At 45.1% G+C, this 72,089-nt stretch overlaps 1 protein-coding gene and 1 pseudogene across 1 annotated transcript; both read right to left on the bottom strand.

The window, feature by feature from the left end:
* Window positions 1-33,007: 33,007 nt before the first annotated feature.
* LOC123408881 lies at window positions 33,008-33,587 on the bottom strand (annotated as a pseudogene).
* A 757-nt stretch (window positions 33,588-34,344) lies between these two features.
* Window positions 34,345-52,786, bottom strand: LOC123413632 (LRR receptor kinase BAK1). The gene is made up of 11 exons (XM_045106569.1): window positions 52,550-52,786; window positions 51,046-51,178; window positions 50,899-50,970; window positions 50,323-50,466; window positions 37,295-37,366; window positions 37,120-37,191; window positions 36,892-37,004; window positions 36,182-36,316; window positions 35,763-36,104; window positions 35,275-35,669; window positions 34,345-34,892 (listed from the first exon to the last, which is right to left on the bottom strand). Exons 1-11 carry the CDS (start codon window positions 52,623-52,625, stop codon window positions 34,578-34,580), a joined length of 1,869 nt encoding a protein of 622 aa, XP_044962504.1. The 5' UTR covers window positions 52,626-52,786; the 3' UTR covers window positions 34,345-34,577.
* Window positions 52,787-72,089: the final 19,303 nt, after the last annotated feature.

The raw sequence follows: 72,089 nt of genomic DNA, 5'->3' as shown, positions 1-72,089 counted from the left end.
TAGCATCACAGGTACCACATCAACCAACTCAAAAGCACAACTGCTTTTGCATCATCGAAGGAAGTCAAAAATCAACCTGTATCACCAATTTGCCCAAATCAAGATCTATGAAACCTAGGAATTAAGGGGTGAAAAGGGGTCAAGAAGAGGAGGAAGGCCTTACTAGTCCACCGGCGGAGGAGAGTGATGCCGGCAATGGGTTGCTCTAGTCACTAGAGCTGGTGCCGCAGCTGCTTCGGGTCGTCGCCGAGCTCGCACCGCGGCGAATAGATGCGGTGGCACAGCTTGTACAGTGGATAGGGAGAGGGAGAAGGGGAGTTAGAAGGAGGCACGCCGCCGCGGTATCCTCAAGTAGCGCTTCTGTTGTCCCTCCTTCTCCAACGTCGTTGCCATCGTCGTCGCCGGTTAGGGCGAGCGAGAGCATACCATTTTATGAGAGAGAGAGAGAGACGGGGTTTGCTTCCATGAAGTGGGATGCGTGGGTCATTTCCAGGCGATTTCCACGGGGTTTGGGATGGATTTGGCAAGGGCTTAATCCATACCGGGTTTAACCGAAGCGTGTTTTAAGCCAGACCGGGATTCGGCCTCGGCCGTGGCGAAACCCACGGGGTTTAGGCTCAATCCCTACGGGGATGGAGCTAACCAAACATAGCTGTATGGATTGGGTGGATCCCCTCATGCCACCCAACCCCCGCCAACACCTTCCCCCACAAATCCCTTCGTCTTAAATTTTGTTCAATTACTCCCTCCCATCAGCAACACTTCTCACTAAAAAATGCAGTGAAACTATAAGACGCTAGCTCAACGTAGTAGCAGCAAACTAAACCGTAAGATCTAGCTCCTCATAGTGTTGTTAACAATAGCATCAGGTCATACAATATATATACATTGTTTCATCACAAGCCAAACACAGGATGGATTTAGAGTTCATCAATCACACCAGATTCAACTGATGATCAAAAGAGTTATGGACGACTTATTTACTTGCGCACTTGCTAGCATCCGGCACAACACCAAATACTCATGGTTTCATCAGATTTTATGTCAAAGACAACCCCATGGTGTCAAGTTAGAGCGCAACACCTCAATCAATATCCTATCGACGTCCAAATGTAGTTTCTAGCAAAACTTGCTAGGCCGGACGTGACATGTTCGTTCACTGCTCGTGATGTCGGCGATGAATTCCTCCACAAACATGGCCACTTACACATGCGCTCTGTTAGGAATATGCAACTTGTATTCCCATGAGGCCATAGGCCGGTATATATACATGTACAGGTGGTGGACTATATGCAGGAAACCCCTTATATATTGGGATAAATACAAAAGGGTACATGACTTATATTATAACTCTAACACCACCACCCCCCCCTTCAAACTCATGGTGGATTAACAACACTGAGTTTGGAGAGATAAAAGCCATGTTGTGCTCAAGTTTGGGCCTTCGTCAGGAAATCCGCCAACTGTAACTGAGAAGGCACATACTGAAGAGCAATGACCTGATCCTGCACACCAGCGCGCACATAGAAAGCATCAACACCAATATGCTTGGTGAGCTCATGCTTCACAAGATCGTGTGCAATGCTAATAGCACCTGTACTGTCAGATAAGAGCAGAGTCAGTGTAGTGACAGAAACACCAAAATCCTGAACTAACCACCGAAACCAAGTCACCACTGTCGTCAAAAGAGCCATCGCTCGCAACTCAGCCTCTGCACTCGAACGAGAAACTGCAATTTGTTTCTTCGTCTTCCAGGCAATGAGAGAACCACCAAGAAAAACACAGTAAGCAGAAAGTGAACGGCGATCTGAAGGATCACTAGCCCACGTAGCATCTGAATAGGCCTGAAGCTGTAAAGAACTGGAGCGAGGAAAGAATAGACGGTGAGAGATCGTGCCCCGAAGATATCGAAGAACACGGAGAAGATGACTGTAGTGAACCGATGTGGGAGCAGAGACGAACTGACTCAGAATATGAACCGGATAAGAGATATCCGGACGAGTGACAGCTAGATAAACAAGACTGCCAACAAGATGACGATAACGCGTCGGGTCAGGCAGGGGATCACCATCAGTAGCACAGAGGTGAACATTACGCTCCATAGGAGTCTCAACAATGCGCTCATCAGTAAGAGAAGCACGAGCAAGAAGATCCTAGGTATACTTTTCCTGGGATATAAAAAAGCCATCAGAGGTAGAAGAGACTTCAATCCCAAGAAAGTAGCAAAGAGGTCCAAGATGAGACATAAGGAACTGCTCACTAAGACGGGCCTTGACAAAGGCAATATACTCGGGGTCATCCCCAGAGATGACCATGTCATCAACATAGAGAAGAAGAAGAGTCCGTCCATGAGGAGAAAGGTGAATAAATAATGCTGGATCATGAGCACTGGCTGAAAAACCAGCGGCAGTCACCACAGAGGCAAAACGCTCAAACCAGGCGCGGGGGGCTTGCTTAAGGCCATAGAGAGAGCGACGAAGACGACATACCATGCCATCAGGAACAGAATAGCCACGTGGTGGCTGAATGTACACCTCGTCACGCAGCTCACCATTAAGAAAAGCATTCTTAGCATCAAGCTGAGAGAGAGACCAGTGGCATGTAGAGGCCACGGCAAGAAGTGTACGAATAGTGGTCATATGATCCATAGGAGCAAAAGTCTCGTCATAATCACGACCATGCTCCTGCTAAAAACCACGAGCCACAAGACGAGCTTTGTGACGCTCAAGAGAACCAACGGAGCGAGTCTTAACCTTGTAGACCCACTTACAAGTGATGGGACGGACTCCGGGAGGAAGGGCAACAAGATCCCATGTACCAGTGCGTTGAGGAGCAGCAATCTCCTCCGCCATCACAAACTGCCATTCAGGATGAACAACAGCCTGATGATAAGTAGTCGGCTCAAGAACAGCAGCACCAGTGGTGGAAAATCCAAAGTGATCAACAGGCGGACGAGGACGAGAATGCGAGCCATAAGTAGGCTGAGACGAGGATGACGACACATCCACAGAGGCATTCACAGACCGTGAACGACAAGTGTAACACTAAGGAAAAGATGGAACAATGGAAGGAGGAATCGCCATGGTAGAATCGGGGAGTGGCGACGAAGAAGTCACCGGAGATGAAGGTGTAGAAACCGGTGACATGCTAGACGAGGAGACCGTGGAAGATGGTGGCGACAAATCCACTGGAGGTGGAGAAGCAGAGGGAGCAGAACGAATAGGCAAAGGCTCGACGGGTGTGATAGGTGTGTCAGGAAAAGTGAGGAAATAGATATCCTCCACTGAAAAGGTCGAGGAAGATGGGCGTGGGTAGAAGGGACGAGGCTCATCGAAAGTCACATCCCGAGAGATATGCATCCGACGACCGATAGGATCCCAACAACGATAGCCCTTATGCTCATCACTATAGCCTAAGAAGACACACTCAACAGACTGAGCGGTCAGTTTGGTGCGTTCGCGGGGAGCAAGAAGAACATAGAAAACACAAGCAAACAAGTGAAGCATTGAATAGTCGGGAGAACGATCAAAAAGACGCTCATAAGGAACACCACCCTGTAGAGCAGCTGAAGGTTGGAGATTGATGAGATAGGTGGAGGTGGAAACGGCCTTAGCCCAAAAATGAGGCGGGAGAGAGGCAGCAATCATCAATGCACGAGCCATCTCAAGAAGATGACAATGCTTGCGCTCAGCCACGCCATTCTAAGCGTGAGCCCCAGGACAAGAGAATTGAGAGAGGGTCCCTTGCTTAGCAAGAAAACCACGCAACATCTTAGAGATATACTCGCCATCGGAGTTAGCTTGAAACACACGAATGGGAGAAGAGAACTGAGTATGAACCATTGCAGCAAAATGCTTATAAATAGACAACACCTCACTACGAGAAGTCATGAAATAAAGCCATGTGTAACGAGAGAAGTCATCTATGAAAATAATATAGTATTTATGACCCCCTTTCGAAGAGAAGGGAGCCGGACCCCATACATCGGAATGAACTAAATCAAAAGGACGCTTAGACACTGACTCACTATGTGGATATGGTAACTGAATCTGCTTGCCAAGATGACAACCCTGACACTCTAAAGAGCCATCTCCTAAGACAGATCCCAGAAGACATCGATGAACTAACGACGACAAACGAGAACCACACAGATGACCAAGTCAATGATACCACTGCTGGAAGGAACCAGTAGCTGAGGCGACCAAAGCGGAAGAACTGGCGATAGAGTGGGCAGCAGAAGGAACATGAAGCCAGTCCAACTCCCAAAGACCCTGAGAATCACGGCGGTGAGGACCAGCCCCAACCAGAGTGTATGTGCGACGGTCCTGGACAGAACAAGAGTCAATGTCAAGGATGACGCGACAACCAGAATCAGCAAGTTGACCAGCGGAAAACAGATTCATGGTAAGTCGAGGAACATGAGCAACATCAGGAACAGAATAAGAAGGAGTGGTAAGATTGCCTCGACTAACGACACAAAGACGAGTACCCTGAGAAGTGAGAACATGAACAGGAGAAGCAAGCGATCGAAGAGAGGACAGAGTGGAAGAATTAGAAGACATATGAAAGGAAGCTCGAGAGTCCAGAACCCATGGGGATGTACCTGACTGTGTAGAAGGTGGTTGCTCAGTGCGGGAACACTCAGTCACAGAACCAGCAGTACCCGTCGAGGAAGAACCCGAAGCAGCGAGCAGACGCTTAAGTCTCAGAATATCCTACTGAGTCAAAGCGATGGTTGAAGCTGTCGAGGTAGATGACGATGACGAAGTCCGTGAAGAGGATGATCGCGCCTTGCGCTGATGTTTCTTCTTCATGTAGCACTAGGACTCAATATGACCATCATTGTTGTGGTAGCCGCAATGTGGACGGGGTGACCTGAGCCTCCAGAAGGAGTGGGCAAGAGCGGCGGAGCAATCGAGCGAGAAGGAGTCGGTGCAGCAGGTGGCGTAGAAGGAGCCCGAGCAGCGAGTACAGAGGGAACCTCCGGCAAACCAGCACCACGTAAGCGAGTCTCCTCAGCACGAATCTCAGAAAGCGCCTCCATGAGAGAAATACGGCCACGAGCAAACAACTGAGCATGTCGGGGCTCAAACTCCTTACAGAGCCGAGACAGGAACTCGTAGACGCGATGAAACTCCAAGTTGGCCTGGATAGCCTAGCAACAGGGGCAAGTATGACAACCAGCACTACGGAGAGAATCAAGCTGGCGCCAGATAGCAGAGCTCTGTGCATAGAAGTCATCAACAGTAGAGTCACCCTACTGAAGAGCATGCTCCTGACGGACCACAAAGAGGTATAAGGCATCACCAGAGGGCTCATAGCACTGACGAAGGCGGGTTCACATCTCAAATACAGTAGGAAGGCCCAGAAACTCAGAAGCAAACTGAGGCAGAACACTAGCAGTGAGAACAGCGGCAGCACGAGCATCATCATCGAGACACTGGGTATAAATGGACAGAGCACCATGATACACCTGAAGAGCCTCCTCATAAGCCAAAACCTTCTCATCATAAGCACGGATAGCAGCCTCATCACCAACCTTAGTTGCATCCTCCGCAGTCTGAGGAGCATCCGCATGAAGAGGCGGAGGGATCGGCGGAGTGGGAGCCACAGGAGGAACCGGACGTGGCGGACAGCAAACCTCGCCACAGAGAACATCCCAGAGACGGATGCCATGCATGTAGATGCGCATGAAGCCAATGAACTCGGTGTAGTTACTACCATCGAAGATCAACGAACAACGAGGGACGCCAACATAGCCCGATGCAGTAGACATTTTTTTCGAGAGGATCAGTCAAGATCGGAACGAGAGGATCCAATCTGGTCAAGATCGGGACGGGATACTGGAGGATCCAATCCGGTCGATATCAGGACGGAATGCAGATCCAATCCGCCTCGCCCTACCGATCGGGACGCAGGGCTCCCTGTTCTGTCCCGGGGCCTCCTGGCTTCGTCACGACAAGGCGCAGGTGAGCCACGCGACGGAGTGCGGCGGCCGAATCGAGGGCAACTGGCGGCGGCGGAGGCGGCGAGACTAGTGCAGCAGATTGAGATCCAATCTGCCTCGCCCTACCGATCGGGATGCAGGGACTGGCGGGGACGGGAGGCGACGGGATTGGCGGGACTGGAGATGTCGAGCGGGGCGATGGGAGACTGAAGCAGCGGCAGGGAAGCAGCTCGAGGAAGACCGAGCGGCTTCGCAAGGCAGAAGCTTTAATCGGGGCGGGAGGAGGAGATCAAGGACGAGTTCGATTAGGAACAGCAGATCGAGGACGAGCTCGATCGGGAGAGGAGAGACGGACCAATTGCACGAGTTGCAGCGTGCAGAAAATTGACCTAACTCTAATACCATGTTAGGAATATGCAACTTGTATTCCCATGAGGCCATAGGTCGGTATTTATACATGTACAGGTGGTGGACTATATGCAGGAAACCCCTTATATATTGGGATAAATACAAAAGGGTAGATGACTTATATTATTACTCTAACAAGCTCTTCATTCCTACATAGACACGTCATCAACGATAGCTAGCAGTACATCATGAGTATAGTTGCAATGAAAAATTTAGACATCAGCACAAGTAAACATGCTAAATAAGCATGTCATGGACTTCTCACATAAAAGAATGAACCATTGATATGAAGTAAGTGAGACGAAAGGAAGTAAACTAGAAGCTAAAAGAATGTAAGGGTAACTTTTTATCTTAGAAATTATTCTTTTTATCTTTCATTTCTCTTGGTCAATGCTAAGACGAAAATGAATTTTGGAACAACTAGCTAAGTAATGCAAATGGAGCATAATAGTGCAATCAGGGCACAATCATTGGTACTCCTTTTAGATTCGAAAAGTCTTGTTGTCGCGCTCAGAAACTTCACCAAAAAGGCCTATTAATAATGGTTGCTGGACCTGGATATGACCAAGAAACTGAGAACAAGAGCAAGAAAAATCGTAGAAATTAAGGAGCGGAGCATGAAGAAAAATAAAAACTGAGGAGAACGAAACAAGAGGAAGAGCTCACCGAGCGGTAACGGTGCCGTCATCAATGAAGTCAGGTGCGAGATGAGGTGCAGTTCGTGTCTTAGGGGCGTTTGAGGAAAATAAATAAATAGACAGAACTGAAAATTCTGAATACAAGTCTTTTTCATTTGTTACTTGACAAAGGAACCCACCCATCTATGAGTCTAATAGTATATGTAAATATGTCTAGTACCTTCTCAATAATTTACAGAGTTCAAAGATACCCTCGTTTTGATACAAACAATACTTGATGTTCAAGTGAAGAAAATAATCTCTCGTGTAAAATAGTTCAAATAAAAGCTTGAACAAGAAAAAGAAAGGTTGAATATTTTGGTGCATGCACATGGCCTGTTCAATTAGTTCATACCCCTAATTCCTCTATAAAAATGTAAAGCACAAACTAAACAACTAGTTGAGCATGCAGCATCTAGTGACTAATCGAGCACCATGGAGCAATGCCCTCGGAACCATGACTAAGGGCCAGTTCTTTTGTTGGCTTCTAGAATAAGCTACCCCCTACCCAGCTTATTCTAGAAGCCCAATCAAATTTATTTATTTAGAAGTATACTAATTAAGACTTGACTAGTAGGCTTCTAAAAAAATATTTTTGGTTGGGCTTTTAGAATAAGCTGGGTAGGGGCCAGCTTATTCTAGAAGCTCAAAAAAGCCACCAAAAGAACTAGCTCTAACACAATACGCATGAGAAAAACACACAGCTCATTCAATTTTTTTAACAGCCAGCTCTTTCAATTAGACATGCCAAGGGCATCAAAGGTAGCATCACAGGTCCCACATCAACCAACTCAAAAGCACAACTGCTTTTGCATCATCAAAGGAAGTCAAAAATCAACCCGTATCACCAATTTCCACAAATCAAGATCTATGAACCCTAGGAATTAAGGGGTTAAAAGGGGTCAAGAAGAGGAGGAAGGCCTTACTAGTCCACCGATGGGGGAGATTGATGCTTGCGATGGGTTGCTCCAGTGGCCAAACCTCGCGCCGCATCTGCTTCGGGTTGCCGCTGAGCTTGCGCCGCAACGACTAGATCCGGTGGCGCAGCTTGGACATGGGACAGGGAGAGGGAGAGGGGAGTTAGAACGAAGAACGTCATTGCGGTCTCCTCTAGTAGCGCTGCTGCTGTCCGTTCTTCTCCGGCGTCGTCGCCATCGCCGTCACCGGTCAGGGCGAGAGAGAGCATACCGTTTTGAGAGAGAGAGACACACACACACACACACACACACACACACAGAGAGAGAGAGAGAGAGACGGGGTTTGCTTCCACGAAGTGGGACGTGTGGGTAATTTTCCGGCGGTTTCCAGAGGGTTCAGGAGGGATTCAGCAGGGGCTTAATCCAGACTGGGTTTAACTGAAGGATGTTATAAGCCAGACCGGGATTTTGCCCCGGCCGTGGCAAAACCCACGGGGTTCGGGCTCAATCCTTGCGGCGTAGGGCTAACCGAACATAGCCGCAGGGATTGGGTGAATCCCCTCATGCCACCCAACCCCCGCGAACACCTTCCCCACAAATCCCTTTGTCTTAAATTCTGTTCGGTTACTCCCTCCCATCAGCAAGATTTCTCACTAAAAATGCAGTGCAACTATAAGATGATAGCTCAACACAGTAGCAGCAAACTAAACTATCGGATCTTGCTCCTCATAGTGCGGATAACAATAGCATCGGATCATACAATATATATACATTGTTTCATCACAACCAGTAACATAGGCTGGATTCAGAGTTCATCAATCACACCACATTTGACCGATCATCAAAAGATTTATGGCTGACTTATTTACTTGCGCACTTACTAGCATCCACCACAACACCAAACGCTCATGGCTTCATCAGATTTTAGGTCGAAGACAACCCCATGGTGTCAAGTTAGAGCAGAGTGCCTCAATCACTGTCCTATCAATGTCCAGAAGTAGTTTATCGCAAATTTGCTAGGCCGTACGGGACGATTTCGTTCAGTAGTGGTGATGTCGGCCATGAATTCCTCCACAAATATGGCCACTTACACATGAGCTCTTCATTCCTGCATAGACGGGTCATCAAAGATTGCTAGCAGTACATCATGAGTATAGTTGCAATGAATAATTTAGACATCAGCACAAGTAAACATGGTAAATAAGCATGTCATGGACTTCTCACATAAAATAAAGAACCATTGATATGAAGTAAGTGAGACAAAAGAAAGTAATCTGGAAGCTGAAAGAATGTAAGGGTAACTTTTTATCTTAGAAATTATTGTTTTTATCTTTCATTTCTCTTGGTCAATGCTAAGAAGAAAATGAATTTTTGAACAACTAGCTAAGCAATGCAAGTAGAGCATAATAGTGCAATCTGGGCACAATCATTGATACTCTTTTTAGATTCGAAAAGTGTTGTTGTCGCCCTCTGAAACTTCACCAAAAAGTCCTATTGATATTGGTTGCTGGACCTGGATATGACTTAGAAACTGAGAACCAGAGCAAGGAAAATCCTAGAAATTGAGGGCCGGAGCATGAAGAAAAATAAAAACTGAGAAGAATGAAACAAGAGGAAGACCTCAACGAGTGGAAATGGTGCCGCCGTCAATGAAGTGACGTGCGAGACGGGGTGGCACTTCCTGTCTTAGGCGTGTTTCAGGAAAATAAATAAATAGACAGAACTGGAATACAAGTCTTGTTCATTGGTTGCTTGTCAAAGGAACCCACCCATCTATCAGTCTAATAATATGTGTAAATATGTCTAGTATCTTCTTAGTAATTTATAGAGTTCAAAGACCCCCTCGTTTTGATACAAACACTACTTGATGTTCAAGTGAAAAAAATAATCTCTCCTATAAAATAGTTCAAATCAAAGCTTGAACAAGAAAAAGAAAGGTTGAATATTTTGGTGCATGCACATGGCCTATTCAATCAGTTCATACCCCTAATTCCTCTATAAAATTAGCACATGGCCTATCGTGTCACGCGGGAGTATCAGGACCCTGTGTCTGAATTCAGATTCAGTTATCGCAATTCAAATGACGATCCTTCGCGCGAAGTGACTATAGCCGTCAAACGCTAATCCAACGCTCCCCGGGCTCCCATACCGCTTTGCTCAAGATGAAGCCATGGCTCCCGTTGATCTGTAATCGGACGGCAATCCACGCATCGGGTGTCACTGTCGAAAAACCGACAACGCTTTCGTTTTCATTTTCATTTAGCTTTACCTTCCCTTCACTTTGTAAGGCTATAAAGCCATGAATCCAGTTAGCCTCGGGCATGACTTTCTTCTAGGGTTTCCCCCTATTGCGCTGCCAGTGTTCCTGGTTGGCAACCATGTTCTAGCTCACCCGCTACTTTCTCTAATTCATGAATGAAATCGGCTAGTTTGAGCGAGCTTTTCCCTATGATTGTTCTTCAGACCGTCAGGGTCTGACAGTGGTATTCGGAGCCAGTTCTCTCCTCGACGGCGTTTTGGATCTGGTGGCGGAGGTGTTGTTGCACGAGCTGTAAACTCCCTCTCCCTCCCTCCTGATCAAGGCGGTGGTGTTACTCTGGTGGCGCAGGCGGCGGCGACCGTTTGGTACAGGTCTGGACAGGTTAGTGGTTGCACAAGCTCCTTGCTTACGCGGTAAAATCCCACCACCCTCCCGGATCCCGTGTACTTTGGTGGCGCGGTGACAGCGGCGGCAGGACCAACAGCTTAAAGGTCGGGTTGCAGCTTATGCTGTGGTAAAATTCCTCCCTTTACGCTTGTCGGTCACCGTAGTGAGGTACTTGGCTCTCTACCAACTATAAACCCTCCCTACGTTCCTTGTTGCAACAAGATGGTTGGACCTTCAGACTCATCATCAATAGATCAGTTGGAGTTCCACTCCCTGTAACTCGATGTCAAGATGCTGCAGAAAAACAGAGAGCAGGATCGGCTAGAGTTTGATGAGTTCAGAGAATATGTCCATGAGAATTTTCAGTCACTCCAGAAGACCCTTGGTTACTTACAGGGTTCCCTTACCAATTTAATCTCTGGTTTTCCCAAACCAAGAGAAGTACCACTCACCCCTCAGGTTGTTCCCCAAGCTAGTACCAATGCTCAAACACCTCAAGGCACTGTGAACAAATTTCAGGATGCTTTGCAGTCCCCTGCTACTATTGGTTCTGCTACACTAGTGGACAAAAACACTGGCAAGGAACTTAACTTGGATGGTGGTAACAAGCTTCCTTACAGACATCCACACTTTTCTCAGAACAAGCATTCTAATAGTGAGGTTAAAGCACATATTGTTGCAAACCCAACTGGACCTAAGAAGCAGCTAGTTAATCTAGAGCAGGAACAAGGGGATGGACTGAATGCTCGCCTTGACAAAAGATTTGGCAATGTGAACAGAGAATTGGTTCAAGATAACAGAAGATTACAGACCCTCGTGAAGCCTGCCAAATACAATATTCCTGAATTTGAAGGTACCAGCACTGACTCATGGATTCAAACAATTGAGATGTACTTTGAGGCTGCTAGAACTCCCTTGGAACAGAAAACTGAAATTGCAGTGACTTATCTAAAAGGACCTAGAATTGAAATGGAGAGGTACATGTATCATTGCAAACACCCTGCCCTGGTACAGGTTTTGCAAACTTCTAGGGGATAGATTCTCTGAAACTTCTGCTTGTGACAATGTCAGAACATTTCATGCCTTAAATCAAACAGGTTCTGTAAATGATTATGTGCTGAAATTTGAACAATCCATGAACTTGATCAGAAGAGATAATCATGCATTACCACAAGACTACTATAAAGCCAGTTTCATTGCTGGCCTCAGTGACAACATACAGCATCATGTTCAATGCCATGAACCACCTGATCTGCAAAAAGCTATTTGGTTGGCCAGAAGAATGGAGCAAGCATAACCAGCTAAGAAACCTCCACTTCCTTATTTGAATCATGCAGTTAAGAGGCAAATCCAGTTTGATCCTGGTAAGCAACCTAATAGTTCCACAGCTATTGTGATTCAACAAGCAAAAATGGAAGGTATTTGCTACAAATGCAAAGATCCATTGTTCCCAGGACATAAAAAGGTTTGTAAGCTAGCAAACCAAGTACAAATCCAAGCAATGAAAAATTGTTATCGTGAAGATGCAGAGTTAGTTTACTACACTTCTGACAATGATGAAACTAAAACACACACCCCCCTTGTAGATTCTGATGACCCCCTCTTCAAATATCCATGCATACTCTTATGGGAACGAGATCTACAAGGAAACTCGGTTTCACTGTTACTGTAATGTTGGGAAACAATCCTGCTACTTCTCTCATTGATAGTGGCAGCACTGCCACATTCATCACACCACAATTGGCTAAAGTAGCAAATTGTGTCCTTACTAAAACCAAAAGAAGACATGTGATAGTAGCTAATGGTGAAACTTTATGGTCAGAATTAATTGCTCTGTAGTGCCCCTTTTCCTTGCAGGGTACACCGTTCCCTACTGATTTCAGAGTCCTTCAACTACAAGGATATGATGTCATTTTAGGAGCTGACTGGATGGCTTCATTCAGCCCTGTGGAATTTTACTTTGATGAAATGCATGTTAAAGTCACCCTGCCTGGTGGAGAAAAGAAAATCTTTCAAGATGAAAGCTTGCCTACTACTTCTATCGAGGAAATTGACAGTAAAGAAGCAGTTCTAGTTGATCCTATCTAAGGAGCTATTCTGATACTGAATAGAATTGTTGTACAAGAACCAGAGAACCAGATAATTCCAGAACCAGTGCAGCAAATCTTGAACAATTATTCACCTGTTTTCAGCACCCCAACTACATTACCTCCAGAAAGAGCTATTGATCATGTCATCACCTTCACCCCCCAAGCTAAGGTCATCAATCAGAGACCTTATAGATTACCTCACCACCAGAAGGATGCAATGGAAAGTATAATTAAAGATATGATCAAGTCAAAAGTTATAAGAGACAGCACTAGCCCTTATTCCTCCGCAACTCTTTTGGTGAAGAAGAATGATATGACATGGAGATTAGTCAATGATTTCAGAAAAATTAATGAGCAAACTATTAAGAACAAGTACCCAATCCCTGTCATTGAGGACCTCTTGGATGAATTAAAAGGAGCCACGGTATTCTCCAAGCTGGATCTAAGAAGTGGTTCCACCAGATAAGAATGCAGGAGGAAGATATTGGAAAAACTGCCTTCAGCACACATTGTGGCCACTATAAATACTTGGTGATGCCCTTTGGACTGACTAATGCCCCTACTACCTTCCAGCTACTAATGAATACCACTCTAGCTCCTTATATGAGAAAGTTTGTCCTGGTTTTCTTTGATGACATACTAATTTGCAGCAAAAATATGAAAGAGCATCTCCACCACCTCCAACTGGTTTTGGAAGCCTTACAGTCCAACCAACTTTATGCAAAACTAAGCAAGTGCTCCTTTGCACAGCCTCAAGTGGAATATCTGGGCCACATAATCAGAGGTGATGGAGTAGCCAGTGACCCTACCAAGATTGAGGCAATTACACAATGGCCAACTCCTGAAAATATAACACAATTGAGAAGTTTCTTGGGCCTTACTGGTTATTACAAGAGGTTCAATGAACACTATGGATTCATCTGCAAACCTCTGTTCCAGTCCCTAAAGAAGGAAAATTTCCAATGGGGCAGTGATCAAATGGAAGCATTCAACATACTGAAACATAAGATGACTCAAGCTCCAGTCCTGGCCCTCCCTGTTTTTTCACAACCATTCATTTTGAAACAGATGCTTGTGCATATGGAATAGGTGATGTCCTAATGCAAGAAGGTAGACCTCTTTCTTTTCAGCAAAACAATTGGGCCAAAAGCATCTGCCATGTCAACTTATGATAAAGAAGCTACGGCAATCATTGAAGCATTGAAATACTGGAAACTCTATTTTGCTGCTTCATCCTTGATTATCAGGACTGACCAACAGAGTCTGAGATATATTCAGGAACAAAAACTTACAGAGGGAATTCAACATAAACTACTCATTAAATTGTTGGGCTACAATTTCAAGATTGAGTACAAACGAGGGAAGAACAACAAAGTGGTTGATGCATTATCTAGAGTTAAATACACACTTCAATCCCTGATAGCTAGTCAGGCTCAACCCCTTTGGTTATCTGAATTGGTTGCTAGTTATTTTCAAGATCAGAGATGCAAGGATCTCCTATCCCAAAAGGCTACTTCAGCCACTGTCGTTCCCAATTATGTTCTCCAGCAGGGACTAATCAGATATAAAAATAGAATTGTTATTGGGTTGGACAATGCTTTAAGAACTAAACTGTAAGTGCATCTAGTGCCCCTTAGTGATTTTGGTGGTTTGAAGACTTATAGGTTAAGTATCTAATGTGTTCATGAGTGTACACATGATCTATAAGTCGCTGAGGAGTTTGAAATATTCGATGAATATCGACCCCTAAAAATGTATATCTTCGGTTGAAGAAATTGGTCTGAAGCTGAAGATTTGAATCGCGGAGAATTTGCGATGAAATTGATATTCCTCATGAAGATATTGAAATTGAGGAATTCGGTGTGTCCTGAAGAAAATCATTCTGAAGACTTTGAAGCATGAAGATTTACTCTTTCTGTTTTATTTTATTCACACTTGAGTAATAGGAACACCGTACTGTTAAAGGGGGTCGAGGTAACACATTGGAATGAATTTCCTCATGATGCTCAACCCAAGCCTAATCCTACCAAAAGCCTCAAGTGAGGAATATGAGTGACATGAGGACTCTCACAGTTGAGGGTCCCGACCGTTTTGATAGCCACGCCACAACATTGGTCTTATCCACACCAACGGTCATATTAGTTAAGGGCATTAATGTCAAATCATGTCGGGATGCTCCCAGGCAATAAATAGCCGTCCCCCACAACCATTAGCTAGTTGGCTGCTTCGTTAGAAACTGACACTTGTCATAAGAGCAACCCAAATTCCTCGGAGTCTTCGAGAGTAATTCATCAGTGAGGAAATACCCCAAACACCAAACCACAAACCGAAAATCAAGTGATTGAGCATCACTGAAGAAGTTGTTCCTGTGTGGGACTGAAGCCTTTTACCTTTGAGGACTGTGCATCCTCCAGACGGTAAGGGGTCATGGTCTAGAGCAATCCAGCAGTCAATTGTGGATCGCCGGGTGACCAAGTATGTGAGGGTTTGGAAGTCTACCCTGAAGACTTACCATGAGTGTTGGGCGAGGACTGTGTGTTCTTAGCCCAAGGAGAATACGGTAGGGACTGTGTGTCCCAGGACTGTGTGTCTTTTGGTTTCAGTACCAAGCCGCTCCAAACCAGATGTACTACTGTCACAGCAGTTGGAACTGGGTCATCAACTAGTGTCTTCGCTGTGAAACGGGTTCTAATTCCTCAACTCTTTATATTCCTCAGATTATGTGTTGATGATTTTCACTGTCACTGTTTGAAGAATTTGTTGAAGACTTTCTCTGAAATTCCTCAACCCCAAATTCTTCACGCAAGTTAATCCTCATCTGTTTTCCGCGTGCGTGCTTACTGTGCAATCTGTTTTCACATTCCTCATACTAAAAAACTGCTGTAGTGAAACTTTGCACTCCTGGTCCTTTACTGTTTCCGTTGTAAGTTAGTCATCAGTGAGGAATTTCCTCAAAAGGAATTTCCTCGGTGATGAAATTCTAAAAATCTCCTATTCACCCCCCTCTAGTCGATATAACGCACTTTCAATTGGTATCAGAACTAGGTACTCCCCTGTTCTGTGTGATTTTGGTTTAACCACCTGGAGTTTTAGTTATGTCGACTGCAGGCATGATTAAGGTTACTGCAGCATGTCGTACTTTCGAAGGAAAGAACTTTCCCTTCTGAAAGACCAAGATGCAAATGCATCTACAAGCTATTGACAATGATCTCTGGTATATTGTGGAACATGGTGTCCCCATCATCTCTGCTAGTATCTCTGTTGCTGATGTGAAGAAATTCAAGCAACTTGATTCTCAAGAGAAGAATATCATCTGTGGCCATCTGAGCCCATGCCAGTTTGGAAGAGTGAGTGCTTTGGGCTCAGCGACACTTATCTGGGAGAGATTGTGCAAAGTAAATGAAGGAGTATCAACCCAGTGTGATTCTCGTGTTGATGTTCTTTGCAATCGCTTCAAGAGGCTTGACAATGAAAGCTGCCAAGATACTTTTGATTGCCTCACTGACATATCAAATGAACTGCAAGCACTAGGAGCTCAAGACATTACTGATCACGAAATTGTGAAGAAACTGCTATGATCTTTGGATTCTTCATTTGATACTTTAATTCTCATGATTCAAGAAAGACCAGACTACAAGTTGCTTGATCTAGCTGATATACTCGAAAGACTCAATACTCATGAATTCCAGCAAGAAGAAAAGAAAGATCTATATTGACCAAGCTATTCTAGACCACGTGCACTGAAGGCTAGAGCAATTTCCTTATCTGATGAAGAAGGCTCGGATGATAACATTGGTGACCTAAAGAATTTAGACAGGAGCTTGCAATGCTCGTGAGGAAATTCCAGAGGTTTACACGATGTGGCCAGTTCGGTAAATCTTCAAGAAGAGATATGAGGAAATCAGAATCTTCATCTGATGACTACAAGAAAAGAACCTGCCACAAATGCAAGAAATCGGTTCACTACATTGTTGATTGTCCCCGTTGGGGAAAGGAATCAAAGAACAAGAAATACAAGGATGACAGTTCTGATGACTCGAAGAAGAAGAAGAAATCTTCAAAATCCTCATCTTCAAAGCCCTCATCGCACAAGAAGACTAGTTTCAGAAAGGCTCGGGCACTTATCGGCAAGGAAATGGATTCCAAGGCAGAATCAGAGGAATGTGATGAAGAGGAGGGTTCTGATGAAGACTTGGAATCCGGACAAGCTAGTCTTGCACTTGCAACCACTTTTGTCAGCAAGTCAATCTTCAACCTTGAAGAAGATGATAACACCATCCACACTGATGACTATGCTGATGACTTCGCTCCAACCTATTGCTTCATGGCAAAAGGTTAAAAGGTACCGAATGATGCTTCCTCCTCTGATTCAAGTAACTGTGAACCTGATGATTATAAAAACCCCAGTTACTATAAACTTGCTATCATTGCCACTAAACAACAAACTGCCCTGGAAAAGCTTCAGAAACTGCTAGACAGAAGCGATGATCTGTTGAATGATGAAATGAATCTTACTCAAATCCTCACTGATGACATGAAAAGTCTTCAGTCTAAATTTGATAATCTTCAAGATCGTCATGTTACACTCCTCACTAATCATGAGAAACTTTCCTATGAATTTCTTCAAAGGAAGCTTGATCTAGAGAAGTTGAGGATTTCTCATGATGATCTTCGAATGGAAAATGATTCATTACTAGCTAAACAGATCAGCGCTACTCAAGCTGAATTCATTCCTCCATGTCTTAAATGCATTGAACGTGAGACTGTTAATTCTTCACCAGAATCTTCAAATGCTTCAATTGCTACAAATTCTTCAATTGCTCCTGTAGTGTCAAATTCCTCACTTGAGGAAAACACAAATGTCACTGATGAAAATGCAGGGCTGAAGGAATTGTATGTGACAGGCATATACAAAAGCATCAAAGGACATCAAACCCTTTGTGATGTTCTCAAAAAGCAGATCTTGAACAGGAACCCGAGGAAAGAAGGAATTGCCTTTGAGAGGAAATTGAATGCTCATGGATCTTATTGGAAACATGAGCAGTATCCCAAAACCTCATGGGTTGCTGCTACTGGGCCTCCTTTTGATCCATCCAATTTAACTGGTTTTTCATGTGAACTATCGTATTCCTCAGATGAGTCATTTGACTCCAACTATAAAATGTTCAAAAATCAATCTGGTGAAGTATTTGCTCGATATGTTGGAACTAACTGCAGGAATGGCCCTCCCGTGAGGAAAATCTCGGTTCCCAAAAGTTGTCTTGAAAATCTTTAGGTGAATGTCGTCATGACATCACCGCTGAAGAATTTGAACCTCACATCAAATTCCTCAGGAGGACCAAAGTCTTCAAGAGGGCCAAAATCCTCAACTGGTCAAAATTATGCTCGTACCCGTGCAGATGCTTCTAACATGCAGGGAAACTACAAGGAATATGAATATGAGCGTTACTCTTCAAATCATTATGTTCATAAATCCTCAAACTAGTTCTCTGCATATTCATATGAGTACTTTAACCCCCCCCCCTACTGCCAAGAGAACTGCATTAGCTTCAATGCCTCCTTTCTCATATGGTGCTCGCAGGATGATGAATGCTTTACCACCCCTTCAGATGTGGGTGGTGAAGAAATTGAACTAATCACTTCTGCAGGTCAGGTCTCGAGATGAAAATCATCATCTGAAGAAGTTAATGGAGACCTGAGGAAATACTTGATAGGACGCAAGCTAATATTGATGAAATAGAAATATTTCACACGTCCTTATAATTATGTTATGATGAAATTCCTATCTGATGAAATTGATATCATATTCTTCAAATCTGAAGCATATGAGATGGTAAGTTGTACTAATTCATCTGCATGATGACAAACCCAAGAGTACTGAGTGGGTTCTTGATAGTGGCTGCACACATCACATTACTGGTGATAAAAGATTGCTGATGAATATGCCACTAATTCCATCACCTCTGAAGCAAATCACATATGCTGACAAAGGTAAAAGCAAGGTATTGGGACTTGGCAAAGTGGCTATTTCCAAGGATAGGCATATGGACAAAGTGATGCTTGTTGAATCCCTTGGATTTAACATCATGTCAGTCTTGATGCTTTGTGATCTTGATATGATTGTTATCTTTGGTAGATATAGATGTGTTGTGATCATGGAATCTGACAAATCCAAATCTTCGAAGGTGTAAGAAGAGAGGATTTGTACATTGTTGATTTCTCTACAGGTCCTCAACCAGCCACTTGCTTACTAGCAAAAACCTCAGAAGGGTGGTTGTGGCATCGAAGACTCGGTCATGCAGGCATGAGGAATTTGCGCACGCTCGCGAAGAAGAAGCATGTCATCGGCATCGAATCAGTCAAATTCTCAAGGATCATCTGTGTGGTGCATGTGAATCTGGGAAAATGACCAGATCCAAGCATCCCTCGAAGACTATCATGACCACTACTCGTCCATTCGAATTGCTTCATATGGATCTATTTGGTCCTACTCACTATGGCACACTAACATATGCAGCATCTTTATATGGCTTTGTCATAGTTGATGATTATTCCAGATATACATGGGTGCATATCATCTTATATAAGACTGAAGTGCAGGAAATCTTCAAACGATTTTCTTCAAGGGCCTCGACGAACTTCGGCATCAAAATAAAACATATCAGGAGTGATAATGGAACATAGTTCAAAAACACTAGTCTTGATGATTATCTTGATGAACTTGGTATTACTCACGAATTATCTGCTCCTTATACTCCTCAACAGAATGGTGTCGTCGAAAGGAAGAACGGGACTCTGGTTGAGATGGCAAGAACCATGCTTGAAGAATATCAGACTCCTCGTCGCTTTTGGCCTGAAGCAATCAACACTGCATGCCATATCATCAACACGGTATATCTTCACAAATTCCTCAAGAAAACCTCATATGAACTCCTCACTGATAAGAAACCCAATGTAAGTTATTTCAAAGTCTTCGGTGCAAAATGATGGATTAGAGATCCTCACCATAGCTCAAAATTTGCACCTAAAGCACATGAGGGTTTTATGCTCGGTTATGGAAAGGACTCGCACACCTACAGAGTCTGCAACAACTATCACAACAAAGTTGTTGAGACTGTAGATGGCTCGCAAAGAGAGCAATTGCCTTCTGATCCAGATAAGATGTCTCCTGAGGAAGCAATAAAGCTCAAACCTACTGAAGACATTGTTCCCACTAAGGAAATTGGTGAAGAAACCATCCCCGTCACTGATGAAAATCAAGAAGGTGCTCCTGAGGAAATTGCTCCAGAACCAATTCCTCAGCCCAGACGAAATCCTCAACCGGCTCATCCGAGGATTGCAAATGAAGTGCTCCTTGACAAAATCCTCAATGTCAACGCGCCAGGTCCTCTCACTCGCTCAAAAGCTTCACACTTAGTTAACTTTTGTGGGCATTTCTCCTTTGTATCTATCACAGAACCCTCAAAAGTTGTTGAGGCTTTCCTGGAACCAGAGTGGATCCAAGCTATGCAAGATGAACTTCTTCAATTCAAGCTGAATGACGTATGGGAGCTCATCAAACGACTAGATCCTCGCAAGCACAATATCATCGGAACCAAGTGGATTTTCCGAAACAAGCAAGATGAGGATGGTCAAGTGGTGAGGAATAAGGCATGACTTGTAGCCCAAGGCTACACCCAGGTTGAAGGAATAGATTTCAATGAAACTTTTGCACCTGCTGCTAGACTTGAAGCTATTCGAATACTACTTGCTTATGTTAATCATCATAACATCATCGTATATCAAATGGATGTGAAAAGTGCATTCCTCAATGGTAAACTTGAGGAAGAAGTATATGTTGCTCAGCCCCCAGGTTTTGAGGATCCAAAGAATCCACACAAAGTCCTCAGACTCAAAAAGGCGCTCTATGGTCTCAAGCAAACCCCTCGGGCATGGTATGATACATTGACGGAATTCCTCATGTAGAAAGGCTTCAAACCTGGTTCACTCGATCCAACTCTTTTCACTAAATCCTATGATAATGAACTATTTGTGTGCCAGATATATGTCGATGATATTATATTTGGTTGTACTGACAAACGATACAGTGATGAATTTGCTTACATGATGAGTGAAGAATATCAGATGTCTATGATGGGGGAGCTGAAATTCTTCTTAGGTCTTCAAATTCGTCAACAACGTAATGGAATCTTCATATCGCACGATAAATAGCTCAAGGATGTTCTGAGGAAATTCGACATTCATGAATGCAAAGCTGCCAAGACTCCAATGCCTACCAACGGCCACCTCGGCACTGACGAAAATGGTAAAGAATTCGATCAACAGGTATACCGCTCTATGATTGGCTCTTTATTGAATCTATGCGCATCTAGGCCAGATATAATGCTTAGTATTTGCATGTGTACACGTTTTCAAGCAAAACCGAAGGAATCACACCATAAGGTTGTGAAGCATATTCTTCGATACTTAGCTCACACGCCAACACTAGGATTATGCTACCCCAAGGGCTCAAATCTTCATCTGGTAGGGTATTCTGATTCTGACTATGCTGGTGACCGTGTGGATCGCAAGTCAACATCTGGCACATGCCATTTCCTCGGAAGATCACTAGTTTGCTGGTCCTCAAAGAAGCAGAACTGTGTATCACTCTCCACTGTCGAAGCTGAGTACATTGCTACTGGTTCATGTTGTGCCCAATTGTTGTGGATGAAGCAAACCCTCAAGGACTACGGCATCAACATGAAGAATGTGCCTCTCTACTGTGACAATGAGAGTGCAATCAAGATTGCAAACAACCCAGTACAGCACTCGAAGACCAAGCACATCCAGATTCGTCATCATTTTCTTCGGAACCATGTCCTCAAGGGCAATATCCTCATCGACCATGTGAAGACTGATGATCAACTGGCAGATATCTTCACTAAGCCCTTGGATGAGAAAAGGTTTTGCAAGTTGCGGTGTGAGCTAAATATCTTAGAATCTTCAAATGTTTTGTAAAAACATGCACACATCCTAACACTTATGCAAAATTGATGACTTAGATGTGCAACACATGATGAATCGATTTTCTTCAACTGATGAAGAATATCACTCTGAGTGTGAAGAAATCAACGAAGAAATTGATTCTCACGGCCCTACAATAATTGTACGCGGCGTCTGTAATCAACATTCTTATATGGTGGGTCACGCCACCGCCCAACGTGAAATTCCTCAAGTTGAATTTCTTCAAAGTCTCATTTCTTCAAAATTTTGGTTTTCTTCAAATGAGTTGTTCTTCAAAATCGTTTTTCTTCAAAATTGAAATTCATCATTGTGACGATTTATCACAAAATCCTCAAGTTAGTCAAATCTTCAAAAACACTTGATGACTTTCGTTTACCTAGATAGACTCTGATTTCAAGTCCTCAACAGCATTCACTTATAGCTATTTCTTCAAGTTGGTATTTCATCTAAGTGAATGTGATCGGACCCTACTTTCCCTCTATGCTATTCTCATCCAGTCTATTCAATTCTTCATATGCGTTCTACTTGAAACTTTGTTCGAAATCCTCACTGCGTCCTTGTCAGCTGATGATTTTGTAACAAAATCCTCAAATCTTCAAAAATATTTTTTTTAATGAACAGTAACTTAACCCCACTTTCCTCGTTCGGATAACCACGATCTCCACCGCTTCGCTCGTAAGCTACACGTGTCCTGCGGAGACGTAGAGGAACGGGCTATTTGGTCTGATTTCCTCACGCCAACAGTAACTGCCTGGCTATAAATATGTCCCCATCCCCCTCGGCAAACACTTCTTCGCTCCATCGCTCTCCTGCTACAGCAAAGCTCCAAACCCTAGCGCCACCGCGGGAAGTCTCGACGCCGGCGAAGAAAAGCTTCACTGCGTCGACTTTTCCGTCGCCGAAACCACGCCGGAGTCGGACCATCCTCGTCCGCCGCCGCTGTAGACGTCCTCTGCTGCCAAGTTAGGGCGCATTGGACCCGCACTGAAAGAGCTTCTCCCTGCTACTCTTCTCTATTCTTCGTGCGCGCCATCTAGGGTAAATAAAAACCCTATTTTTACAGCAAGTTTGATCTACTATTTTACCTCTGAGATGTGAAACCTGTTTTTTCATCAAGAATCCATCCGTTTCTTTTCCTCAAACACTGCCTATCACCACACTATTGATGAACTTCACTAAGCATCTAAGATTTGCACGAGATTCCTCAGTTGTGCGAATATTCGGATCTGTACAACTCTGGAACCCAAGAACAGTATGCTTAGGCAAATTCCTCAACCACTGGTCAAATTCCTCAACTCTCAAAAAAATTCATTTTCTTCAAATCTGAGAACGCATATGACCTCTCCAAATTCCTCGCAACTATACTATGTTCACATGTACACACACGTCTGCTGATGAATCTCTCAGTTCTCATCAAATTAACTCATTTGCAGCGTTTCTTGAAGAAAATCTTGAAGTCTCATCAGAGTCCTCAAGTGTTCAATCTCATCAGCCAAATCCTCAGCTGAAGAAAATGCAGGATGACAGGAAGCAAAAGGGAGGCAAGAAACTTGAGCAGAATACAGCCGCAGATATCCGTGAGGATATATACCTGGATTACTGCACTCCTGATGAAAATGAAACTATGTCCAAGAGAAAGATTTGGCTTCAGAAGATAGAACGCCGATGGGCTGAGGAGTGGAAGGAGTACAGATCCGTCACTCCCAAATATGCGAAGAAATTCGCTCTGAAGCCTCCTGGCAAACGGGCTCCACTTGAGGATTATCAAGCAGCAGATCCCTCAAGCATCAAAACACTTGATGATTATCCTGATGAAAAGGAAAAAACACTTGGCAAAGCTCAAGAAGCAGGCAGAGGCTGCTGTGAGGAAATTCAACGAATCATCTGCTGCTGCTTCAACTGCCGCTACTTCCTCTACTGCTGAGACTTCTGGTTCGGCAATTCCTCAACAAAAGTCTATGACACCAAAACCAAAGGCTTCAAAGCCTCAAGAGAAAACAGCTCCAGCATCAGCACCAAAACCATCATCGCCAACACCCTCAGCACCAAAATCCTCAGCACCACCACAGGCTTCAAAACCTGAATAGAAGCCGGTAGTGAAGACACTGCCCGCTACCTCCAGCTCCTCACTCCCAGCTGCAACAAGCTCGGAGACAAAGTCTTCACCAACTCCTCTGAAGACTAAGGTGACTGCTGGGAGAGGAACAAAACCCAGCCCAAGCAAAATCATCACAGTCCCTTCTGCATCAGAAGGTAGTGATGAATTTGATGATGAAACTCTGCAAGCAATGATCAAAAACAAGCAAGAGAGGGTAGCTCAAGCTTCTGGCAGCTCCATTCCTCTGGCCATGGACCCAAAAGTCCTCCTCGACTACATCAATATCTGGTATGAGGACTCCAACACTCCACTTGATGATTTGGAACTTCCCCCAGGCATCAGCCACATGGTGGCTACATTCATCAACGAGGCCAAGTGGAAGGAGCAGCAAGCCAAACAGGCCAAGGTTACTAAGCTCAAGAAGGAGAAATTCCTCAAGCAGAATCTCCTCAACCTGACACCTGATGACCTGGTGTCAACACAGGCAGAGTTGAAGACTTTGGTAGATAACTACTCCAAGCTTTTTGGCCGTCAAAGTCTAAAAAGCAGTTTCATCAAACTTGCCACTGAAGCTGTTAACGACTACAACAAGAAAGTTGCCCCTCCAGTACCATCTCCTCAGCCTCTGATTGAAGAACCAGCTTATGAAACTGCTCATGATGAGGAAGTCCCTCAAGGAAGCTGTGTGGATGAACCAGTAATTGAGGAAATCACCACGGAAAATCCAGGTGATGAATCTGCCACAGCTGGTGAGACTGAATCTGCTCCAGCTGTTGCTTCCAAGCCAGCTAATGAATCTGTTCCAGCTGCTTCTTCAAAGCCAGCTGATGACTGTGCTCCAGCTGATTCCTCAAAGCCAGCTGATGAATCTGCTGAGAAAACACCTTCATCAAAAGCTTCAAAGGTGAAGAAGATGACTCCGTCTGCATCAGACGTGAAAAAGACAAGGGTTGCTGAAAAGGAAGCCAAGAAGAGAAAAGCCTCTTCAGCAGAAGAACAAACTGAGGCCAAGCGCCTCAAAGCACTTGAAGAAAATGCTCCTCTGGATCCGGTGCCTCTTAACAGTGCTCCTTCTTACCAAATGGTTACCTTCGCAAGCGAAGACCAGGAGCAAGGGCCAGATGAGGAAATGAAGGATGCTGCATCTGAGGAACATACTGACGAGGAGGTTCACATTGACGACAGTCCTCAGCCTTCTATTCATCATGAAGAAACTGCACAAGGATCAGCTGCACCAGCTGATGAATCTGGATCTCTCACCAAGCAAGCTGAGGAAGAACAAACTAAAAATCCTCAAGCTGATGAAAGTCATAGTCCCGAGAAAAATCCTCAACCTGAGGATCAGGCTGACCCAACTCCTCCTCCTGAGCAAGATCCTCAAGCTGAGGCTCAAGATGAACCCATTCCTCCTCCAGAGCAAAACCTTCAACAAGATGCTCTAGTTGACGACATTCCTCGGCCTGAAGCTCAACCAGACCCCATTCGTCAGCCTCAAGCGCAACCAGACCATATTCCTCAGCCTGAAGCGCAACAAGAGCATGCTCCTCAGCCTGAAGCTCAAGCTGATGAAATTCCTCACCCTCAGGACCATGCTGAGGAAAATGCACCAGACCCAGACAATGCTTTCGTCGTGCTCAACCCAGAATCTGCAATTATTGTATCCCCTCAGGTCCAACAGCAAAATCTTCATCCAATGCAGCGTCAGCCGTTCTCCAAGCGGCCAAAGTTTCAAAAGGAGTCCTTCTTTGAAGAACGCATGTTCTTCATCGGAGAAAAACCCTATGACAAGCCTCGCATCAGGCATTTGAAGTTTTGGACGAGGACCCATCTCAACTACTATGCCTCTGTGCTGTGTGGAAGAAACAAGATTTTCCAACACAGGCATATTCCTCACGTTGAGCTTGAAGAAATACCAAGCATTGCTCCAGTCCTCAACGTCCTTCATGAAGCTGGACTCCTCCCAATGTGCTCAGATATCTGTGACTGGAACAGTGAGCTTATTCTTCAATTTTATGACACTCTTCACATATCTGGAGATCCTGCAGATATCAACACCTGGGTGTTTGAATGGATGATGCAAAACACACACCACAAGGCTCCTGCCATTGAGCTATTGCGTGAACTGCCAGTGTCAATTCCCTCAGAGCAAGGCGTGAAGCTTTATGATGAGCGTGAGCTGCCCAACAAGATGATGGAAGTCCTCATGAAGCCTTTGGCTAAAGGGCAACCACCGAGAAAAACCTTCCTCATCCATGAGCTCACATATGAACCAAGGACTGTTTACAGAATCCTCTGCAGCGTTCTTGCGCCGATCAAGGGCCACGATGATGAAGAAGATGTTGTAGGCATCATGAAGAATATCCTCTTCAACATCATTCATGGTATTCCTATCAACATCCATGATTTCTTCTTGAGGACTTTGGCCGACAATGCAATGTGTCCTTTTGACCACAAGATATATGCTCCATGGATCATGAGATTCATCAGGACAAGGACAGGCATCAACTTTCACGCTGATTTCAACAACCATGTTGGTTATATGCCTCCTATCAGGGTCAACAAGAAGACTTTCGAGCCTGTTGAAGGAAAAGGCAAGTATGTCATTGATGAAGGCCGTAGGCCCCTTGATGGACAGTTCAGAGAGCCCGAAGCATATTCTTCATGGGATGATACTAAGACTCATCCTCCAAGCCCTGTTGATCCTCGTGTGCTGAATACCAGAGAGCTTCTTCTCAGTCTTCACCAGAAGGTGGATCAAAATCACAAGTGGGTCAAACGCCAGTTCGGCGCCATTGTGAAAACCCTCAATGAAACGCAGAATGTTGTGAAGCTTAACCATCATTATCTTCATGAAGTTTTTGATCGCGCCTGGGCTACACTTGCTCATCTGAAGACTCCGGCAGAACTTGAAGAATTCGAGTTTGAGCGAGACTTTGACTAGTCGTGGCCACCCAAGAAGAAATTCGGGCCAATTCCAGTTCCAGACCTTGAGGACAGTTCTTTTTCTTCATTTCGCACTTCTAAATCTGATGAAAAACAACAAGAAACTGCCACCGGTCCAAGGAGGAAGACTGCTCCCAAGAATCCTCACGCATCTTCATCAACTTCCAAGGAGGGAGAGTCTTCACGGGCGTTAGTCCTCAGTTTGTACCTTTTTGTCACTTGATGACAAAGGGGGAGAAACTTGAGAGTTAGTCTTCAAGCGGGATATTTTGGGGCTTATGAACTATATTTAAGTTACAAACTCTTGGCTCTTCTGAAGTGTTTATGTAATGAGTTGTAACTTAAGCCCGATGGTACTCTGACGCTTTTGAACATTTTTCTTCGCATGCTTATTCCTCAAAATTTTAATGCACGCATGCTGAAATTCGTCAGATACCATTTGTCATCATGCATCCTCAATTTCTTCATACTATATGCATGATTTACAAGACTCAGGGGGAGATCTCCATGATATAAATCATCAATGTGCATTTGTTGTGAAAAGCAAAATCCTCAAGATATGCACATCTTCACGGGGAGCCTCTCTGAATCTTGATTTCAAATTCCTCAAATGAGTATTTACACTTCATATTCTTATCCTTGTTGAAGACTTAACCTAATTGTCATCAACCACCAAAAAGGGGGAGATTGTAAGTGCATCTAGTGCCCCTTAGTGATTTTGGTGGTTTGGAGACTTATAGGTTAAGTATCTAATGTGTTCATGACTGTACACAGGATCTATAAGTCGCTGAGGAGTTTGAAATATTCGATGAATATCGACCCCTAAAAATGTATATCTTCGGTTGAAGAAATTGGTCTGAAGCTGAAGATTTGAATCGCGAAGAATTTGCGATGAAAAATATATTTCTCATGAAGATATTGAAATTGAGGAATTCGGTGGGTCCTGAAGAAAATCATTCTGAAGACTTTGAAGCATGAAGATTTACTCTTTCTGTTTTATTTTCTTCACACTTGAGTAATAGGAACACCGTACTGTTAAAGGGGGTCGAGGTAACACATTGGAATGAATGTCCTCATGATGCTCAACCCAAACCTAATCCTACCAAAAGCCTCAAGTGAGGAATATGAGTGACATGAGGACTCTCACAGTTGATGGTCCCGACCGTTTTGATAGCCACGCCACATCATTGGTCTTATCCACACCAACGGTCATATTAGTTAAGGGCATTAATGTCAAATCATGTCGGGATGCTCCCAGGCTATAAATAGCCGCCCCCCACAACCTTTAGCTGGTTGGCTGCTCCGTTAGAAACTGACACTTGTCATAAGTGCAACCCAAATTCCTCAGAGTCTTCGATAGTAATTCATCTGTGAGGAAATACCCCAAACACCAAACCACAAACCGAAAACCAAGTGATTGAGCATCACTGAAGAAGTTGTTCCTGTGTGGGACTGAAGCCTTTTTACCTTTGAGGACTGTGCATCCTCCAGATGGTTAGGCGTCATGGTCTAGAGCAATCCAGCAGTCAAATGTGGATCGTCGGGTGACCAAGTTTGTGAGGGTTTGGAAGTCTGCCCTAAAGACTTACCATGAGTGTTGGGCGAGGACTGTGTGTTCTTAGCCCAAGGAGAATACGGTAGGGACTGTGTGTCCCTGGACTGTGTGTCTTTTGGTTTCAATACCAAGACGCTCCAAACCAGATGTACAACTATCACAGCAGTTGGAACTGGGTCATCCACTACTGTCTTCGCTGTGAAACGGGTTCTAATTCCTCAACTCTTTATATTCCTCAGATTATGTGTTGATGATTTTCACTGTCACTGTTTGAAGAATTTGTTGAAGACTTTCTCTGAAATTCCTCAACCCCAAATTCTTCACGCAAGTTAATCCTCATCTGTTTTCTGCGTGCCTGCTTACTGTGCAATCTGTTTTCACATTCCTCATACTGAAAAACTGATGTAGTGAAACTTTGCACTCCTGATCCTTTACTGTTTCCGATGTAAGTTAGTCATCAGTGAGGAATTTCCTCAAAAGGAATTTCCTAAGTGATGAAATTCTAAAAATATCCTATTCACCCCCCCCCTCTAGTCAATATAACGCACTTTCATAAACTGGTCTCAGCTTTGCACAATTCTGAACTAGGTGGCCACTATGGACATAGAGCCACATATCAGAGAATGAAACTCCTTTTCCACTGGCTTGGCATGAAGCGGTTTATTTTGGATTACATCAAACAGTGCCCAACTTGCCAAATTAACAAACATGAACACTGCAAGTACCCAGGCATGTTGCAACCTCTTCCTGTCCCTGATTTTGCTTGGTGCCACATTAGCATGGATTTCATTGAGGGCCTTCCAACTTCTCAATCCAAGGATATGATTCTGGTTGTGGTAGATAGATTCACTAAGTACAGTCATTTCATTGCAATGAAACATCCAATAACTGTGAGCACTGTAGCTAAAGCTTTCACAGAAGAAAAAAAATCAAACTGCATGGTCTCCCTTCAGTTATTGTCACTGACAGAGACAGAATCTTCACAAGCAATCTTTGGCAGGAACTATTCAAGAAGTTGGGCATAAAACTCCACATGAGTACCTCTTACCACCCCCAGTCACATGGACAAACAGAGAGAGTCAACCAATGTTTGGAAAACTACTTAAGGTGTATGGCCTTCTAACAACCTCAAAAATGGTTGCACTGGCTCCCATTAGCTGAGTGGTGGTACAACACTAGTTACCATTCATCTCTCAAGCTAACCCCTTTCCAAGCATTGTACAACAGGCCCCCTAACATGTTGTCTGAAGCTGCACTTTACCCTGCTGATTTAACTCACGAGTTTTCCTCAATTCTTACTGCAGAGCAAGTTACAGCCCAGATAAAAGGAAATCTCCTCAAAGCTCAAGAGAGGATGAAAATGTATGCTAACAGAAAAAGATCTCAAAGAACATTAGAAGTTGGGGATATGGTTTACTTGAAGTTGCGGCCTTACAAGCATACACAGGTGCCTCAAATTGCACTCCAAGTACTATGGACCTTTTAGGATCATCCAAAAGGTGGGACCTATAGCTTACAAGCTACTCCTCCCTGAGCACTGCAAACTACATCCTACATTCCATGTCAGCCAACTGAAGAAGCACCTTGGATATCAAGCTATACCTAATCCCAACCTTCCATTGCTCCATGTTGATGGTACAATTCTGCTTGAGCCTGAACGACTGTTGGACAGAAAACTCATTCCAAGAATACAAGGGGATATTGAGATACCGGTGGTCAGATGGCTCATCAAGTGGACTAATCTTGAGGAACAAGATGCAACATGGGAGGATGCCTCGTTCATTCAGAAGGTTTTCCCGACATTCTAGCCCTGAGGACAGGTTTGATGTCGACCGGGGGGTGTTGTCAGGACCCAGTGTCTGAATTCAGATTCAGTTATCGCAATTCAAATGACGATCCTTGACGCGAAGTGACTACAGTCGTCAATCGCTGATCCAACGCTCCCAAGGCTCCCATACCGCTTTGCTCAAGATGAAGCCCTGACTTCCGTTGATCTGCGATCGGACGACAATCCATGATCGGGCGTCACTGTCGAAAAACTGACAACGCTTTCGTTTTCATTTTATTTAGCTTTACCTTTCCTTCACTTTGTAAGGCTATAAAGCCATGAATCCAGCTAGCCTCGGGCATGACTTCCTTCTAGGGTTTCCCCCTATTGCGCCGCTAGTGTTCCTGGTTGGCAACCATGTACTAGCTCACCCGCTACTTCCTCTAATTCATGAATGAAATCGGCTAGTTTGAGCGAGTTTTTCCCTGTGATTGTTCTTCAGACCGTCAGGGTCTAACAGGGAGCTTGGCTGGCAACGCGCGGTAGCGGGGCTGCTGCTTGCCGGCTTTGTGATAGTGGCAGGGGCTGGTCCTTGTCGTTTGGCATTTCTTTAGGTGTGGTTTCCCTCTGCAGGAGCAGGTGCTTCAGGGACAGCGACACGAGGCTGACGCGTGCATGAGCTTCACGGTGGCAGCACCTTGACTTCCTCCCCCAAATCACAGGTTATTTGGCCCGCCCTAATCTTCCTCCTAACACTAATGCTTGGCAGAGAATGAGCATGTTGTTGATTTGTCATCTAAGTATTGCTGAATTGGTCTTCTTCAAGCTAGATGTACATGGACAACAAGACAAATATGCTAATTGAGAGTGTAATTTATTCAACAAGAATGTGTGAACATGCTAAGGCTTGGAAGAGCACCTTCCTTTCGATTCTGACAACTCTTTGGGGACCGCAGGTTGCTTGTTTGTCCATGAACGGCAAATAGATACGTGTTTGCGCACCAGTCGGCACAAAACTAGGAATAGGGTAATCAGAGGCAATTTTGGTAGATCCGATGAAGCCGTTGGCCGTTATTTCAAAAGAGTCATCCATGCTATTGGTGAGATGGCCGTATAGACAAGGCCTGGTGGTTAGGAAAGGATTGATTGATTGATTTTGCCCTGCTCTAGATGATCCAGAGAGGATTAATTAATTTGTCGTAGCTTGCTCGTTGACTCATGAAACATGAGCATATTGGTGCTTCATGAGTGGAACGCCTTCTTCTATTTCTGCATCATCTCTTGTTCTGCACTTACCGTTGTAGTTTCATCTGAGACGTTATTTTGTTCTTATCCATGACCTGCTATTCATCATTGACCAATGAAGAAGGTTCACAATTCAGTTTTGCCTTCTAGTTCCTGCACCCCAGCAATACATTTTGCATTGGAAAAATATAACTGATTGTGAGCTATTGCACAAGTCCTGTGTTGCATTATGTTTGTCGCAAAATTATGGTGCTGCTGTGAAAAATCGCAGATGAGATATTATTGATCCAATTCATACTATTATGAGAAATCATGTTGTTGTTGTGATATAATTGATATTACTATGATAAGATATTGATTTGAAGTTATGCAAAATTATGTTGCTATGAAGAATTGCTGCAAGATTATTCTCTATTAGGTGATCTTTACAATTTTATAGCAAGCTCTTCTAAATATGATGTTTTATTTGGAAAGATTGCATTTTTAGATGTTTGCACTATCTTATCTGAATATCTCGTGGGTGACGAAGAAGAGCGTTGCAGCATTGTCGGTGGCGCTGCATCCTCCACAACCTCCTACCGTTTGACCTCAAATCAAAGCAAGTGGTTTGAGAAACTTAATGAAACAGTGCAAATGGAACTAAATCAATGCTTGGAGCTAGTTTGGGAGAGTAGAGGAAATCACATAGCTAAGGGATGATAGCGGCAAAAAAAATAGGTTTTTTCTTTCCAATGTTCCTCATCTGCTAGTGACCCTAAGTCGATGTGGCGTGAGTCAACACGCAATCAAGCAGGTCAGCGAATGATCGTACCAAAAAGGACCTCGAGAGAACTATTTACTATAGAATTGGGACCTAATAGCATCTCCAACAGGCGCCCAAAAAGTGCTCCGCACGCTAAAAGATATGTTTTTTGGACACCGGACAGCTCCAACAGACGCTGCAAAACAGTGCGCGCGCTAAAAAACTTTTGGGCGCGCGCTGAAAAGCGTTATCGTGCGCAGCATATTTGATGCGTCGGCTTGCGCGCGCAGCAAACTCTGTGCTACTGTCGGTGGGGTCTCTGGATTGGACTGGATTAGGCGCCCCACTAGCACGCGTCTGTTGGAGATATTCCGGTCCCCGAGCTTTAAAAGTGCTACAATGACGCACTGAAAATTTTATTGGATGAGATATTTTTGTGCTGCTGTTGAAAATGCTCAACATGCATTTTTAAAGTAAGACTAAAGTAACACGGCTCAAGAACTTTTAGGACCTCCAATGTATTTTCTCGCTAGACGGTTGGTCCCTCGACATGACATTACATCTGGGAATGGTTTAAAAACTGCACCATACCTCAACTGAACCCATACGAAAATTTCTATCAGCCCAACCATAACCAAACCCATTTAAAAAATTATCAACCCAACTAAAACCAAACCCACTCGATCTTTCCACCAAACTGAACTAAACCGAGTGCCCATCTATGGGTTAAAACCATTTTCTAAAGTGGGTTGAAAATTGTTTGCTCTACTCGGTCAACACATAAGGCAGCTTGCAAGGTAACATCCAGGTGGTTCAGGAAGATGGTCATCCGCAAGGTCCCATTTGGATTCATGCCTGACAAGCCAACATAGAACCTTGTCACTGTGCCCACCATCTGGCCATCAATGGGGAGCCCGCCTCCTCATCAACTGCAGAACATAGACGCATGCTTGTTTGCTCCTTCGCGCTACCGGTTGGCGTCAGTCTTGCTGTACGCGTCCTTCATGTAGTCGACTTGGAGCGCCAGCTCGAGGTCGAACACCTGCACGACGTAGAAGCCCTCCAGCGGCTCCAGCCCCACACCGAGCGTGACGGCCAACAGGTCCCAGAAGATGTCGACCTTGTCGTCGTCGACGTTGAGGCTTTTGGAGCTCTTCTTCTTCGGGAAGAGCCAGGGCTTGACGTCGGCCTTGCAGAGGCTCTGGCTGGACAGGCCGTCGACACCGATGTTGAAGTCTTGTCCCTGAGGCTCTTGCTCCAGGTGATCGAGATGACACAGGACCAGCCTTGCCGGCGCTGTTCGAGAACGACGACGATGTTGAGGCCCTACCCCATGAGGCTCTTGCTCCAGGTGACCGAGATGACACAGGGCCAGCCTTGTCGGCGCTGCTCACGGACGACGACGATGTTGAGGCCCTACCCCATGAGGCTCTTGCTCCAGGTGACCGAGATGAAGCAAGGCCGGCCTTGTCGGCGCTGCTCGAGGTCAATGCGGCGTCCATGATTTGGACCTCGCTCTCCCCGACGCGGGACGGTAAGTCTCTCATGGCTCGCTTGCGCTGTGCTTTTCAGCAAACACCTTGCGTGCAGCCCCAAACCAACAATGTCCTTTGTTACGGCAATCGTGAACCAAACATGCCTTAAACAGTTCTCGCAAACCAGGTACGGCCCATGGGTTTAACTGTCTGGAACCGTAACTCTTTGAGCCCATACCTGATTATACCCAACCATTTGATACACAAAACCAAACTAAACTAAATTGTTGTCAGAGTCAGCCCGTTAACACCCGAACTACACAGACCACACAGAGAAACCGACCCAATGAACCCGGTTATAGCAAAACCATTCTCAGATTTACATGGCATGTTGCATGGGTTTCTCGCCAAACGGTTAGGTCCCTCTGTCAACCTGGCATGTTGCATGGGTCAACATGCTACGCAGGCAGATCAGCGAGCACTCATGAAAAAAGAACCTCAGGTGAACCACTTAATAAAGAATGAGGACCTAAAGGTGCATTTTGGAAGAATTAGGACTAAAATGATTTTGGAAGAATTAGGACTAAAATGACTCCCCGATGCAACTTTTAGGACCTCCAGTGCATTTAACTCTTTGAGAAATTATTGACCCAATCAAAACTGAGTGATCCAATTTTAATTGGAGATCTCAATTATATGTCGGCTCCTTAAAACTAGAAAGCATAGCTCCTTAAAACTAGAAAGCATAGTATTATAGCTAGTTCTTCATGCCATTTGAGAACGTAGTACTACATGTTAGTTAGATATCAATTGTCAGTAGTATAATAGATTTATAGACACAGACCCAACCAATCACTACATGACCATACATTGTCAGATACATTCCTTGCTGCAACATTTGGTCAGTAGGAGTGCACCCGTTCCAACTTCCAAGGGCATACATCAAAACACATTGTGGCTGCCACTACAATTTTTTTTCCATTGGCTGATATGAACAAATAGGGGTTTGCACATGCTCGTACTTATACAAAATATGAGACCTTAATTTAGCAGCAGCCATCATCACCTTGGCCCTGATAGCTCAACTGCGTGGAGGTTATCAGTGGAATCGACGATCCACTCTGAGTTTCGATGAGGACCCAGCTCTACCTCCTGCCGTGAGACCTCTACCTTTTGCCACTCGTCCCATCTCTCCGCGAGACCATCGCCTTCGAGCATCCTTACCACTTCCGACATCTTAGGGCGCTCCATGGGGGAGCCCTGTGTGCAAAGGAGCGCAACCTGGATCAGCGATTCCACCTCAACATCAATGTAGTTGGTCTGTAGGTCTGGATCCACCAACATCTCCAGTCTTCTCTCCTTGAGCAATCCTTTCACCTGCACAAGTAAAATCAACAAAAAGAATGGATGACAATATGGCAGCTCCCCTACAACCAAATGGAAGAATGTTTTAGGACTGCCCCTCTAAACATACTTAATTTTGTTAAATGATGTAACATCAAATAGAAGCCCTACTAAAGCTCTATTAGTCACTTTTGTGTGTGTTTAGAGCAGATCCGAGACAAATAGCAATTATTCCAAGCACTTCTTTTTCCATTACACTATTTTGAAAACCTAAGGACTCGATCATATGGATATGGAAAATACAGGATTTCTGATCCTAGCGGGAAAAGGAGGGAAACGGATACTCAATTTAAAGTGAGAAGTTAGTACATAAAAGCATTATATCTGAACCAAGGAAACCTCACTAGTTAATTACCCAGTCAAGTAGCATGACATCGTCGTCATTGGCAAGCCGAGCAAGATCAAAAGCACGCTGTCCTGTAATAAGCTCCAAAAGCATAATTCCATAACCGAATACATCAGTTTTCTCTGAGGATTTTCCTGTTGAAAGATATTCTGGTGCGATATGCCCAATTGTTCCACGCACAGCAGTTGTTACATGGGTATCCTTGTAATCCATTAGTTTGGCCAAACCAAAATCCCCCACTACAGCTTCAAAGTCTTCATCTAATAAAATATTTGCAGCTTTCACATCACGATGGATGATCTTTGGATCACAGTGATCATGTAAATAGGAGAGGCCCCTGGCAGAACCCAATGCAATTCTTCTTCTCGTTTGCCAATCCAGTGGCGGTTCAGCTGGCCCTCGTTCTAAAAATATAAGCCAGTTATATATATTCTTTTCTACATTATATCAAGCCTTACAACAATCTGAAAAAGTGGAGAAACAAGGCAAAAAAGTACCTCTTAGACGTGATGCAACACTTCCGTTAGCCATGTATGGGTACACAAGCAACCTTTCTGTTGGTGTCATACAGAATCCACGAAGACGCAATAAGTTTCTGTGTACAGCCATACTAATCATCTCAACTTCTGTTTGAAATTGTAGCTCCCCACCAGGTGTCCTCTCCTCTTTCAATCTCTTGACGGCTACTAGTGTACCATCTGTTAGTCTTCCTTTGTAGACCTTGCCAAATCCACCTCTTCCAAGAATGTTCCTATTGCTGAAGGTATCAGTAGCAACTTGTAGTTCTCTTAGTGAAAATCTTTTAAGCTGACCAAGATGGACCTCTGGATCCTCCTCAGCTGCACCAGATAGAAATTTCAGGCTAATGTTATCTTGCAAGTAATTTTCCTCATGCTGGTTGCTGCTGAATGCTTACCAGGTACATCAAAGAAATGCTCTTGCGGTTTTCTGCGGCGCCAGTATGCAAAACCAATTGCAGGAATAGCAAATAGCAAGGCAGCACCAGCAGCCACTCCACCAGCAATTGCTCCAGTACTAGAGGAACTACTTCCTGAAGAAATGAGAACAAAACCATCAATCCCAAACCTTGTTAGGTATCCATGGGGTAAATAAAATCGTGTATTGCCAATCAATGCTCCAGAAAAAGATGACAACAAATAAGAGGACAAAGCCAGAAAACAGGTCACACCATGGACATGAATAGCTAATAGAGATCCAATCAGTAGTGGACTAGGAGGCCACATAGGCAGTGACAGTAGCCGCTACTTGAGCATTTTTCCACTGATAGGCCACTGATAGGGGGTGGAGGTGTGCCATGAGATCTTGTATCATTGTTTGAAAAACAGAAGTTTTCTTGCTGATTTATCATGCTGCACGTTGGTAGCACATGAAGCACGAAGCACCAGATAATCTCCACCATAGAGGTAGGAAACAGGGAGGTTCAAAAAATGCATTCAATATGGACAGCAGTATCCACTCCAGCCTCTAGAACATTTTACTTGTTTCTGGAGTACTCTCATCCCAGCTGGGATGTTACATCAATGAAAGAACATTGCAGCATGGGTCTTATTGCAATGGAAGGTATACATAAACTTAATAGTCAATCCGTAATTATGCATAAATCACCTGGTGATTGCTCAGGAGTAGGAGGGTTATATGGAGGAGGTGGGGAGAAGGGAGGAGCGCCGGGGCAAGGTTTTGAAGTCCCAGGACCGCATAAGGCAGGGTTGTTGCCAAAACTGAAATGATAAACAAATGTGAATTGTTGGCATAACTGCAAAAATAAACAAGTGTGAATTGAAGCAGCGTCAAGGCAAAGAAAACTGAATTTATCAACTAACATGCTAGCTTTACCTGATAGGGGTGAATAATGAAAATGAACCGGTTGATGGAACTTCTCCTGACAACTTATTGTTTGACAGATCCCTATAATTTATTAGAAATATTCAGCTTTTGCTAATTAGACGCTTCCTAGTTTATACCAAAGGTTATGCTGAAGAAAAGGATGTAGCATGAGACAAATACTTACAGAACTTGGAGGGCAGTAATAGCAGTTAACGATTTAGGAATTGTGCCCGAAAGACTGTTGTTGTTAAGACGCCTATGCTCATATACAAAATGAAAATGCACAAAATTAGTATCACTTGGAGGGTGTTATAGGGAAAATTAACACGGTGACTGAGTCTTGACCAAAGTTTTTACTTTGATAACCTAACAAGAAGATAGATGCCATAAGAAACGAGAAAGAATCCGGTGGAAACCAAACACAATGGAAACTCTGTTGAGACGTACGAAGTTTTCAAAAATTATCAAAAAAAGGGGTATGTTAGAAAGGTGATGGTCTGTTCACACGTAAACTTTGAAGTTCAAACTCATATTATATGGGAGGTCGAAAAAAAAATACATCTAGGGCCAACTTTTATCACGGTGAGATGTCCCCACCCTAAAATTCAGGGGGGGGGGGGGGGGGGGGGGTAGATTATTGGTAAAAGTTTATACATGAATATTGATGGTGTACTTTTATCAGTACTCAATGCTGAAAGTAATTTGTTTTCATACCTCCTAAATGAATTTGATTTTAAATTTGAAATCTAACACGTTAATAGAACATCAACACCCTTTTTCATTGTTACAAGTATCGGCCGGTTAACTGCTATTTGCCCCCCCCCCCCCCCTTTCTCTGATATGGGAAAGGCCTATTCAGGCCATTAACTGGGAGGCCCAGTTAATCAGTCTGACAAGCCGATTTATCGGTTGTCAGGCTGAATTATCGGCAGGGCCGATTAACTGAGCAGCATATTTTGGCCCAAAACTACTCTCCTATGCCAAGAATGTACAAGTAGTACAGTCGATGTGCTGCTCTTCCTTGATGTTAGATAGTGATGCCCAATTACTGTTGCTGTGTTGTTGTTGTTGCTGCTCTTCTATGTAGACCTAGTGATAGGAACGGAATTCCTACCAGGGCGAGGCCTCAGATTATATGGGTGGAAGAGAGGTTGGCGGGGCGAGGCGTGCGGCCGGCGCCGGCGAGGCGCCGTGATCGCGCGAGAGAGAGAGACTCGAGGCGGCTAGGGTTTAGGGCGCCGGCTCCTGTTGGGAGCCGAGCAAATATGATTGCTTCGCCTTGATTAAAACTGAGTCCTTACATGAGTATATATAATCTCCCTATGCTAATAAATACGGTAAATTGGACTAAACCCCTAATAACGATAAGATAGTTGGGCCACGCCTTTTAACTGCCTGCGCCAGTGGGGCCCCTCCGGTTATACTGTATACCGGTCATAACATCTCTCCCCGCCTGCGCAAACAGCTCGTCCTCGAGCTGGAAGTCGGGGAAGTGCTTGCGGAACTAATCAAGGGGCTCCAAAGTAGTGTCCTCCTCCGGAAGGCCTTGCCACTGGATCAAGAGGCGCCGCATGCCGCGACTCTGTTGGGCCTTCAACACCTGCGCTGGACCAGGAAGGAGACGGCCGTCGGAGGTCGGTGGAAGATCCGGCGCAACCGTCGGTGGCTCACTGTGGAAGGGCTTCAACAAGCCCACATGGAAGAAGTCGTGGATGCGAGCGCCCGGCAACAGTTGCAGACGGTAGGCAACGGTGCCGATGCGTTCCAACACCGGGAACGGCCCAGCATAGCGAGGACCCAGCTTGCACTTCGCGCGGGGGGTAGAGTGACTGCATAGAGCGGTGGAGAAGCCACATCCACACCCAGTCGCCCACTGCAAACTCCGCCTCGCGGTGGTGGGTGTCGTAGTATTTCTTGGACAGTTGTTGGGCCTAGAGAAGACACCGGCGCACCTCGTCAAGGATCTCATCCCGGCCGCGGAGAAGGGCGCCCCCCGCCTCAGTCTGAGCCGTCCCAGGTTGGAACGGCAGGATGGGAGGTGGAGGACGACCGTAGACCACCTCGAAGGGGGTGGCACGCAGGGCGGGAGTGGTAGGAGGTGTTGTAGCAGTACTCCGCCCAAGAGAGCCAGTCCACTCAAGCCCGGGGGCGATCACCTGTAACATAGCGTAAGTACATAGCAATCACCTTGTTGAACACCTCGGATTGGCCGTCGGTCTGTGGATGAAATGTCGTGCTGAGGCGTAATTTGACGCCCGCCATCCGAAAAAGATCACGCCAAACATGGTCGGTGAACACTGGGTCACGATCACTGACAATCGAGGACGGAAACCCGTGGAGGCGGACGATGCCGTCGAAGAAGGCACGCGCGACGGAGGTGGCAGTGTAGGGGTGGCCGAGTGCGATGAAGTGCGCGTACTTAGAGAAACGGTCCACCACCGTGAGAATGACAGACTTGCCGCCCACCTTGGGAAGGCCCTCGATGAAGTCCATGGAGATGTTGGCCCAAACCTGGGAAGGCACCTCAAGGGGCTGTAGCAGGCCTACCGCATGTAGTGTCTCCGTCTTGTTGCGCTGGCACGTCACGCAAGACCGCACCCAGTCTCGTACCAGCGCACGATCGCCTGGGATGTAGAAATCGGCGCGTAGACGGTGGAGAGTCTTCTGCACACCCTCGTGGCCGGCCGAGTGTGCCAGCAGGATGGCCTGGTGACGGAGATCGTCGTGATCCGGCACGAAAAGGCGCCAACCATGGAGGAGTAACCCGTCGTCCAGGTGCCACGGCGCTGGCAAGTCGCCGTCAGCGAGGCGTTGCCGGAGGAGCTGCGCAACCGCGGCCGCCGCAATGGCGCGGCGGATGTCGTCGAAGAAAGCGAACGATGGCCCATAGCTGATGCAGAGGGCAGCGCCCGCGGTGCCGGTGTCGACAGTGTCGTGGTTGGTGTCGCGGCAGGACAAAGGAGGCTCTTTCTACTTATCATCAGGCTCTCTCTGTTTACATCTCTCTATTTACACCCAGTGGCTCGATGATGATGCTCGTGTTGCAGCCGTTCTCACTGCTAGTGTTCTGCCTCGGTTTGCTTCTGAGTTTCTGGGCCTTCCTAAAATCTTTGAGATGTGGACCCGTCTCCGTCAGCGTTATCAGCCCTCTGGTGATGCCTTATACTTGTTTGTGGTTCGCCAGGAGCATGCTCTTCAGCAGGGTGACTCTACTTTTGATGATTTCTATGCACAGAGTTCTGCTATCTGGCATCAGCTTGATTCTCTCCGCATTGCTCGTTGTCGTACTTGTCAGTGCTGCCAGGTTGTGCGGGCTGATTTGGAGTTTCATCGTGTCTACGAGTTCGTGTCTCGGCTCTGTAAGGAGTTTGAGCCCCGGCGCGCTCAGTTATTTGCTCGTGGTCGTGTCTCCCTCATGGAGGCGCTTTCTGAGATTCGTGCTGAGGAGACTCGCCTACGTGGCGCTGGTGTACTTGAGGTTCCCTCTGTACTCGTTGCTCGAGTTCCTGCTCTGCCGCCTGCTCCATCGACTCCTTCCCGCCCCAGTGCTCCGCCGCTCTTGCCTACTCCCACGGCGGTCAGGGTCGCTCTCGTCCTCACTTTGGAAACAGCAATATGGATGGTCATGCCGAGTCTCAGTGCTTCCAGAAGAAGCGACACTTGCGTAAGGCGCGGTCATCATCTTCCGGGACCTCTACTTCGACATCTTCCACCACCGCCTTGACTGAGCGGGATATTCTGAGGCTTAAGCATCTGCTTGCTGGTTCAGGTTCTTCGACGGGTACTGCAGGTTCTATGATTGATGCTTCCCGCACTGAGCAACCACCCTCTGCACAGTCAGGTACATCCTCATGGGTTCTGGACCCCGAAGCTTCTTTTCATATGTCTTCTCATTCTTCCAATTTGTCCTCACTAAGATCGCTTGATTTTCCTATTCATGTACTCACTGCTGATGGTACTCCTCTTTCTGTTGGTAGTCGCGGCCATCTTAACGCGCCTTCTTATTATGTTCCTGATGTTGCTCATGTTCCTCGACTTACCATGAATCTTTTTTCTGTTGGTCAACCTACCGATTCTGGTTGTCGCGTCATCCTTGACATTGACTCTTGTTCTGTTCAGGATCGTCACACACGCACTTTGGTTGGGCTGGCCCTCGCCGCCGTGACTCTCAGGGTCTTTGGGAGCTTGACTGGCTTCATGTTCCTTCCGGTGCCACCACTATTGCTAGTCCATCCGCTTCTGTCGCTTCAGCTACCGGCTCCTTCCAGCGGTGGCATCATCGACTTGGTCATCTTTGTGGTTCTCGTTTGTCGTCTTTAGTTCGTCGAGACCTTCTGGGGCCAGTCTCAGGAGACGTCGGCTTGGCAAACAGATTCAGTTACCTTATCCTACCATTAAGTCAGTGTCCCAGCGTCCTTTTGATTTAGTCCACTCCGATGTATGGGGTCCGCTCCCTTCGCTTCGAAAGGGGGTCATCGATACTATATTATTTTCATAGATGATTTCTCTCATTACACTTGGCTATATTTTATGACTTCTCGCAGTGAAGTTCTATCCATATATAAGCGTTTTGTTGCCATGGTTCACACTCAGTTCTCTTCGCCTATTCGAGTGTTTCGTGCCGACTCCATTGGCGAATATATTTCCAAGATGTTGTGTGGTGTTCTTGCTAAGCAAGGGACTCTCTCCAAGTTCTCTTGCCCTGGTGCTCATGCTCAGAAGGTGTGGCTGAGCGCAAGCATCGTCACCTTCTTGAGACGGCTCGTGCATTGATGATCGCCGCCTCTCTCCCGCCTCATTTTTGGGCTGAGGCCGTCTTCACCTCCACCTATCTCATCAATCTTTAGCCGTTCGCTGCTCTACAGAGTGGTGTTCCTTAGGAACGTCTTTTTGATCATTCTCCTGATTATTCGCACTTCGTTTGTCTGGTTGTGTTTGCTATGTTCTTCTTGCCCCTCACGAACACACCAAACTGATCGCTCAGTCTGTTGAGTGTGTTTTCTTAGCCTCTAGTGATGAACATAAGGGCTATCGTTGTTGGGATCCTATCGGTCGTTGGATGCATATTTCTCGGGATGTGACTCTTGATGAGTCTCGTCCCTTCTACCTGCGTCCATATTCCTTGACCTTTTCAGTGGAGGATATCTCTTTCCTCACTTTTCCTGACATACCTATCACCCCCGTTGAGCTTTACCTCTTCGTCCTGCTAACTCTGCTTCTCCACCTCTTATAGATTCACCGCCACCATCTTCCACGGTTTCCTCACCTGGCATGTCACCGGATTCTACACCTTCATCCCCGGTGACTTCTTCGTTTCCACCCCCTGATTCTACCTCGACGATTCCTCCTCATATTCTTCCATCTTTTCCTCAGTATTATACTCGTCGTTCACGTAAAGTGGATGCGTCAACTGATGTGTCGTCCTCCTCATCTCAGCCTACCTATGGCTAGCGTCCTCGTCCACTTCCGCCTGTTGATCGTCTTGGTTTTCCAACCGATGGTGTTGTTGTTCTTGAGCCGACTTCTTATGCTCTGATGGTGTTTGCGATGGCAAGGTTAAGACTCGCTCTGATGGTTCTCTTGAGCGTTACAAAGCTCGTCTTGTCGCTCGTGGCATTCAACAGGAGTATGATCGTGATTACGACAAGACTTTTGCTCCTCTGGCCCATATGACCGCTATTCGTACACTTCTTGTCGTGGCCTTTGCACGTCACTGGTATGTATCTCAGCTTGATGTTAAGAATACCTTTCTTAATGGCGATCTGCATGAGGAGGTATACATGCAGCCACCACATGGGTATTCTGTTCCTGATGGCATGGTATGTCGTCTCCGTCGCTCTCTCTATGGCCTTAAGCAAGTACCCCGCGCCTGGTTTGAGCGTTTTGCCTCTGTGGTGACTGCCGCTAGTTTTTCGGCGAGTGCTCATGATCCAACATTGTTTGTCCACTTTCACCTTGTGGTCGGACTCTTCTTCTCTATGTCAATGACATGATCATCACTCGCGACATGATCATCACTGGCGACGACCCTGAGTATATTGCCTTTGTAAAGTCCCGTCTTAGTGAGCAGTTTCTTATGTCTGATCTTGGACCTCTTCGCTACTTTCTTGGGATTGAAGTGTCTCCTACCTCTGATGGCTTTTTTATATCTCGAGAAAAGTACATCCAGGATCTTCTTGCTCGTGTTGTTCTTACCGACGAGCGCATTACTGATGAACATAAGGGCTATCGTTGTTGGGATCCTACGGTCATCGGATGCGTATTTCTCGGGATGTGACTCTTGATGAGTCTCGTCCCTTCTACCCGCGTCCATCTTCCTTGACCTTTTCAGTGGAGGATATCTTTTTCCTCACTTTTCCTGACATACCTATCACCCCCGTTGAGCCTTTGTCTCTTCGTCCTGCTAACTCTGCTTCTCCACCTCTTATCGATTCGCCGCCACCATCTTCCACGGTTTCCTCACCTGGCATGTCACGGGATTCTGCACCTTCGTCCCCGGCGACTTCTTCGTCTCCACCCCGTCATTCTACCTCGACGATTCCTCCTCGTATTCTTCCATCTTTTCCTCAATATTATACTCGTCGTTCATGTAATGTGGATGCGTCTACTGATGTGTCGTCCTCCTCATCACAGCCTACCTATGGCTAGCGTCCTCGTCCTGCCGCCTGTTGATCGCCTTGGTTTTTCAACCGCTGGTGCTGCTGTTCTTGAGCCTACTTCTTATCTTGAGGCTATTGTTCATCTTGAATGGTAGTTTGCAATGGCAGAGGAGATTGCAGCTCCTGAATGCACCGGTACATGGGATCTTGTTTCTCTTCCTCCAGGTGTCCGTTCCATCACTTGTAAGTGGGTCTAAGGTTAAGACTCGCTCTGATGGTTCTCTTGAGCGTTACAAAGATCGTTTTGTGGCTCGTGGCTTTCAGCAGGAGCATGATCATGATTACGACAAGACATTTGTTCCTCTGGCCCATATGACCACTATTCGTACACCTCTTGTCGTGGCCTTTGCACGCCACTGGTCTGTATCTCTGCCTGATGTTAAGAATGCCTTTCTTAATGGTGAGCTGTGTGAGAAGGTATACATGCAGCCACCACCTGGGTATTCTGCTCTTGATGGCATGGTATGTCGTCTTCGTCGCTCTCTCTCTATGGCCTTAAGCAAGCCCCCCCCCCCCCCCCCCGCGCCTGGTTTTAGCGTTTTGCCTCTGCGGTGACCATCGCTGGTTTTTTAGCGAGTGCTCATGATCCAGCATTGTTTGTCCATCTTTCACCTCGTGCTCGGACTCTTCTTCTCTATGTCAATGACACGATCATCACTGGCGACGACCCCGAGTATATTACCTTTGTAAAGGCCCGTCTTAGTGAGCAGTTTCTTATGTCTGATCTTGGACCTCTTCGCTACTTTCTTGGGATTCAAGTCTCTTCTACCTCTGATGGCTTTTTTATATCTCAGGAAAAGTATATCCAGGATCTTCTTGCTCGTGCTGCTCCCACTGATGAGCGCATTGTTGAGACACCCATGGAGCTGAATATTCACCTCCGTGATACTGACGGTGACCCCTTGCCTGATCCAACGTGTTATCGTCATCTTGTTGGGAATCTTGTCTATCTAGTTGTCACTCGTCCTGATATCTCTTATCTGGTTCATATTCTGAGTCAGTTTGTGTCTCTGCTCCCACTTCGGTTCACTATATCTTTGAGGCACGATCTCTCACCATCTATTCTTTCCTCGCTCCAGTTCTTTACAGCTTCGGGCCTATTCGGATGCTACGTGGGCTAGTGATCCCTCGGATCGCCACCACCATCTTCCACGGTTTCCTCACCTGGCATGTCACCGGATTCTGCACCTTCATCCCCGGTGACTTCTTCGTTTCCACCCCCTGATTCTACCTCGACGATTCCTCCTCGTATTCTTCCATCTTTTCCTCAGTATTATACTCGTCGTTCACGTAAAGTGGATGCGTCAACTGATGTGTCGTCCTCCTCATCTCGGCCTACCTATGGCTAGCGTCCTCGTCCGCTTCCGCCTGTTGATCGTCTTGGTTTTCCAACCGATGGTGTTGTTGTTCTTGAGCCGACTTCTTATCGTGAGGCTATTGTTCATCTTGAATGGTAGTTTGCGATGGCAAGGTTAAGACTCGCTCTGATGGTTCTCTTGAGCGTTACAAAGCTCGTCTTGTGGCTCGTGGCTTTCAACAGGAGCATGATCGTGATTACGACAAGACTTTTGCTCCTCTGGCCCATATGACCGCTATTCGTACACTTCTTGTCGTGGCCTTTGCACGTCACTGGTATGTATCTCAGCTTGATGTTAAGAATACCTTTCTTAATGGTGATCTGCGTGAGGAGGTATACATGCAGCCACCACATGGGTATTCTGTTCCTGATGGCATGGTATGTCGTCTCCGTCGCTCTCTCTATGGCCTTAAGCAAGTACCCCGCGCCTGGTTTGAGCGTTTTGCCTCTGTGGTGACTGCCGCTAGTTTTTCGGCGAGTGCTCATGATCCAACATTGTTTGTCCACTTTCACCTTGTGGTCGGACTCTTCTTCTTCTCTATGTCAATGACATGATCATCACTCGCGACATGATCATCACTGGCGACGACCCTAAGTATATTGCCTTTGTAAAGTCCCGTCTTAGTGAGCAGTTTCTTATGTCTGATCTTGGACCTCTTCGCCACTTTCATGGGATTGAAGTGTCTTCTACCTCTGATGGCTTTTTTATATCTCAAAAAAAGTACATCCAGGATCTTCTTGCTCGTGTTGTGCTTAACGACGAGCGCATTACTGATGAACATAAGGGCTATCGTTGTTGGGATCCTATCGGTCATCGGATGCGTATTTCTCGGGATGTGACTCTTGATGAGTCTCGTCCCTTCTACCCACGTCCATCTTCCTTGACCTTTTCAGTGGAGGATATCTTTTTCCTCACTTTTCATGTCATACCTATCACCCCCGTTGAGCCTTTGTCTCTTCGTCCTGCGAACTCTGCTTCTCCACCTCTTATCGATTCGCCGCCACCATCTTCCACGGTTTCCTCACCTGGCATGTCACGGGATTCTGCACCTTCGTCCCCGGCGACTTCTTCGTCTCCACCCCGTCATTCTACCTCGACGATTCCTCCTCGTATTCTTCCATCTTTTCCTCAATATTATACTCGTCGTTCACGTAATGTGGATGCGTCTACTGATGTGTCGTCCTCCTCAGCACAGCCTACCTATGGCTAGCGTCCTCGTCCTGCCGCCTGTTGATCGCCTTGGTTTTTCAACCGCTGGTGCTGCTGTTCTTGAGCCGACTTCTTATCTTGAGGCTATTGTTCATCTTGAATGGTAGTTTGCAATGGCAGAGGAGATTGCAGCTCCTGAATGCACCGGTACATGGGATCTTGTTTCTCTTCCTCCAGGTGTCCGTTCCATCACTTGTAAGTGGGTCTAAGGTTAAGACTCGCTCTGATGGTTCTCTTGAGCGTTACAAAGATCGTTTTGTGGCTCGTGGCTTTCAGCAGGAGCATGATCATGATTACGACAAGACATTTGTTCCTCTGGCCCATATGACCACTATTCGTACACCTCTTGTCGTGGCCTTTGCACGCCACTGGTCTGTATCTCTGCCTGATGTTAAGAATGCCTTTCTTAATGGTGAGCTGTGTGAGAAGGTATACATGCAGCCACCACCTGGGTATTCTGCTCTTGATGGCATGGTATGTCGTCTTCGTCGCTCTCTCTCTATGGCCTTAAGCAAGCCCCCCCCCCTCCCGCGCCTGGTTTTAGCGTTTTGCCTCTGCGGTGACCATCGCTGGTTTTTTAGCGAGTGCTCATGATCCAGCATTGTTTGTCCATCTTTCACCTCGTGCTCGGACTCTTCTTCTCTATGTCAATGACACGATCATCACTGGCGACGACCCCGAGTATATTGCCTTTGTAAAGGCCCGTCTTAGTGAGCAGTTTCTTATGTCTGATCTTGGACCTCTTCGCTACTTTCATGGGATTGAAGTGTCTTCTACCTCTGATGGCTTTTTTATATCTCAAGAAAAGTACATCCAGGATCTTCTTGCTCGTGTTGTTCTTACCGACGAGCGCATTACTGATGAACATAAGGGCTATCGTTGTTGGGATCCTACGGTCATCGGATGCGTATTTCTCGGGATGTGACTCTTGATGAGTCTCGTCCCTTCTACCCGCGTCCATCTTCCTTGACCTTTTTCCTCACTTTTCCTGACATACCTATCACCCCCGTTGAGCCTTTGTCTCTTCGTCCTGCTAACTCTGCTTCTCCACCTCTTATCGATTCGCCGCCACCATCTTCCACGGTTTCCTCACCTGGCATGTCACGGGATTCTGCACCTTCGTCCCTGGCGACTTCTTCGTCTCCACCCCGTCATTCTACCTCGACGATTCCTCCTCGTATTCTTCCATCTTTTCCTCAGTATTATACTCGTCGTTCACGTAATGTGGATGCGTCTACTGATGTGTCGTCCTCCTCATCTCAGCCTACCTATGGCTAGCGTCCTCGTCCTGCCGCCTGTTGATCGCCTTGGTTTTTCAACCGCTGGTGCTGCTGTTCTTGAGCCGACTTCTTATCGTGAGGCTATTGTTCATCTTGAATGGTAGTTTGCGATGGCAGAGGAGATTGCTGCTCTTGAACGCACCGGTACATGGGATCTTGTTTCTCTTCCTCCACGTGTTCGTCCCATCACTTGTAAGTGGGTCTACAAGGTTAAGACTCGCTCTGATGGTTCTCTTGAGCGTTACAAAGCTCGTCTTGTGGCTCATGGCTTTCAACAGGAGCATGATCGTGATTACGACAAGACTTTTGCTCCTCTGGCCCATATGACCGCTATTCGTACACTTCTTGTCGTGGCCTTTGCACGTCACTGGTATGTATCTCAGCTTGATGTTAAGAATGCCTTACTTAATGGAGATCTGCGTGAGGAGGTATACATGCAGCCACCACCTGGGTATTCTGTTCCTGATGGCATGGTATGTCGTCTTCGTCGCTCTCTCTATGGCCTTAAGGAAGCCCCCCGCGCCTAGTTTGAGCGTTTTGCCTCTGTGGTGACTGTCGCTGGTTTTTCGGCGAGTGCTCATGATCCAGCATTGTTTGTCCATCTTTCACCTTGTGGCCGGACTCTTCTTCTCTATGTCAATGACATGATCATCACTGGCGACGACCCTGAGTATATTGCCTTTGTAAAGGCCCGTCTTAGGGCCTGTTTGGGACTGATCTGCTCCTTAAAATTCAGCTCTGCTCCAGAAAAGACAAGCCAAACGGGGTAGCTTCACGATATGCCGCTCCACAAAAAAACTAGAATCTGGAGTAGAACTTCAAAGTTTTTATGAAGCTCCTGAGAGGGTGCTCCAAAAAACTCTAGAAGCTGGAGTTGGGGGAAAATTACCCACCACTGCCACCAGTAAGTGGATACCCCTTCATTTCTTTTCCCTCAACCAATCAAATAGATTCTTTCCACCAGAATTTTTATTTTTGAAGATGGAGCTAGATGGAAGCCAAACATTCTCTTAATAGTGTTATAGCTTCTGTATGAAACTGCTTCAAAGTGAATTTGATGAAGTGAAGCTGATTTTGATGAATTGAAGCAGTCCCAAACAGGCCCTTAGTGAGCAGTTTCTTATGTCTGATTTTGGACCTCTTCGCTACTTTCTTGGGATTGAAGTCTCTTCTACCTCCGATGGCTTTTTTATATCTCAAGAAAAGTATATCCAAGATCTTCTTGCTCGTGTTGTTCTTACTGACGAGCGCATTGTTGAGACTCGCATGGAGCTGAATATTCACCTCCGTGATACTGATGGTGACCACTTGCCTGATCCGACGCGTTATCGTCATCTTGTTGGGAGTCTTGTCTATCTAGCTGTCACTCGTCCGGATATCTCTTATCCGGTTCATATTCTGAGTCAGTTTGTGTCTCTGCTCCCACTTCGGTTCACTAGTCACCTCCTTCGTGTTCTCCAATATCTTCGAGCACGATCTCTCACCATCTATTCTTTCCTCGCTCTAATTCTTTACAGCTTCAGGCCTATTCGGATGCTACGTGGGCTAGTGATCCCTCAGATCGCCTTTCACTTTCTGCTTACTGTGTTTTTCTTGGTGGTTCTCTCATTGCCTGGAAGACAAAGAAACAGACTATAGTTTCCCGTTCGAGTGCAGAGGCTGAGTTGCGAGCTATGGCTCTTTTGACGGCTGAGTTGACTTGGCTACAGTGGCTACTTTAGGACTTTGGTGTTTCTGCCACTACACCTACTCTCCTATTATCTGACAGTACAGGTGCTATTAGCATTGCACGTGATCCTGTGAAGCATGAGCTCACCAAGCATATTGGTGTTGATGCTTTCTATGTGCGTGCTGGTGTGCAGGATCTGGTTATTGTTCTTCAGTATGTGCCTTCCGAGTTACAGTTGGTGGATTTTCTGATGAAGGCCCAAACTAGAGCGCAACATGGCTTCTATCTCTCCAAACTCAGTGTTCATCCACCATGAGTTTGAGGGGGTGTTAAGAGTACTATATATATAGCCATGTAACCTTTCCTATTTACCCCATTGTATAAGGGGTTTCCTGCATATTCTACACCTGTACATGTATATATACTGGCCTACGGCCTCCTGGAAATACAAGTTGCATATTTCCTAACAATCGAATCCGTGACCTACGGATTCAGGATTAACTGGCCGATTATCTTAAATATCGGCCCATATTTTTAAAACTTGCTTTACAACGAACATTTTGTCTTAAGGAACATAAAAGGAATGCCAAGTGGCAAACCATTCATTGCCTGGAAAAGAGCAAAGAGCACAAATATAATGTGCACACAAATTCACAGTGAAGACCAAACCAGGCAAACATAAACCAATTTTTTTTAAATCCTACACCGGGTACACATAGTACCTTTTCTTTTCATTTTTCAATGTTTTAGTTGTTGATGTTCTATACTTACAATGACAACACATAAGGAGTTGCTTCAAATGGTTGAATAAAATTGCATGGTTACACTAGCATAATTCTAAGCACGAGGTTTTATGCTGCCATAATTGTAACTCCATCCAGGCAAATCAGAATGCATCTCATTTTAGTCCAATAGAGCTAAGTACCTCGTATTACAATCTATACAAAATATGCACATGTGCATCTTTCAGAATGATCAGATCACCTAACATCTTGTTATTTATAATGGTAGTATAGCTAATAATGATGGGGGCATACAGGAATCGTAGCTTCAATAGGTTCCCCAATGAATCGGGTATTGGACCAGTGAAGTTGTTTAAGTACAAATCCAAACTGACCAAATTTGTGAGGTTTCCAAGTTCGCTAGGTATTGTGCCACTGATGTTATTACTGTAGAGCTCCCTGCAGCACAAAGTTAAAATTATTACTAAGTTGCATAAAAATAATTATGGGCCAAGACCCAAAAGTAGCTGATCACTGGCGCATTACAATAATTTAGATTGACAGCACCGGCCTTATATGTAACACCCTTGCATGCACTAATCTAAGTTACTATTATCATGATCCATAGTCCAACTTTACTATTTCTTTTCACATTATCTAGTACTATGTGGTACAGTAACTAGTGATTTGTGATGATCTAACACTACTAGCATCCATATATGTTTTGATGCATTCATATATGCAGGTATCAACAAGTGTGGTATGTCTGCAGGCATTTCAAAATAGGATGTTTGTCTTGATGCATACATATATGTTCTAATGCATTCATATATGCAGGTATCAGCAAGTATGGTATGTGTGCAGGCACTTAGCAAAAAGAGGATAGCTTACAGGTATTGCAAGTTTCTTAGCTGACCAAGCTGTGGCACCAAAGTACCAAATAATGCAGCATTTCCAAGATCACTGAAAAATGCAATGAACTTCAGTATGAAACACAGTACTGGTGTATCTGCAGAGCAGAGAAAAAGGTGCACCTACACTCTGATAACGCTGTTGTCGTTGTTGCAAGTAACATGAAACCAAGTGCACGGATTGACCAGAGTTGGATCCCAACTTTGTAGCACATTATTGGGATCATTTAAGTTAGTTCTTAGGCTATGCAATGCATCACCTGTAAATAATAGTGAGAAATGAATAATTCCTACATAAAATTTAACTAACAAATAATCAGTACATCCTACAAAAAATGAGATAATCGTGTCATCCCAAGAGGAACAACATGACCCCAGTTACAGCATGCATTAGCACAATTAGCACCTAATATTCCTTATGTAGAGTGAATATGATCTTTCATGGGGGGCAATCACCAGGTTATATCATACATAAATAGACAGAACAAAAATGCCAGCTTGCATTCCCTTCATGCTCATCTTGAATCTGACAGCTCTATCATCATAAGTCTGCCACATTTTTCATTATATTGACCTTTAGTAGTATTATGTTGTGTGGAAAAAACTAGCATAATATATTTTATACCTAAAAGCAAATAAACAGCACATGAGAGACACATAAGTATCAACAGATGGCATGAGTAACCAAAGCTGCAGTGCCATCTTGGTCGCTGTTAAGGTTTCTAGTGCAGTGTCGAACAAGCAATCACCATCAAGCTTTAGGTGATCTAGGCTTCCGGTTCACACTAATGACTTGAAAGACCAAGAAACGCCCTCTAGTTTATCAAAAAAGAGCCACATGAAGTATCAAAACGTTCAAACACACGTGGTAAGGTGAAAAAACGGAAGTTGGTCTGGAGGACCACCAGAGAATTGCCCAATGGCCATCAAAATGCGCCGATTGAAGCCCAGAAGAGCAACATCATTTTGAACTCCGAACGCAAAATCACCCTGAGGCAACAACAAAAGTGCACGGTGGGATGTCCTAATCATCCCGGGGTAAACCAATCAGGCTGAAGCAAACGAATAATTCGCAGGAGCACGCCTGAAAATCTCCCAGCCAGCAACTGGAAATCTATCAAGGTGCGCACAAGTAAGCAAACCATGATTTTAAATCTAACAAGAAAATGCTTTCAGAAACAAAAAGAAAAATCTAACAAGAAAACCACATCGTAGAAACGTCCTAATCAACCCTAACAACCACGACCACGACTAGACTAACGTTGGCAAGGCAGATAAGATAGATGGGCACATAAGCGATCATATTCATGGTCATGGGGCAACATACGCAGAGCAAACTAACGCAAGCATATCAGTAGCCCTCTGAAGCAAAACGTAAAACAGAGATCCCAGCCCCAAGCATTGTCGGGTTCTCTAACGTATAAATGTCAAAACCACAGCAAACTAGCGACGAGGATCCGCTCCGATTTCCGGTCAAAATCGGCCCAGATTGATTGTGTGCCCGCCCTGGGCTTGAAGCAGGAGATTTAAGTTTGCTCGACCGAGAGAGACAGAAATGGGCATGAAAACGCCTCGCAAAAGCCCAGCCTCGAGAACCTCCAACGGAAGCAAACCAGAAAAGCAAAGCGAACCTTCCGTGTTTGCAAGCACGCGCGCGGCAGGGTGGAGCAGCAGCAGCGCCCAGATCGCCCACGGCGGCACCCCCATTGCCGCCGCCCTAGATCCCACAGCAGCAGCCGCCGCCGCGCATTCCACGCCCCGCAGAGGCGCAGACGCAGCTTTTCTGCGATAGAAGCGAAGATTCGTTCCGCAGCTTTTGGCCCCCCCTCCCGTCCGCTTCGATCCCCTCGTTCGGCCCAGTTCTTTTCGAGCTTATTTGAGTTTATTGTCAAAATAAACTAGAAGTGTAAAAGAACTCATCATTTGTGATAAGCTAGCTTAGTTTATTTTTATCTTTCTTCTCTTCGCAATGAAAAAAAGTTAGGGGTAAGAAGCTTTCCGTAACTTTTGAGTTAACCTGGAAGGGGTAAAGTGAAGGGATCCTGTTTTTTAAAGAAATTACAGTGAAACTATCACTAGCCAGCCACCCCTCGCTCGACCCCTACTCCGCTCGCTCTCCCTCCCTCGCTCCCTAGGGTTCCTCTCCACGCCGCTGTTGTCGCCGTCAGCCCCTGGCTCCAGCACCTCCTCGACGAGGCCCTCTCCCCCGCCGCCGGTACCGGCCTCTCTGCTCCCCGTCGTCGGTCCCAGCCTCCTCTTCTCCGGTCGTTCTGGCAGTACATCCTAGTCGTTCCGACCGGCACTCCTCTTCTCCGCCGCCGGTCATGAGCAGTAGATCATCGTCGTTTCGGTCGACCCTCCACTACAGCGGCCCATCGTTTCTCCTCCCATTCTATGGTTGTGAGCGCGTGTAGGAGCTCATCCATGATTATTTGCTAATTTTCCCTTGATTTGTTATTAGGCGTTGATGATAAATGATGTTTTTATGTAATTTTTCCTTGATTTGTTATGAAGAGCTCATCTAAATTTTGCTATCGATGTGCTTTGGGCAGACTGTGCAAGGGTATTACAGACTTTTCATCAACCATACTACAGATAAGCTGAAAAACACATATCAAAAAGAATTGGTTAGCTTATTATCTGGAGCTTATTTACAACTTATTCTCATAGGAGCTTATTTCCACATCTGAGCTCAAAAGGATTGGTCCTTCTGTCCGAACCGAACGCATCTCCCCTACTCTGCTCTTCTCGACGACTTTTTGTGTCTGAGGGGGGGTCGTCCCCTTACGTTTTTTAGATAAACTTGAAGTTTATTGAGTTGAAATAACGGTTTGTAACACCCAAGATGCGATCCTATCCTCATTTTGGCGCTAGGGCCTCGACAGGGATAGAAGCACATCTTGTCGTTTTGCAAGAATGGATATCGTTACAAGTACATGTACTAAAAAGATGAGTATATGGAATTGGCTTACACTCGCCACAAGATACATCAAGATCATATCAGTACATCAATATCCAGTCATCATGAAGAAGAGCAGGGTCCGACTATGGACGAAAACAAATGATAAAAGAACGACGTCCATCCTTGCTATCCCAGGTTGCCGACCTGGAACCCATACTAGATTGAAGAAGAAGAAGAAGAAGAAGAAGAAGAAGAAACTCTAAATAGAACAATCATCGCGCTAACGTCAAAGTATTGCTTTACCTGTACCTACAACTGATGTTGTACTAATCTGTGAGTCACAGGGACCCAGCAATCTCATTTCCAAAGGTATCAAGACTAGCAAAGCTTAATGGGTGAGGTATGGTTAAGTGGTGCGGCTGCAGCAAGCGACTAAGCATTTGTTGAGGTGGCTAACTTGCGAGTACAAGAATAAAAGAGGGGGGATGATCTACGCATAGCGGACGTGAATTACTGATGATCAAGAATGATCATGAATACCTACTTTCGCCAGACATAACCCCACCGTGTCCTTAGTTGGAGAAGGAGCTCACGAAAGAGACAGTCACGGTTACGCACATAATTTGGCATATTTTTAGTTAAGCTTACTTCAAGTTATCAAGAACCGGATGTTAAACAAATTTTCCACATTGCCACATAACCGCGGGCATGGCTTTCCGAAAGATTTAACCATGCAGGAGTGCTCCAACTAGTCCATCACAAATTACCACAAGCCGCATAGAAAGCCTCGATCACGAAACTCGTGATCTCCTCGGATTCCTTAGTGGAAAACCTCAACTCTGAGATAACCCAAAGAATCACCAAAATCCCGACAAGATATTTCGTAAAAGATAAAACAAGTCCAGCAAGGCCACCTGGTGAGCCAGATCCGCATCTAGAGCCGCGCGCTCTCTATCTACGGGCATCAACCGTCTATGTAAAGTGGACGATAGCCAGACGCCTCGAGTTGCCCCAAGGTGGCACCGCCGACTCCTAGGTGGGTGGGCCAACACTCATGAGGAGCACTGCCCCAGGTTGTTGATTAAGTTTCCTCAGGTTAATTACTCCCTGTGTGTAACGCCCAAGATGCGATCCTATCCTTATTTTGGCCCGAGGGCCTCGACAGGGATAGAAGCGCATCTCGTCGTTTCGCAAGAATGGATATCGTTACAAGTACATGTACTGAAAAGAAGAGTATATGGAATTGGCTTACACTCGCCACAAGCTACATCAGAGTCACATCAGTACAATACATAAACATCATGAAGAAGAGCAGGGTCCGTCTACGGACGAAAACAAACGAGAAAAGAAAACGACGTCCATCCTTACTATCCCAGGTTGTCGGCCTGGAACCCATCCTAGATCGACGACGAAGAAGAAGAAGCAACTCCAAATGATCAATCAACGCGCTTGCGTCAAGTAACCTTTACATGTACCTGCAAGTGGTGTTGTAGTAATCTGTGAGCCACAGGGGACTCAGCAATCTCATTTCCAAAGGTATCAAGACTAGCAAAGCTTAATGGGTGTGGTAAGATTAAGTGGTGAAGCTGCAGCAAGCGACTAAGCATTATATGAGGTGGCTAACTTACGAGTATAAGAATAAAGAGGGGGTGATCTACGCATAGCGGACGTGAACTACTAATGATCAAATGAATGATCCTGAACACCTACTTACGTCAGAAATAACCCCATTGTGTCCTCGATCGGAGAAGGAGCTCGCAAAAGAGACACACACGGTTACACACTTAGTTGGCATACTTTAATTAAGTTAACTTCAAATTGTCTAGAAACAGTGTTAAACAAAGTTTCCACGTTGCCACATAACCGCGGGCACGGCTTTCCGAAAGATTTAACCCTGCAGGGGTGCTCCGACTAGTCCATCACAAATTACCACAAGCCGCATAGAAATCCTCGATCACGAAGCTCGCGATCTCGTCGGACTCCTTAGTGGAAAACCTCAACTCTGAGATTACCCAAAGCATCACCGGAATCCCGATGCACAAGACATTCGTCAAAGGTAAAACTAATCCTGCAAGGCCGCCCGACGTGTCGACGATCCCGATAGGAGCCGCGTATCTCGTTCTCAAGACACAATCGGATGAGCACAGCATACAGTGGCCTAATAGAAATCACCCGAGTTGCCCCGGGTTGGCCCCACAAATGGCTCTGTTTTGGACCAGCACCAACAGCACTGGCCCTCCCTGTGGCAATGTTTTCATGTCAATGTTGGGAGGCTGATATTTAACAGGTGGTAGGCAACGGGACATAACGATAGAAGCGGTAAAACTAGCATTGAAATGATAGTAATGGTATCTGGAGAAATGGTCATCTTGCCTGAGATCCCGCTTGGAAGAAGAACAAATCCGTGAAGTAGACGAACTGATGTAGTCGAACGGGTCCTCACTTTCTGACACGCTTGCGAAACTCTAGCGAGACGAAGGAAACCGGAAACAAGCATCAACACACGATATTCACCACGGCACATGCACGACAAGATGCAATCCACATATGATGCATGCACAGTTGAATATATGCAAGACATGGCATGGAATTTCACATCACGCAACACTACACATTAAGTGAAGCTCGATATGCAACGAGTTGCATATCGACGAAACTCCACATACGAATTATTTAGTTCTATCCCGATTAGGTACACGTGAAAGGACCACGATGACGCCTAGGGGGGGTGAATAGGCTATTTAAAAACTTCTTCGGATTTGGCTTAAACCTAACGCGGAAATAAACTAAGAGGATACTTTTCAAGCACAAATCCTAAATGCAATAGGCACCGCAACGTGCACCAACAACACGATCTACCAAGATGGACACACCACGGTTACTAGCAAGCACAAGTAAGTTACACAAACTTACTTGAGCTATATCACACGACAAGTAGGTGAACGACACAAGATACTAGATCACACTATAGCACACGATATATCAAAAGCTGCAAGTGTGAACGTGTGGATATAGAGGGTATGCTTGAACGATTAATCTTGTACAAAGAAATAGCCAACACAATATAATGAACACAAACAATATGCAATGTATGTATGCTCAAGTAACACAAGTAAACCACAAGTAAGGAGTTAGGGTTAAGGATAACCAAGGTCACTGAGACAAAGATGTATCCCAATGTTCACTTCCATGGAGGGAAGCTAGTCACCGTTAGAGAGGTGGATGTTACCACGAAGGCACACCAACGCCACGAATGCTCACCCTATTCTCCCTTTGAGATAACACCACGAAGGAGTTTCTCAACCACTAGTGGTAAGCCTTTGAGGTGGCATCCAAACCCTCACAAACTTTTCTGGGGGAAATCACACGGATTGATTCCTCTCCGAAGAACTCCTACCTCCTAGGAGTCTCCAACCTCCAAGAGTAACAAGATCACAGGAAATGCTCAAAACTTGCTCAAATCTCAAATAGCCTGGGTTGAGAGGAGGAGAGGGAGACGATCTATCTTTTGATTGGAACAACTCTCAAAGGGGCTCATAAATGCTCTTGGGATCTAAGATTTGGTGTGAGCAAATGTGCGTGAGGTAGAAATGTGTTCTTATGAGGATATGGCTGTGTTAGGCACCCTCTCACGAAGTGGGAGGGGGTATTTATAATGGAGAGGGGAAAGTGACCGTTGGGGTCACTTAAGTCTGACAGTGGTCAGAAGTCCGGCTGTTCTGAGATGTCCGGACGCCCACAAGGGGTCGGACGTCCGACAAGGGTCGGTCGTCCGAGGGATGTATATATATCAGGAACCACTGTATAGATATCAGGAATCAGTGTATAGACGAACAGGGACCGGACGACCGAAGAGAAGGTCGGATGTTCGAGAGTTCAGCGTTGTTCAAGGGCACCGGATTCCGAAAGTTGTCGGACGTCCGGCCCTCGGACGACAGGGGGAGGCCGGAAGTCCGAGTTATATGACTCTGGATTTCTCTGGTGCAAGGTTCCGGTTTTCCAAAGTGGTCGGGTGTCCGGCCCTCGGACGTCCGGAGGGAGCCGGATGTCCGAGACTTTGGCTCTGGTATAAGGTTCCGGATTTCCGAAGTGGTCGGGCGTCCGGCCGTCGGATGTCCGGTGGAAGCCGGATGTTCGAGGCATTGGTTCTGTTTTTGAGATCAAAGCATAGCAGTGGAGATGTGGTATGAGCACAAAAGTAGAGATGTAGTTTGAGCAAGTTCATCGCAAAACCTGTGATCCCCTCTTAATAGTGCCGGATCCCTAAAGACTCAAGAATCATCAAAAGGGTACTGATGATCCATACTTGAGTGTATACTTTTATTCGTTGATCATCACTCCGCACCACTAACGTCAAAGGAACTGATACCTTTGAGTTAGCCCTTTCACTTGAGCTTGATGTTGTTGTTCCTTCTTGGCTCAAGTTGAAATCAAGACATGATGAAGTCTTCAAGTAGCTCTCCCATACACAATGTGGAAAGCCTAGCTTATGTATTCATCTTCATTTGTCCACCATGTGAACATCCACAAGAATCAAGCATGTAGTGCTCAGGAATGCTTATCTTGATCTTGTCCTTGTCAGCACATGAGCTTGTCCTTATCAACACATGATGATTAACAATAGTTTCAATGATATATTTGTGCTGATCCACTTGAACTTGCACACCACAATCTTGATGACGATCACCACTTGACGTCATCCTTCATGGGTTGTATGAGATCTTCCTTTTGACGCAAGCCCATGGAAGCACACCTAACCCCCACATAGGACTCTCACAAAGACCATGGGTTAGTACACAAACACGTAATGGACAATGCTTACCATACCATGGGATGACTTGATCCCTCTCGGTACATCTTATACGCTTTGTGTGTTGATCATCTTGATTTACTCTTTGTCTGAGATCTTGATCAACCTAGTGTCTCTATGACCATTCTTTGGATAATACCTTGAATACCATCTTGGTCATCATATAAACTCCTTGAACCCAACAGATGGACTCCAAGAAGTGCCTATGGACAAATCCTATAAATATAACTTAAGGCAACCATTAGTCCATAGGAATTGTCATCAATTACCAAAACCACATATGGAGATATATGCTCTAACAATCTCCCCCATTTTGGTAATTGATGACAACCACTTCAAGAGAGTTTATATAAGGAAATAAGCATAACCAAGCGCACACATACAAATTAATAATGCATGTGTGCAAGATGTAAATGCTTACGCAATAAAAGCAAAACCCTCTAAACATATCCAAAGTAAACTCTCTAAACTTCTCCCCCATTGGCATCGATTGCCAAAATGGACGAAAAGTTCAGAAAGCCAATATAGTAGGTGATCCTCCAAAAAGTGTGTACTTCTCAGCAAATGAGTGCAGAGAAATACACAAATACAATGATAAGTAGTTGGAGGAAAACAAACTATATTGAGGACCCAAAGATTGCAAATAAAAGGATCGTATGCCACAAAGACATACAAAAATAGAGGCAAGCAATCAAAAGATTCCAGATGGAACAAACAATCATATGGTCCTTCGAACCACATGAATAAAAGATATTATGATAAAGGCAACAGAGTGTTTTATCAAAAACTAGAGAAGCTCCCCATGATTTGTGCACTAATACGAGATTTTTGTATTTGATACAGGTGCACAAAATAGGATCGTTGCTCCCCCAAAATTAATAAAAACACACAACGAGTGCAAGAAGATAGATGAGACAATAAGCATATCAATTGCACAAAACAAATGGTACACAAACACCGTGGGTTAGTACACAAACACGTAATGGACAATGCTTACCATACCATGGGATCACTTGATCCCTCTTGGTACATCTTATACGCTTTGTGTGTTGATCATCTTGATTTACTCTTTGCCTGAGATCTTGATCAACCTAGTGTCTCTATGACCATTCTTTGGGTAATACCTTGAATACCATCTTGGTCATCATATAAACTCCTTGAACCCAACAGATGGACTTCAAGAAGTGCCTATGGACAAATCCTATAAACATAACTTAAGGCAACCATTAGTCCATAGGAATTGTCATCAATTACCAAAACCACATATGGAGATATATGCTCTAACAACACGACAATATTAAAGTTTGGTTAAACATGGCAAGAGGTGAAGCGTAACTAAGCTATCTATCTAGGCATTTTAAATGAGGTCGTAAACGACATATAACATCTCCGAGATGACCTCATACGTTAATTTATAATTCTGTCCAGATCTGAACTAACACGTTTAAATATTTGTTAAACAGCAAAATAAATAGGTTCGCGTGATTCTACGTGTCATTACAATCAATTTACACATAGAGAACATCTCCAACGGAGCTACGGTTCAAAAGATACGAACACCGCAAGATATGATGTCATTAATGCAATATGTGTGCAACAACAGTCACAAGCCTTTCAAAACATACAACCAGCAAGATAATATGAAACTAAACGAGATTCTAAGAAAGTTTCATGTAGGACACGATCAAAACGGAGCAACGGTTCAACAACTACGAGCTAAACAAGAAATAGACATAATCTGCCAAAATCAGCCACATAGCATTTTCTACACCCTCGAACAACTAGCTAGAAAAATCCAAAATGCTCAAACAAAGAATGAGGCAGTAGAGGGCAAGATGCACTACAACGTACTACTAATAATATTTAGCATGGAAGCATGGATCACTAGGAAAAGAACTCACAAAATGGCATCTCACACACAGTTTCAGACTTAGTGAAAATATCAGTTTATGACAGTGCAGTTTTCGATCTGAAGGCATATTGACAGCAACAAAACTATATGCTACAGGTCTCCAAATGGCATGAAAATCTAGAACAGGCTAGAGAATCTTAAAGGCTACAACTAACTCCATTGCACCAACCTCAAAAAAGCTACAGATCACCAGATAAACTCATGGAAAAACAACAACAAAATATAACAGATTTCAGACTTAGAATTAATTCAGCATCTCTAAATCAGCACTATTTTCTAGCATGTTGAGAACAAGCAAACAACACCTAAACATGGTTTCCTATTGCAACCAAAATTACCAGGGACTAGTCTACACATCCAAGGGCATATCTCTAGTTGACAACTCATACATACCATGCACGGATTAAATCCCACAAAATAAACAAAAGGGCAACATGGCAAAATATCACGCGCACCAACTTTCTCAAAAGCTAAAACTAAATGCACAGTTAAATTCTATGGATTTTTCTACCCCAAAAACATATATAACAAGAGGGGTTGCAAAAATAAAAATAACACCACACGTATATGCGAGAATATGTCCTAAACACGATATAACAAACTAGCGACGGAACCTACATGCAAAAATGCAAAAAACTACTCTAAAATACATGGCAAAAGGTCCCTAAAAACATGAGCATTTAAACTACGGGATTTGAGCAATCCGGACACGCACGAAAATAAATACTGGATAAGCAACCTATTAGGATAGCACGCGTTTGTATGCATATGGCAAGTCAAATCACTTCAAACATGCATGCAAGTTGCAAATTATGAATCTACGCGAAAAACTACACAAGTTTCATATTCAACACGGTCCGATCCGATACACGAAATAAAAGTTACGGGCGTTTTAATATCTAGCATTTTGTGAAAATGGATAAATTCGTAAATCCTAAAAAAACTAATGGGCCTAATCTACTGAGCGCGGGGTAACTACGATATGCTCGGGTGCCAAATAGGGGAACTGTGGGAGGGGGGGGGGGCTCACCTGATGGGCTCGGGCCAAGTCGAATCTGGAGGCAACCTGGGCCGGAGGGGCGAGGCAGACCGACGGGGGGGGGGGGGGCAGGGCCGAGATGGGCCTCGCGCCTCGGCCTGGGGGCGATCAGCCCACGCGATGCACGTGCGAGGTGGCTCGGGAGGCATCGTCCTCCCCGTGCCCGAGCAGAGGGAGGTGGTAGAGCGGCTTCGCCGGCGATGGGAAATGGCGATGAGGCGACGACGAGTCTTGGCGAGACCGGGAATGGATGGATCCGGAGGTGGGGGTTCCAGATCCGGTGAAACCCGACGACGACGAGGCACGGGGGACCGACGACGGCGAAGCTCCACCTCGACTCCATGGCAGCCAGCGGGGAGAGAGGGACGGCTGGGAGATTTGGGAGAGGGGGAGGAGAAGAGAAGGAAGGAGAAGGGGGGCGGGTCCGGCCTTGGTCCTGGTCCTCGGATCTGGGGACTCGGCGGCCGGTCGGTGACCCGCAGGGGCGGGGCGGCGCAGGCAGGCAGCGGCGGTAGGGAAGCTACACCGGAGGAGGAGGGAGCCGGCTGGGGCGGCGCGATCTGGGCCTGGGCAGGCCCCAAATGGGCTCTGGCGGGCCCGACGGTTGGAGGGAGGAGAGAGGAGGCTAGGGTTTGCACGGGATTCGAGGAGGAGAGAGAGAGGCTGTCTAAAAATGGCATGGGGGTCTATTTATAACAATGGGGGGGGCTAGGTTTAGCAGTTTTTAGCCCCGGTTTCAACCGCACGATCTAAATCGGATGGTTTCGAACGGGGGAAAGGCTAAGTGGCCGTGTAGAGTAGGCTAGCCGGAGATGAGAGGGAAAACGGGCACCCGACAACGTATTTTTAAAACACGGAAAAATGCCCGACGATAGACCGAATACGGTGCCGCTACGGTCGACCGTTCGGGTACCAGACGGACTCCAATTGCGACGAAATTTGGCAGGCGGCCTACCTACGTCTAAATAAGACCGCACGTCAAGTTTCAACCCAATCAGAGGAAGTTTTATACACACTTTTAAAAACAAGATTTTGACGATGCCGCGTGCGCGTGCGAGTGTGGTCGGGCTCAAAACGGGCAGCGACGAACACAGAGAGAACCGGCAACTAATAACGAATGCAACTTTTGAAAATTGGCGGCAACGGAGATGCCGATGCAATGCAGATGATGCGAATGATGCAATGATGATGCGACAAACAAATAAGCCACACGACGAAAATGGAATAAAGGGGGAATCTTCTGGAACGTCGGTCTCAGGCTGTCACAACTCTCCTACACTACAAGAGGATCTCGACCCGAGATCCAAGAATGAAAGGGGAAGAGAAAGAGAAGAGAAAGAGGTAAAACTTAATTGCTTCTTTGGCAAACGAGTGAAACCAACGATCCTTGAAGGTTGCAAAGAGAAGAAGAATGACATGAGGAACTAGCAAGAATTCACACAAAATTTCGGGAGCACTTCGGTAGGACAAGGGGACAAAAACTCGATAAGATAGGAGAACTGGACAAGATTCACAACAAACAACTAAATTAAACAAGGGAACAACCTGATCTTGACAAAACAAGATGATATATTGAAGAGAGCAACATCACAAAGCCTATGTTAGGAAGAATAGAAACTAGCTCTTGGCAAGAAAAGAACGAAGAAGAAATGAGAACTACAACCACAAGAATCTTGACGAACACCTTGAGACAAATAATTGATATCATGAGCCACTCCGGAAGAAGAATTCAGATCACTATGAACAAGAATAAGAATTATGTTATGCTTATCCTTCATCAAGTTTAATTGATGACAAGCAACGGATTTAGCGTACCACTTATTCTTCTAGAAATGATTGAGGAGATATATGAGCACAAACTTGACGAAGTCTTGAGGAGACACCGGTAAGAATTGGATTGAATGTGGATATAACAAGAATGAATGGAGATACATGAGAACGAAAAGATCATGAGCCACCTAACAGAAAACTTGAACGAGGCACCGGAATAATTGAGAGACGAACGAACAGACACAATTGAGAAGAATTTGAGATTGAAAGATGAAAGCTGAGAATGAAGAAAACTTATGAAATGATGGCCTTCGGAGTATCAAGAATGAAAACAACTCAGAAATGCACCGAAGCAAGAAAGAGATTCTCATGATTGGAACAAGTCAAGATGATGCCACAAAGCTGAAATGATGAGTCTTCAAGAGAATGAACCAAGATTTAAGAGAAACACTCCTTAAGTCTTGAAGCTATAAATGATGAGGAGAACACCACCAAGAGTACTGAGACACTCCGGAATAAGAAGAATGAAAGGTTGAGCCAAAGACGAGAAATAGTTCCAATTGAACTTGAAGAAGGAATATGACTGATGAAATTCATACTTATGTCATAGTTGAAAAGAATAAGAGAACTCCGGAATGATTACAAGAGCCAGAAAAGATTCTGGGAAAGAACCTGTGGGTTATGGGCCCACTCAAAGAAACCACCGTTGAAAACATTGCTCAGAAAGAGAGATATTGCACCGGTACAAACGAAAATTTGATGAGGTTGAGAACCTCGAAATAATTGAAAGGATTGAAAACAAGAAACTTGAGATATCTTCAACGCTCTGGATGAATAGAGAGAAAAGACAAAAAGAAGACTTGATAAGAATTTTCAACATGGGAAATAATTTGAAGGATGAAAAGGATATGATGAACACGGATAAGTGAATTAAATTTGCCGGAAAGGATAACAAGAATGAAAAATGATAAACACGAAGCTCCCGAGAATCTTCACATGAATCACCAGATAGGACACGGAAGAAAAGATAGCGGAAGCAACAATTAAAAGAAGACACTTGGATGAAAATTAAATCACTGAAGAAAAGGGCGAGAGGGTGGGAAAAACAAAGACAACTTGGGACAAACGAGATGAACTCCGGAAAGAAATGAGAGAATGATCTTGCAAAATTGGAGAGGATTGAATTCACTTGAAGAGAAGCACACCGGTTGGAAAAGAATTGATATGACGACTCCGGTCGACAAGAAATTGAAAAGACAACTTGATTGAGCAAAAGAATCAACATTCCCATAAAACACGATAACACCTCTTGGAAGGAAAAGAATTCACCACTTGACATCGAAGCAACTCGAATTACCATATTCCAACAAAACAAAGGGTGAGGCTTGCAAATTAGCCAGAACAAACTCATGAGAGAGATTTCATCCGATATTTTCGTGGACAGGATCGCACGGGCTCGATCCTTACAGTAGCCATTATGTGCAAGGTAGTGCACACGACATACGAAGCGTCCCCGAGTCATAGCAAGCTACAAGGACTCTTTAAGACACAACGAGAACCGTTGTAAGTCGACCGTGAACAAATGAATCCACTAAATGTCGAACCCAACCTAACATCATGCATTTGTTGGAAGATTGTCCTATAAGTAACTACTTGAATTCCCACCTAAGAACTCCTGAAATTTCTGGTCATGCAATCTGGTCCACGGATATAAGGAGTAATATATCACTCAACTCCTATACTAACCCATCCAATGTATCATATCCGTCAACACATAACCAGAATCTCGGAACTTCATCTATCTCAGACACTCGTAATCACAATGATACTAAGTATGGCGATACATCCGGAACTCTTTGCACCAGTACTGGGGAAGCCGGACTCCTCTCGCCACTACTAGTATTGAAGCAATTTGGAACATCCTTCGTCCTGAGATACTAAGAAATCTGAATGATAGCGATGTGCTCAAGAATCCCGTGGAGCTCAACTCCCCGGAATAAATCAAGTCAGACAGGAGGCACCAAGACAGAACTCCATCACATCGGCATCATCTAGATTCCAAAAATATCCGCGTGATCCTAAAAAAAATTGAGTGAGAAGAGGAGTGGAATTAAAACCTTACATAGAGATTCCTCACCAGAGCATAGAAGAGGATAAAAAAGAATCCTACTCTCTGATATATAACTAGACTCAAAGCAATTTTTCACTAGACTCGACTCGGCCAAGTTCGATCAATCAAGGGGGCTCCTAGGTCGGTACTGCTCTGATACCAACTTGTAACGCCCAAGATGCGATCCTATCCTTATTTTTTCCCGAGGGCCTCGACAGGGATAGAAGCGCATCTCATCGTTTCGCAAGAATGGATATCGTTACAAGTACATGTATTGAAAAGAAGAGTATATGGAATTGGCTTACACTTGCCACAAGCTACATCAGAGTCACATCAGTACAATACATAAACATCATGAAGAAGAATAGGGTCCGTCTACGGACGAAAACAAATGAGAAAAGAAAACGACGTCCATCCTTGCTATCCGAGGCTGCCGACCTGGAATCCATCCTAGATCGAATAAGAAGAAGAAGAAGCAACTCCAAATGTTCAATCAACGTGCTCGCGTCAAGTAACCTCTACCTGTACCTGCAACTGGTGTTGTAGTAATCTATGAGCCACAGGGGACTCATCAATCTCATTTCCAAAGGTATCAAGACTAGCAAAGCTAGCGGACGTGAACTACTGATGATCAAATGAATGATCCTGAACACCTACTTACGTCAGACATAACCCCACCGTATCCTCGATCGGAGAAGGAGCTCGCGAAAGAGACAGTCACGGTTACGCACTCAGTTGGCATATTTTAATTAAGTTGACTTCAAATTGTCTAGAACCATTGTTAAACAAAGTTTCCACGTTGCCACATAACCGTGAGCACGACTTTCCAAAAGATTTAACCCTGCACGGGTGCACCAACTAGTCCATCACAAATTACCACAAGTCGCATAGAAATCCTCGATCACGAAGCTCGCGATCTCGTCGTACTCCTTAGTGGAAAACCTCAACTCTGAGATTACCCAAAGCATCACGGGAAGCCCGATGCACAAGACATTCATCAAAGGTAAAACTAATCCAGCAAGGCCGCCCGACGTGTCAACGATCCCGATAGGATCCGGGTATCTTGTTCTCAGGACACAATTGGATGAACGCAGCGTACAGTGGCCTGGTAGAAATCACCCGAGTTGCCCCGGGTTGGCCCCGCAAACGGCTCTGTTTTGGACCAGCACCAACATCACTGGCCCTCCATGTATTATGTAGAATCACTCCTCGGGTTCATGACGCCCTATGCTTTTCAGTATTAACAACATTATTATGTTGGGAAAAAGTAGTACCAATGCTGGGCCTTGCCAGACCAGCTTTAATCTAAAACGAATTATCAAGGGGGTCCTCATAACAACCCCAATCGTGTTAGGAGCGCTCAATTATGGAACATAACACCGGTAGCCGAAACTAAGGGGGGCAAAGGTGGAACAAAACACGAGGCTAGAAAGGCCAAGCCTTCCACCTTTTACCAAGTATATAGGTGCATTAAATTAAATAGCAATAAATATGGTGGTATCACAAGGAACCCATGTTGGCACATGGAAGCAACTGCCCCTGCAACTAGCAACGCTAACACATGCTTAAGCAAGCGGTAACATAGCCAAACAGTGATTTGCTAGGTTGTGAACAGGTTGAAGGTTTTCATGGCAATGTTGGGAGGATGATATTTAACAGGTGGTAGGCAACGGGACATAATGATAGAAGCGGTAAAACTAGCATGGAAATGATAGTAATGGTATCTGGGGAATGGTCATCTTGCCCGAGATCTCGCTTGGAAGAAGAACGGATCCGTGAAGCAGACGAACCGATGTAGTCGAACGGGTCCTCACTTTCCAACACGCTTGCGGAACTCTAGCGAGACGAAGGAAACCGGAAACAAGCATCAACACACGATATTTACCACGGCACATGCACGACAAGATGCAATCCACATATGATGCATGATCAGTTGAATATATGCAAGACATGGCATGTCATTTCACATCACGCAACACTACACATTAAGTGAAGCTCGATATGCAACGAGTTGCATATCGACGAAACTACACATACGAATTATTTAGTTCTATCCCGATTAGGTACATGGCAATATTAAAGGTTGGTTAAACATTGCAAGAGGTTAAGCGTAACTAAGCTATCTATCTAGGCATTTTAAATGAGGTCGTAAACGACATATAGCATCTCCGAGATGACCTCATACGTCAATTTATAATTATGTCCAGATCTGAACTAACACGTTTAAATATTTGTTAAACAGCAAAATAAATAGTTTCGCATGATTCTACGCGTCATTACAATCAATTTACACATAGGGAACATCTCCAACGGAGCTACGGTTCAAAAGATACGAACACCGCAAGATATGATGTCATGAATGCAATATGTGTGCAACAACAGTCACAAGCCTTTCAAAACATACAACCAGCAAGATAATATGAAACTAAACGAGATTCTAATAAAGTTTCATGTAGGACACGATCAAAACGGAGCAACGGTTCAACAACTACGAGCTAAACAAGAAATAGACATAATCTGCCAAAATCAGCCACATAGCATTTTCTACACCCTCGAACAACTAGCTAGAAAAATCCAAAATGCTCAAACAAAGAATGAGGCAGTAGAGGGCAAGATGCACTACAACGTACAACTAATAATATTTAGCATGGAAGCATGGATCACTAGGAAAAGAACTCACAAAATGGCATCTCACACACAGTTTCAGACATAGTGAAAATATCAGTTTATGACAGTGCAATTTTTGTTCTGAAGGCATATTGACAGCAACAAAACTATATGCTATAGGTCTCCAAATGGCATGAAAATCTAGAACATGCTAGATAATCTTAAGGGCTACAACTAACTCCATTGCACCAACCTCAAAAGAGCTACAGATCACCAGATAAACTCATGGAAAGACAACAACAAAATATAACAGATTTCAGACTTAGAATTAATTCAGCATCTCTAAATCAGCACTATTTTCTAGCATGTTGAGAACAAGCAAACAACACCTAAACATGGATTCCTATTGCAACCAAAATTACCAGGGGCTAGTCTACACATCCAAGGGCATATCTCTAGTTGACAACTCATACATACCATGCACGGATTAAATCCCACAAAATAAACAAAAGGGCAACATGGCAAAATATCACGCACACCAACTTGCTCAAAAGCTAAAACTAAATGCACAGTTAAATTCTATGGATTTTTTCTACCCCCAAAACATATATAACAAGAAGGTTGCAAAAATAAAAATAATGCCACACGTATATGCGAGAATATGTCCTAAACACGATATAACACACTATCGACGAAACCTACATGCAAAAATGCAAACTACTCTAAAATACATGGCAAAAGGTCCCTAAAAACACGAGCATTTAAACTACGGGATTTGAGCAATCCGGACACGCACGAAAATAAATACGGGATAAGCAACCTATTAGGACAACACGCGTTTCTAGGCATATGGCAAGTCAAATCACTTCAAACATGCATGCAAGTTGCAAATTATGAATCTACGCGAAAAACTACACAAGTTTCATATTCAAAACATTCCGAGCCGATACACGAAATAAAAGTTACGGGCGTTTTAATATCTAGCATTTTCCGCAAATGGATAAATTCGTAAATCCGAAAAAAAACTAAATGGGCCTAATCTACTGAGCGCGGGGTAACTACGAAACGGTCGGGCGCAAAATAGGGGAACGTGGGGGGCTCACCTGATGGGCTCGGCCCAAGTCGAATCTGGAGGCAGCCTCGGCCGAAGGGGCGAGGCAGTCCGACGGGGGGGGGGGGGGGGGGGGCGCTGGGCCGAGTGTTGGAATTATGCCCTAGAGGCAATAATAAATGTATAGTTATTATTATAATTCCTGTATCAAGATAATAGTTTATTATCCATGCTATAATTGTATTGAATGAAGATTCATTTACATGTGTGGATACATAGACAAAACACCGTCCCTAGCATGCCTCTAGTTGGCTAGCCAGTTGATCAATGATAGTCAGTGTCTTCTGATTATGAACAAGGTGTTGTTGCTTGATAACTGGATCACGTCATTGGGAGAATCACGTGATGGACTAGACCAAACTAATAGACGTAGCATGTTGATCGTGTCATTTTGTTGCTACTGTTTTCTGCGTGTCAAGTATTTATTCCTATGACCATGAGATCATATAACTCACTGACACCGGAGGAATGCTTTGTGTGTATCAAACGTCGCAACGTAACTGGGTGACTATAAAGATGCTCTACACGTATCTCCGAAGGTGTTAGTTGAGTTAGTATGGATCAAGACTGGGATTTGTCACTCCGTGTGACAGAGAGGTATCTCGGGGCCCACTCGGTAATACAACATCACACACAAGCCTTGCAAGCAATGTAACTCAGTGTAAGTTGCGGGATCTTGTATTACGGAACGAGTAAAGAGACTTGCCGGTAAAACGAGATTGAAATAGGTATGCGGATACTGACGATCAAATCTCGGGCAAGTAACATACCGAAGGACAAAGGGAATGACATACGGGATTATACGAATCCTTGGCACTGAGGTTCAAACGATAAGATCTTCGTAGAATATGTAGGATCCAATATGGGCATCCAGGTCCCGCTATTGGATATTGACCGAGGAGTCTCTCGGGTCATGTCTACATAGTTCTCGAACCCGCAGGGTCTGCACACTTAAGGTTCGACGTTGTTTTATGCGTATTTGAGTTATATGGTTGGTTACCGAATGTTGTTCGGAGTCCCGGATGAGATCACGGACGTCACGAGGGTTTCCGGAATGGTCCGGAAACGAAGATTGATATATAGGATGACCTCATTTGATTACCGGAAGGTTTTCGGAGTTACCGGGAATGTACCGGGAATGACGAATGGGTTCCGGGAGTTCACCGGGGGGGGGGGGGCAACCCACCCCGGGGAAGCCCATAGGCATTTGGGGAGCCACACCAGCCCTTAGTGTGCTGGTGGGACAGCCCACAAGTGCCCAATGCACCAAGAGAAGAAAAATCAAGAGGAAAAAAAAAGGGGAAGGAGATGGGAAGGGAGGGGGACTCCTCCCACCAAACCAAGTCCAACTCGGTTTGGGGGGGAGTCCTCCCCCCCTTGGCTCGGCCGACTCCTTGGGGGTCCTTGGACCCCAAGGCAAGGCCCCCCCTCCCTCCTCCTATATATATGGAGCAATTAGGGCTGATTTGAGACGACTTTCTCACGGCTGCCCGACTACATACCTCCACGGTTTTTCCTCTAGATCGCGTTTCTACGGAGCTCGGGCGAAGCCCTGCTGAGACAAGGTCATCACCAACCTCCGGAGCGCCGTCACGCTGCCGGAGAACTCTTCTACCTCTCCGTCTCTCTTGCTGGATCAAGAAGGCCGAGATCATCGTCGAGCTGTACGTGTGCTGAACGCGGAGGTGCCGTCCGTTCGGTACTAGATCGTGGGACTGATCGCGGGATTGTTCGCGGGGCGGATCGAGGGACGTGAGGACGTTCCACTACATCAACCGCGTTCTCTAACGCTTCTGCTGTACGATCTACAAGGGTACGTAGATCACTCATCCCCTCTCGTAGATGGAAATCACCATGATAGGTCTTCGTGCGTGTAGGAAATTTTTTGTTTCCCATGCGACGTTCCCCAACAGTGGCATCATGAGCTAGGTTCATGCGTAGATGTCTTCTCGAGTAGAACACAAAAGTTTTTGTGGGCGGTGATGTGCGTTTTGCTGCCCTCCTTAGTCTTTTCTTGATTCTGCGGTATTGTTGGATTGAAGCGGCTTGGACCGACATTACTCGTACGCTTACGAGAGACTGGTTTCATCGTTACGAGTAACCCCCTTGCTGAAAGATGACTGGCAAGTGACGGTTTCTCCAACTTTAGTTGAATCGGATTTGACCGAGGAGGTCCTTGGATGAGGTTAAATAGCAACTCATATATCTCCGTTGTGGTGTTTGCGTAAGTAAGATGCGATCCTACTAGATACCCTTGGTCACCACGTAAAACATGCAACAACAAAATTAGAGGACGTCTAACTTGTTTTTGCAGGGTATGATTGTGATGTGATATGGCCAATGATGTGATGTGATATATTGGATGTATGAGATGATCATGTTGTAATAGAAATATTGACTTGCACGTCGATGGTACGGCAACCGGCAGGAGCCATAGGGTTGTCTTTATACTAACGTTTGTGCTTGCAGATGCGTTTACTATTTTGCTAGGATGTAGCTTTAGTAGTAATAGCATAAGTAGCACGACAACTCCGATGGCAACACGTTGATGGATGATCATGGTGTGGCGCCGGTGACAAGAAGATCGTGCCGGTGCTTTGGTGATGGAGATCAAGAAGCACGTGATGATGGCCATATCATGTCACTTATGAATTGCATGTGATGTTAATCATTTTATGCACCTTATTTTGCTTAGAACGACGGTAGCATTATGAGGTGATCTCTCACTAAAATTTCAAGACGAAATTGTGTTCTCCCCGACTGTGCACCGTTGCTACAGTTCGTCGTTTCGAGACACCACGTGATGATCGGGTGTGATAGACTCAACGTTCACATACAACGGGTGCAAAACAGTTGCGCACGCGGAACACTCGGGTTAAGCTTGACGAGCCTAGCATGTGCAGACATGGC

Source organism: Hordeum vulgare, chromosome 7H (assembly GCF_904849725.1).
Source record: "Hordeum vulgare subsp. vulgare chromosome 7H, MorexV3_pseudomolecules_assembly, whole genome shotgun sequence".
Lineage (NCBI taxonomy): Eukaryota > Viridiplantae > Streptophyta > Magnoliopsida > Poales > Poaceae > Hordeum > Hordeum vulgare.
The sequence above is the reverse complement of the archived record's forward strand: the minus strand, read 5'-3'. Positions and strand labels throughout refer to the sequence as shown.

Coding starts and splice junctions, on each gene's coding strand:
- LOC123413632 (XM_045106569.1), bottom strand. CDS start 52,625: ATGGGGGTGCCGCCGTGGGCGATCTGGGCGCTGCTGCTGCTCCACCCT. Junction 36,105..36,181: donor GCATTTCTTTGATGTACCTG/GTAAGCATTCAG, acceptor TATCTGGTGCAG/CTGAGGAGGATCCAGAGGTC. Junction 34,893..35,274: donor ATGTCATGCTACTTGACTGG/GTAATTAACTAG, acceptor TTACTTGTGCAG/GTGAAAGGATTGCTCAAGGA.